The 72,089-nt window shown below is 36.1% G+C and overlaps 4 protein-coding genes and 2 long non-coding RNA genes across 7 annotated transcripts in view; 3 read left to right on the top strand and 3 right to left on the bottom strand.

Moving 5' to 3' along the window:
• Positions 1–46,918: 46,918 nt before the first annotated feature.
• On the top strand, positions 46,919–47,433 carry LOC120071395 (mitochondrial import receptor subunit TOM7-1-like). Its single transcript, XM_039023656.2, has one exon. It carries the CDS (start codon positions 46,983–46,985, stop codon positions 47,202–47,204), a length of 222 nt encoding a protein of 73 aa, XP_038879584.1. The 5' UTR covers positions 46,919–46,982; the 3' UTR covers positions 47,205–47,433.
• Positions 47,434–48,991: 1,558 nt separating this feature from the next.
• LOC120070560 (uncharacterized) lies at positions 48,992–52,627 on the bottom strand. 2 transcript variants are annotated; one of them, XM_090310728.1, is made up of 4 exons: positions 52,413–52,627; positions 52,234–52,308; positions 50,723–51,266; positions 48,992–50,397 (listed from the first exon to the last, which is right to left on the bottom strand). In XM_090310728.1, exons 1-4 carry the CDS (start codon positions 52,449–52,451, stop codon positions 49,382–49,384), a joined length of 1,674 nt encoding a protein of 557 aa, XP_090166854.1. In that variant the 5' UTR covers positions 52,452–52,627; the 3' UTR covers positions 48,992–49,381. The 2 variants fall into 2 exon arrangements, with proteins under 2 accessions (XP_090166854.1, XP_090166853.1); XM_090310727.1 differs by having other exon boundaries at positions 52,234–52,311; positions 52,413–52,623.
• An 87-nt stretch (positions 52,628–52,714) lies between these two features.
• LOC120070562 (uncharacterized) lies at positions 52,715–56,508 on the top strand. Its single transcript, XR_005479984.2, has 3 exons — positions 52,715–52,892; positions 53,218–53,333; positions 55,649–56,508. It is a non-coding gene; the product is annotated as an uncharacterized LOC120070562 (long non-coding RNA).
• On the bottom strand, positions 56,011–57,578 carry LOC150037601 (uncharacterized). The gene is made up of 3 exons (XR_016527692.1): positions 57,448–57,578; positions 57,278–57,350; positions 56,011–56,205 (listed from the first exon to the last, which is right to left on the bottom strand). It is a non-coding gene; the product is annotated as an uncharacterized LOC150037601 (long non-coding RNA).
• An 8,868-nt stretch (positions 57,579–66,446) lies between these two features.
• Positions 66,447–70,431, top strand: PRK1 (Leucine-rich repeat protein kinase family protein). Its single transcript, XM_039022834.2, has 3 exons — positions 66,447–67,429; positions 68,182–68,787; positions 69,511–70,431. Exons 1-3 carry the CDS (start codon positions 66,757–66,759, stop codon positions 70,176–70,178), a joined length of 1,947 nt encoding a protein of 648 aa, XP_038878762.1. The 5' UTR covers positions 66,447–66,756; the 3' UTR covers positions 70,179–70,431.
• Positions 70,432–71,394: 963 nt separating this feature from the next.
• LOC120070605 (Pseudouridine synthase family protein) overlaps positions 71,395–72,089 on the bottom strand; it is a 5,323-nt gene continuing 4,628 nt past the window's right edge. Inside the window, exon 9 of the mRNA XM_039022420.2 lies at positions 71,395–71,738. Within this exon, the coding sequence (XP_038878348.1) occupies positions 71,547–71,738 (192 nt within the window). The 3' untranslated portion in view covers positions 71,395–71,546. The remainder of the gene's footprint in view (positions 71,739–72,089) is intronic.

Below are 72,089 nucleotides of genomic sequence, written 5' to 3'. Positions count from 1 at the left end.
TCGCCAGACAGCACCTCTGATCAAATTGGAACCCACGCACCGAAGACACCTGCACAAAGCCGTCGAAAAATGACTGAAAATTAGAGCCACATCATGCCAAAAACCCACGCCGAATATGACCGTCAGCACCACCAATCAAAACCGGAAACACACAGCACTTCCGACGACGTCTTCTCTCTCCCTGCAGTAGACTTCTTCTCTCTCTAAATATGGTATACCCTCTTTGTGACTACCCTCTCTTCTTTCTCCATTTATACCTCACGATGAAGCCTTAAAAGTGAAAAAGTCTCACTTTATTTAAAAAATGCCATCAACCCTTAATTACAAGTTTGTCACTGGACTTTTAATGGTACCAATTTCCTAATAAAAGCCCACTTAAATATTGCTTGTTATTTTCTACATGTCTCCCTCATAACAAGAATATTTAAGTGTCAAGTTGATTCTCCAATCTCGCTATCATCCGAATTTAATATTTAGTTTGTCTAACAGGTATTTAAACCTATGAGCTAGAAAAACCTTGGTTAGCATATTTGACAAATTCTCAACGGTATGAATTTTGACTAGTTTAACATTTTTTTGAGCAATGACTTCTCTAATAAAGTGAAATTTGACATTGATATGCTTAGGCCGTTTTTGATGAGATGGATTCAAGATGAATAGCTGTAAGTGCGTAAAATGATGATGATGCGATGATGTGCGATACTACTTCTAGATGTATGCGTTATTAATGAAATGCTTGTAGTATGCTATGCGTTGTCACAAGTTTCCTTGCATTGAAACCAAATATAATTCCACCGCAAGTTTTTCGGAGAGATCCAAGGTCGAACACAGAGATTGCATAGTTAATGCGTTATGTTCTTGATATATGCGACCGAGAGTTTTTCAATTAATAAAAGTTTTGTGTGTACAAGTATTTAAAGTTGCGATAAAGTAAAATCATGCGGTAAAGTAAAGTTGCAATAATAAAATAAAAATGCGATAAAAGTAAACCTAAGCTATTATGATACAAGATACAGGATACTGATGCATGATACCGAGTTTGAGACTGATTGTGAAGATGATACAAAGGGTCGTGTTATGCGGTGGCAAGTCTTTATGTATGAAACAAAAATAGAAAGGGTAATTAATATAAACATTGCAAGTTCATTAATTGTGTTAAAGATATAATTACGGTTTCGCTTCCCCTTGGCGTACACCTCTCGATGATCAACCGTGTTCCCACATCTCTGCGGTGAAATAGGGATGAACGTAACGAACGCAAGGTTGCTTCTATCTCTGGAAGTACTTCTCACTTTAGTTAACGCTTCTTCTAACCTTCTCTCGACAGGCAGAATGACATCTTCACTTCTGCTCTCACAGGTGAAGATGTCGTCTAGCATGCTTTAGCTAAACATATTTATTTCTTTAGCACAAATTAATTTACTTGTTTACTTCATTCTAATTACCAAGAGATTAAGAAAATATCATGGAGAAAGCGATTAATGGAGGAACGGAAATAGACAGAAAGATGGAGATGAAAATGATCATGACATTCAATACTAATATTTAGCATCTGATACATGGTGCGAATGATAGAGATTAAGAAGATGAATACAATTGATGATAAGAGATAGAAACAAATACAGAAGAGTGCCAACGTTTTGACACAGATCTGGATAGTGGATTTGTTTGTCGGCGTATGGAATGAATGGAAGGAAGAGCTTCTCTCTTAGGTTTGCTCGTCCGGTAGGAGTGACCTTGGTACAGAGCTTCACAGCGGGGATTGAAAGGATTTTCCCTGAGACTCACCTCTCGGCCTTGTCTCTTAAATCTTCCCGGATCTTCTCCGATCAGCACTCAGACCAGTCTTTCTCTCAATATACTAATATCAAAATATGCCTGTATCAAGTATATTTTGCAATCGAATTTCAGAGGCTATTTATAGGTTCAGCTTTGACTCTCTGACTTGTGGACCCTACTTTATTGTTATGGCAACTTTGAAAATGGTGAAATGAATATTCCTTCTGTTACGCAATCAATCCCATCAGAAATTCACAACGGTCAGTTGTACATGTGTCTGAATCCTCCGCAATTGCATTGCTCTTTTGCATCTTTGATCGTTTGTTCGCATGCGGTGTTGTTTTTTATTACCGCATGCAGTTGAATTTGCGTTGATCGAAAAGCTCTTGATCGATTGTCGCATGCGCTGTCATTGCGTTGATCGTTTATTCATTCCTGAATGATGGGTGCAATGCGACGTAGATGCGTTAATCTTTTTATCTTGAGCCATGAACGCATATGGTGCCTTGATTCCCTACAAAATAGAATGGAAACATCCTTTTCTACCATCGTAATGGTGTCAGTGGGTGTATTCACGACAATTTATAATTCTTGCATTTCTTAGCCAATTTCCATACAATTGACGCAACTTTCATCTCTTTTAACCGCAATATCTAAATAAAGCAGTATAAATAACTTGTATTTCTACAAGTTATCAATAGCACTCTGACTATCACAATAGACGGTAGGAATAAACTCCTGTGACAACAACTCACCAACTATTCTTTTCAACCACACTTCCTCTTTAACAGCTTCACCTACTGAAATATACTCTGACTCGGTAGTAGACAAAGCAACAACTAACTGTAGAGCAACCTTCCAACTGACCACATTAACATACAAACGAAAAATGTGACCTAATAATGACCTTCTTTTGTCAAGGTCTATAGCATAATCTACATCTGTGAAGCCTTCCAACAGTGCTAATTTATCACAATCCCTGCTAAAACACAGTGATACATTTGCACTACCTTTTAAATACTAAAGCACCCATTTAACTACATTCTAGTGCTCCTTCCCAGGATTTGACATAAACCTATTCATCATACTCATAGCATAACCCAAGTCAAGCCTAGTACAAATCATCAGATACATAATGCTTCCAACAATGTTACAATAGAGAATATTAAATATCTCTAACTTTTCTAGTTCAGTAATAGGACTCTGAGAGGAAGAAAGTCTAAAATGAGATACTAAGGGTGTCGAAATTGCCTTACAATCAGACATATTATACTTTTTAAGCAATTTATGCACATAACTCTCCTGCGAAATGGTTAACAAACCTTTCTCCCTATCTCTTTTCACATTCATGCCTAAGATCTTTTTCAATTCACCTAAATCTTTCATCTCAAACTCACTATTCAATTGTCTCTTGAGTTCACAGGTTTCAGAATAATCCTTAGACACCAAGATCATATCATCTACATACAACAATAGATAAACATACTTACCATTCTAAGATAGCTTCCAATAAACACAACCATTATAAGAGTTCCTGTGAAACCCTTGCTTTAGAATAAATGTTTCAAACCTAATATACCATTGTTTCGAAGATTGCTTCAGTCCGTAGATGGATTTGTGAAGATGACAAACCATGTCATCCTTTCCCTTCACTTCATAACCCTTAGGTTGAGCCATGTAGATCACTTCCTCCAATACTCTACGAAGAAATGTTGTGGTGACGTTCATCTGTTCAATAAACATATCAAAATGAACAACAATAGGTAAAATTAATCGAATGGACGAATGTCTCACCACCGAAGAGAAAATCTCATGAAAGTCAACTCCTTTCTTCTGAATGTAGCCCTTGGCTACCAACCTAGCCTTATACTTAGGCTTACTGTCACATCCTATACCTGGCTTGATTTTATAAATCCACTTTGACTGAATGAGTTTCTGATTAGGAGGCCTTGAAACCAATGACCATGTCTAATTCTTCTGCAACGAGAACAATTCTGCTTTTATAACATCCTTCCATTGTTCCTTGGAATCAGATACAATTGCTTCCTAAAAAATAAGAGGCTCTGCTTCAATACTATCAGCTGCACAAGTAAGAGCATAAGCAACTAAATTAACATAACCATACCTCGTAGGAGCCTGTCTCACCCTTTGAGGCATATCATGTGTAAGTTGATAATTTTGTAGGTTATTGCTATTTGAACTTTCTTCACTGAAAGCTCCCTCATCAATCAAAGTCCTCTGCTGTTGAGGCTATCCATTATCAGATTTAGACTACTGTGAAGATTCTGTTTGTGACACCAGTGGTGCATGATCACTAGATTCTCCTAAACTAACTGATGGTCGTGCTTTAGAATCGATTTTAACCTTTGTCTCAACCTCATCAACTGTCTGCTATTTTTGTTGCTCTATGACACAAAACGGCATCTTGGCTTCATTAAATGTTACATCTCTGTTAATAATACATTTATTTCTGCCCTCTTCCAAGCACCAAGTTTATATCCTTTAACACCTTAAGGATAGCCAATAAACATATATTTTAGTGCCCTCTTGTTCAGCTTCCCTTCCTTAACATGAGCATAAGATGAACATCCAAACACTTTGAGATGATCTAAATTTAGAGCTTTTCCTGTCCATATCTCATGAGGAGTCTTTAAGCCTAAAGCAGAAGATGAACTTCTATTAATTAGATAACAGGCTGTTTGGGCAGCTTCCCCCAAAACTTCAAGGGTAATGAAGCATTTGTCAAAAGATATCTTGTACGCTCTATAATCATTCTGTTAAACCTCTCAGCTAAACCATTAAGTTGTGGAGTAAATATCATAGTAAAATGCCTCGTAATTCCCTCAGATTTGCAAAACTTATCAAATTTATGATTCACAAATTCTAAATCGTTATATGTCCTCAGATACTTTACCTTCCTGCCCGTTTGGTTCTCAACCTGCTTCTTCCATTCAAGTAATTTTCCACAGGTCCCATCCTTCTATTTCAGTGGATATATCCATACCTTCCTTGAAAAATCATCAATAATTGACATGAAGTATCTCGAACTTCCTATAGAAGGTACCTTTGTAGGACCCCACAAATCTAAATAAACATAGTCTAGTATACCTTTTGTTGAATGCTTCCCTTTCCCAAACTTCACTATGGTATACTTTCCCATTATGCAATTTTTACAAAATGGGAGTTCAATGTCTTTAACTCCTCCAAGAAAACCTTGTTCTGAAAGAGCTTGAAGACCTCTTTCACTCATATGAGCTAGTCTTTTGTGCCACATAGACATATCTATCTCTTTGCACAATGCAACAACATCATTACCTGAAATTGCAGTACTCTCCAACACATAAACTCTATTCCTCAAGATCCCCTTCAGCTTAACCAACGAACCCTTGATAACCTTCAGAACTCCCTTCTTAGATTTATAAGAATCACCTGCTCTATCTAATTCACCAAAAGAAATTAGATTTCGTTTGAGTTCTGAAACATACCTTACATTTGTAAGTATTCTGATCATACCATCATGTGTTGCTATTCGAACTAACCCAATTCCTTTTACTTCACAAGTGTTGGGATTGATGTCCTAAATCTATTGTATCCCGTGGTTTGTAGTTTTGTTAACACAAATTATTTATCTAATAAAATCAGAGGTATTTTATTTGACGTTTAGACTGCATTAATTCAATCCAATAAACTAAGATCCAAGATTATTTTATGAAACTTAAACATGTATGTGGCAACATATATGTGGATCATGTTTAAATAATGGTCTAAATGGCCTGTAGTAGATGGATAAGACTGGGTACCTTATCCTAGTGACACTACGAATACAATCCGCTTTGTAGATATTACAATTGTTGTAAAGTGCTACAAATAATCTGATCCTGATCGTTTATATGGAGACTTGCGAGTGGTGGTATTTTATACAAAGATTTTGTATAAGAGCGAACCAAGAAATGAATAGACTCTCTATATAACACTGTTACTAGAAGAGACTTACATTTCACTAAGAGGACCATGATAGCCGACTCAATAAACCTACCATTTTGGAGATTTATCTTATTAGGGAGTTGGGAATACAACTATACAAGATGGAATTCACTCCTTCTCATTCCTTGGGAAAGTAGATAAATTGTTCCCTCAATAGCTGGTTTCGGGTCTTGAACAATGAGACCTTTCACTGGCCCGGGAGGTGTTAGTTTATAGTTGGACTATAAACTATTTGTTCACTAGAGGAATCAGTGGTACTTAAGGAGTTAGATGTAACTGCAGGGGTAAAATGGTATTATAACCCAACTGTAGTTATGAGCATTTGTGAAGGGTCATCGCTCTGTTGATTGGTTATACTCGTGGACACATAAATAAACATACAGTGCGAAAAGTGCAACTATTGGTCTTTACTGGAGTGTCTGATAGTTAATGAATATTTATTAATTGGATTAAAGGAGTTTAATCAATTAGTCTCATATTATTGGAGCTTCTAATCTGTAGGTCCATAAGGTCCCCTCAATAGCTCACTAAAGGAAGTATAAGATGAATGATTTGAATTGTTCAAAACAATTGATGGAATAGCATATGAATGAAATTAATATGATATGGTTAATTATAGATTTGATCTATGATTAAGAAAGAAATATTTGAATAAGATTCAAATAATGAATTTTTTTATGAATCAGAATTGTAAAAAATTAGTTAATTTTGAGAGGTGAAGGCAAATAAACATATGATGTTTATTTAATTAATTAACTATATACATTAAATTAGATTTAATATATAAAGTTATTTATTTGGTTTTCTAATTAATCAAATAAATGTTGTTTGATTAATTGAGCCCTAAGGGAAAATATGGAAATACTTGGAGGAGGGGTAAATTCTTCTTCATACGAATTGTTTATTTTGCCGAAATTAGAAAGAGGATTCATTTTATGAAAACCTAGCCTCTAAATTCTCCCAAAATTCTCTCAACACTTTCTTCTCTCCACCATTCCTCCTCCAAGGGTTAGATACCGCTCTTCTACCCTTGGATTCCAAGAGAATGTCGAGGTCTCTCTTACGGTGGTGTTCATTGTTCGTTGGAGATACGTTGTGGAGAAAAAGGTTGGTATTTTCGTGAAGACAAAGGGATCTACAAAAGTAAGAAAATGTTCTTCTTCCTTTTTCTTCTGTTTAAAAGGCAGGCTAAATGTATAATCATAATTTATCCTCTATTCGGTTATATTCTATTCTGATTTTGTTTCATATAAATCAAAAAATCGAAATGCAAGGCGTTCACACACTTTCTCTTAGGATTCGATCCCTTCAATTGGTATTAGAGCCAATTGGTTTAGTTTTGGAAATAAAATTTGGCTTAGAGGTGGGTTTGATGTTATGCATTTGGAATGTTTGAAAGTCAGTTTGTAATTTAGATGTTTACGGTTTTTGGCACATAGATTTTGCATTTTATTTTGATTAAAATGTAAGGGCTTGGTGTTTTTGTGCATTTAATTTCTTGCTTTAAGTCTGTAAGTTCATGTCAATCAAAAGAGAAATAGTTTTTTAAGAGATCAGGGAGAAATGAAGGCTTTTGGAGATGTCCAGAGCTAGAAAATCGCAAAATTTGAGGTATTCTACATTGTAGCGTAATCGTAGCATTGAACACTACGAAGATGAGGCAGCGTGCAACATTCATAGCATCGCGACGCTGACCCCTCAACATTACAACGCTCCGAGGATTAGACGAGCTTGTGCGACGCGCGCAAGGAGCTGCTAAAGACTGTTGCATTGAGTCTTTTGCCCTAATTTGCTTTGTAACTTAGTTTTATTTAATTAATCAAATTATTTTAAACATTATATTAATTTAATTAATTAATTGGTTTCAAGGGTGCCAAAATTTGGTCCAATTAATTGTTGTTTAACTTAATTATGCATTAGATGTATGATTTAAGTAGTATTGAATGGTGCATAATGTATGCCATTTGGGTTAAAATCCCACTTTTAGGATAAACATGTTCTTGCATCATGTATAAATATAAGTGTTATATTTTGAATGCACAATTAAATTAGTATGCTCATGCATCTTAATATAAATGTTATATTATTTAGATGTATGGTACATTAAGCATGTTCATGCATCATGCAATATTATAATTTTTATAGTGTATGATGGCATAATGGTTGATGATGCATGAACATGCTTAATGTAAAATTCAGAAATTACAGCATGAAAAATTCAAATGAACAAAGAGAGAAACTCTACAAACATTTGAAGATGCGTCTCCACGCCCCGTTCCGCACGACCGCTCGAACAACAGCGACTTTGAATGCTCGATCTACACGGCCGCAACACAGCAACACGAACTCTTCACACTCATCCTCAATGAATGCCTTGACCACAAACTACTTAGCAACAACACGAACGGCCTCCAAAAAACCTCGACGGTGTTGAGTTGAGTATGACACCACCAACAAGGCTACCTTGGTATTCTCGGTGTGAGAATCCAGAGGGTGGGCTCTGTTCGGACTTGGAATGAGGCAGACGAAGGAGGAAACACCGATCGTGTACATGACTGGGCAAGTGAGAGATGGCGAAGACCTATCATATAGGAAGATGCCCAATCGTTTAGATAAAGCTATGCGATCGTTTAGCTCATCGTTTAGCTCGGTCTGTCGCCTACAGACACTACACGATCGTTTACTTTGGGCAAACGATCGTCTAGCAAAACTATGCAATCGTTTAGTAAATACTGCACGATCATTTAGCTCACCATTGCACGATCGTTTAGCTCGTCCAACCATCGTTTAGTAAATTCATATTTACTTGATGACTATGTGAGTTTCTTTTTGCACGAGAGAGAAAACTCAAAAACCTTCTTACGAAAACTTTTCAGTGTTTGTAAATCATCCTAAAATTAGGAAAACCATTTTCCTTGTAAACTCACGGTTACCATGAATCAAATAATCACCCACTCACTTGGTTATTAAAGAAAAAGAATTAATTATCCAATAATTAATATTATTATAAATATAAATGATAACCAACTTATTATACTATATTTATAACTTATAGTTTTAATATTTCATCTCATGAAACATATAAACCATAGTTCTTTTTTTATTCCATGGTACTTAATGTAAATCTCATTTACATCAATCCTCCACTAGATGTATCTCATACATCATACCGATTATATCATATATAATAAAAAAACCTCTTGTCAATTTGAACATTTCAAATCAACACCAAGAACTGATCCTCAACTGAATCCATTGAGCTACCAAGGGGACCTCATTGACCTGTAGCTCGAAGCTCCAACGGTACGCCAATAACTGACTAAACTCTTTAGTCATGGGATCCACCATCCATTAACTGTCAAGCACTCTACTAAAGACCGACAGTTGAACTCTCCTTACCACAGATATATTATGTGTCCATCTTAACCAATCAGTAGTGCGACAATCCTTCACAGATTGCTCGTAAGTACAGCTGGGCTAATAACCGTTATGTCCCTATAGTTACATCTGTCTTCTTAAGTACCATTGATCCCTCTAATGAACATAAGTCATAGTTCTACTATGAATGAGTCTTCTCTTCCAAAGAGAAGTTGTGGCCACTATGTTCAAGCCCCGGAATCAGCCCTTAAGGGAGCGATCTCTCTACTTATCCCTACTTCGGGAAAGGAGTGAATTCCATTTTGTGGATTGAGTTTCCAGCTCCCAGATCAGACAAGTCCCCAAAAAGGTAGGCATATTGTAATCTGGCCATTCTCACCCATACTAATCAAAGGACCGCCCTCAAAGGCAGGAGTTCCCAAAACACTCAGGATTAATGTTGTGTCACCTATGGTTGTTTAGGTGAGATGCAAGTCTCTACTATCAATGGCGTTATATACAGAGTCTAATAATCTCATGGTCCAGGTCTTATACAAACTCTTTGTATAGGACACCCTCGCTCACACGTCTCCACATGAATGGTCAGGATCAATCATCTGTAGTAGTTTACAATACTTGCAAACCTCTACAAAGCGGCCCTATCCGTAGTGTCACCAAGATCAGGTATCCCACCTTAATCCTTATACTACAGTCCTATTTAGGTTATCACTTAATGGATGATCCGCTTGTATATCACATATACATGCTTAAGTTCACATAAGATAACAAAGGATCTTTGTTTATTGGATATGAGTAAATGCCATAATTAAATAACACTTATTTTATTCAATTAAACAATGTGTATCTTTACAAAACAACGAGACTCCGGGAGAATTAGGACACCAATCCCAAGACATACTTGGTTTCGTGGTGCCCTGGGCTCACCCTCCTTTAGGAAGATATTTGCTATTGGGATTGATGTCCTAAATCTCGTGGGTCTTGTAGTTTGTAATTGTAATGTACAAACCTTTTATTTATTTAATAAAATATGATATATTTTATTCGATATTTAGTAGCAATACTCCACAAACCAATAAACTAACATTCAAGGTTATCATTTGTAGCTTAAACATGTATGTAGAGATATAAAAGTAGATCATGTTCAAGTGATAACCTAAATGGTCTATAGTAGATAGATAAGGCTGGGTACCTTATTCTGGTGACACTACGAATACGACCCGTTTTGTAGATGTTACAATTGTTGTAAAGTGCTACAAATGATCTGATTCTGATCATTCATGTACAGACATGTGAGCGGAGGTGTTTTATATAAAGGAGTTTGTATAAGACCGGACCACGAAATAACTAGTCTCATTATATAACATTGTTCATAATAGAGACTACATTTCACCAGAATGACCATAGGTGACATGACTTGAATCCTGAGTGAGTTATGAACTCCTGCCTATGAAGGCAGTCCTTTGATTTGTATGCGTGAGAGTGGCTAGATCGCTGATAACAGGTAGAAATGCACGTTATCATAGTGCTAAGTTCTTAGACACTGTTGGATTGCATTGATGAAATATGTTAAATTGCGTCCATTAAGCATAAAATCTATAATATTGTGGTCACATGCATCCAACGCATTAGAATAGTTGATTTTTATATTTTTGTGCAGAATATGCGTTAACACAATGCAAAGATTGCGATCATAGGAATTCATTGGTCAAGCGCAACTTCACCCCAAGGCTTTGTGTTGATCTTGCTCGCAAACATTCGCCCAAGGAGAATCGCCGCAACTTGGTCAGCGCAACATGGTGGGCGCATACGGGTGAAAGGATAATTAAAAGTGATGGGACAGAAAGTTAATGACAGTCGGATCCAAATTAAGTTGACAGCCGATAACGGTCAGGAATTACATTCAGCTTTATTGGTGATAATTATTCAGCACGTCAATCAGGAATTAAAATTGTCCCATCTATACAACCGGGAGAGAGAAACTGCCTTTCCCCATGGAAGCTTTATAAATACCAAGTGAATTCTTCAGAGAAGGGGTTAAGCAGTCGATTAATTCACCACTTTACAAGTTCACGCCTCTGTCCATAGTTTTCATTCATTTTAAGTCGGACGCGAGGAAGAAAGTGTGCCAGTAGATCGTTCCGGTAAGCTTGGGAAAGCACCGGAAGCTTTAAGACAGAGAGAGAGTCGACGCCTGCGAAAGCGGGAACATCTTTAGTTTAGAATAGAGACTCAATGTAAAAAGCCTCAGTCAGCAAGGAATTGGTGCCAGACTCTCTACCTTTACTTTCCGCTGTCATTTTGTATTCAACTTATTTATAAGAATGGAATTTCTTTCTCTATATCTGTTCACTCTCTTTTGTTCACGCATGAGTAGCTAAATTAGTTGAATGGGTTGAGAAGCAATTAGCTAGAATAACGAGGGAATCTTCATTCTTGCGATTGTCTTGTTTATGAATACTTCATTCATCAATTAGAGATACTTGGGAGGGTAGTCTAAGGACAGGATCTAGACTTGGGAAGGTCAGGTCAGAATCTAGGTTTGGAAGAACTAGATTAGAATGCATAAACGAGAGATAGGCGCTTAGAAATGAGCACTATTTGTTATTAACGCATCGCATGCATCTTAGCAATAAGATATGATTGTATGCGGTCACCTTGCTTTCATGCATTTTGCATCAACGCATATGACAAGAGTAGAGACTTAGGGATAAGCTCTATGGACACTTTGTATTCAACACATGCGTCCTAGACTTAGGAGCATTGCATTTACATTGGGAAATGACTTGTTGTGCATGGTTGTAACATGATCGCATAGTTTGACGCATTCCCGAGTAACGCTAGCTAAAGATCTTCTCAACCCATTCATCGCATACTCATTGCATCTATCAACGCAACTATCTTTCTCAAATTCGCCGCCTTTATTTACTTCTTTTTCATCAACGCAACAACACACCTAACACACACTTTATTTATTTACTTGGTTACCACAAAGTTTTCATAAACATTACCAACGCAACTATTTTCACAAGTCCCTGTGTTCGATCCTGGACTTACCAGGAAACTCAGGGGAATTTACACTTGAATTCCGCTAGGGAAACTTGAGTGCACAACGCAACCCATCAGCGCATATCATCGCATCAAGTTTTTTGTGCCGTTGCCGGAGACTTCGGCAAAATAGTTTGTTAACGGTAATTTTTGTGATTTCTTTTCAGAACTCTCAATCTTTGGCGAATTACGACCCGAAGATTGAAAGAAAATTTTAAAGGAGACTACGAGACCGCCAACAGCAACCACAATCCAATAAAGAAGAGATGGCGGAGCAGCCTGGAAATGGAGCACCAAATGATAATAATGTCATGGCGAATCCAATTCTGTTGGCAAATGTTCGTAATAGGTCCATTAGGGACTATGCATTGCCAAACCTCTATAATTTCAATCTGGGAATCATGAGGCCTGCCCTCGATGGAAGTAGATTTGAGATGAAAGCGGTGATGTTGCAGATGATCCAGACTGTAGGTCAATTCGGAGGAAGGCGTGGCGAGGATCCGCACGCCCACCTCCGAAGTTTTATTGAAATCTGCAATACTTTTGTGTTCCCGAACATCTCTACTGAGGAATTTTGACTAACGTTGTTCCCGTTTTCTCTCTGTGATCAAGCTAAGAAATGGGCTTATTCGCTTGAACCAGGAGAGATTACTTCTTGGGAGCAGGTAGTGGAGAAATTCATGAAAAAGCATTTTCCACCTACTGAGAACGCAAGACGAAGAAAGCTTATTACTAATTTTGAACAAGATATGGACGAATCGCTCAGCGATGCTTGGGTGAGGTTTAAAATGTTGGTCCGAAATTTTTCGCATAATGGGCTACCAGACTATCTTCAAATGGAAATTTTCTATCACGATTTGAATCCTACTTCGCAGACCGCTACCAATGCGGCAGCCGCTGGTGATCTGCTTGACAAAACTAACGATGAGGTGAAGAATATCCTGGACCGCATCTTCAAGAACCATGAAGACTGGAGGGAGAGTGACCAGAGATTGAGACTTAAAGATTCTGATGCAAACAACGGTGCTATTGTTTCATTACAAAACCAAATGACCTCAATGATGAATTTGATTCAAGGAATGGCGATCAGCAGCCCAACACCGCAAGATGGGTAAATTAACGCAATAAGTCAAAACGCCGCAAAGTGTACGACTTGCGGTGATGGGCATGCGATGGAAGATTGCCCGCAAAATTCACAGTCTGTATATTTTGTAAAGAATAATCTCTTTTTAAACACCTACAACCCCGAGTGGAGAAACCACCCCAATTTTGCCAGGAAGAATCAACAACAAAATTTTCAATCTGTGGCGCAAAAAGAAGGGCCACCAGGATTCTTCCAACGCAACAACGGTCAACAGAGCAATCAAGCAAGTAGCTCATAATAACCATCGTAGTTCTCTTCTCTGGAGAGCCTATTGAAGCAATATATAGAGAAAAACGAGATAGTGCTTCAAAGTCAGGCTACGTCCATCTGCAACCTCGAATTGCAAATGAGCCAGATTGCGAGTGAGCTGAAAAGTAGACCGCAAGGGGCGTTGCCAAGTTCTACCGAACTTCCATGCAACCCAGGGGGATCAGGTAAGGAGCAATGTCAGGTTGTGACATTACGCAGTGGAAAGATTGTGGAGGGAGAAAAGAATGAGCATAGTAGAACAACTTCCATTGCAACGGAGCCTGAGATTGTGGTAACGCAAGAAGAAGAAAGAGAAAATAAAGCAGTGGAACCTGAGGTTTCATAGACCTCAAAGTCAAATGAAACGAGAACCGTGAAAGTGCAGTTACCACCTTTCCCTCAAAGGCTAAGGAAGAAGAAAAACGAAGAGGTACAGTATCAACGCTTCTTATCTATGTTAAAGCAATTACATGTTAACATTTCTTTCAGTGAAGCGATTGAGGAAATTCCTGCCTATGCCAAGTTTCTGAAGGACATGGTAACTAAGAAGAGAGGTGCTGGAAAATTTGTCAGGTGGCATTAACGCAAAGTTCCAAATCTATTATCCCACTGAAGATGAGCGATCCTGGGAGCTTCACTATTCCTTGCTCCATAAGAGAACTCTATATTGGGGAAGCCCTGTGTGACTTGGGGGCCAACATAAATTTGATGCCACTGTCAATATTTCGACAATTAAATGTGGGGCAACTTGTGCCCACCTCCATGTCTCTCCAATTGGCTGATAGATCTCTGGTTCATTCAGAAGGTAAGGTGAAGGATGTGCTGATCACGATTGATAAATTTATTTTGCCAGTTGACTTCATCATCCTAGATTATGAGGCCGACAAAGATGTACCCATCATTTTGGGGCGACCTTTTCTATCAATGGGTCATGCTCAAATTGATGTGCACAAGGGAGAAATAACTTTAAGCATAAACGAACAAAAGCTCAAATTTAATATAATTCGTGCCATGAGATTCCCGGATGAAGAAGACCTGTAAGATTCCGATGATGACTTGAATTTGATTGAAGAAGAAAAGTCTGATGAAGAGTGTGAAGAAGAGGATGCCAATGCATCTGTAGCTATCTGCAATGTGATCGTAGCAAAAACAAACAAAGAAGAATAAATGATCGCAACGCAAGAAGAAGAGCCAAAAGAAGAAAGAAAAACAATGCAACCTTCCTTCGTGGAACCACCAACACTTGAACTGAAAACCCTACCAACCCATTTGAAGTACGCATTTTTGGGGCAAAATGAGAAGCTATCAGTGATAATTTCCTCTGTGCTCAACGCTGATCAAGAGAATGCGTTGATGAGCATTCTTAAAAAACATGTGCAAGTAATTGGCTGGACGCTCGCTGACATCAGAGGAATTAGCCCCACGTACTGCATGCACCACATTCTTCTTGAGGACGACCACAAAGCAACTATTGAAAATCAATGTAGACTTAACCTTGCGATGAAGGAGGTCATGAAGAAGGAGATTATCAAGTGGCTAGATGTGAGCATTATCTATCCCATTGTAGATAGCACGTGGGTCGACCCCGTGCAATGTATGCCGAAGAAGGGCAGAATGACGGTGGTCGCAAATGAAAACAATGAATTAATACCGCAACGAACCATCACTAGATGGCGCATATGCATGGACTACCACAAGTTGAATGCGGCCACAAAGAAAGATCACTTCCCTCTACCATTCATCGATTAAATGTTAGACTGACTAATAGGGAATGATTTTTACTGCTTCTTGGATGGGTATGCCAGATATAATCAAATCATGATAACTCCTGAAGATCAAGACAAGACCACATTCACCTGCCCATATGGGACATTCGCTTTTCGCCACATGCCGTTTGGCCTCTACAATGCGCCGAACACGTTCTAAAGGTGTATGATGGCGATCTTTTTCAGATTATCTCGAGGACTCAGTGAAAATATTTATGAATGACTTCTCCATATATGGGAACACTTATGAAGTCTGCCTAGCCAATTTGGAGAAAATTCTGAAGCGATGTGAAGAGACGAACCTGGTGCTCAACTAGGAAAAATGTCACTTCATGGTGAAAAAGGGTATAGTGTTGGGACACAAGGTCTCCCGGGAACAGTTGGAGGTGGACAAAGCAAAGATTGAAGCTATTGAAAAACTCCCACCTCTAACCAGCATGAAGGTTGTGTGAAGCTTCTTGGGGCATGCTGGATTCTATAGACGATTTGTCAAGGACTTTTCTAAGATTGCACGACCACTAAGTGCGTTGTTAGAGGCGGACAAAAAATTTGAGTTTGACAACAATTGCCTCAACGCATTCAGAGTATTAAAAAATGCGTTGATTACCGCACCCGTACTAATTGCATCGGATTGGACCATGCCATTTGAAATTATGTGCAACGCAAGCGAGTATGCAATGGGGGCCGCATTAGTGAAAAAGAAGAAAACTATTTTGCACCTAAATTATACCACCACTGAGAAAGAACTTCTGGCTGTGATTTTTGCGTTAGAAAAATTCAGGGCATATCTGCTGGGAACCAAGGTATTCATTCACACTGATCACTCGGCAATCAAATATTTAATGACAAAAAAGGACGCAAAATTGAGGTTGATCAGATGGGTTCTCCTCCTTCAAGAATTTGGTATCGAGATAATTGATCGGAAGAAGACAGATAATCAAGTTGTGGATCACTTGTCCAGACTGAAAAATCCTGAGGTTTGCTGCAATGAATCTAAAGTGAGTGTCGTGTTTCCGGACGAGCAGTTGTTCCACATAGAATAATTTCTCCGTTATGCAGACATCGTTAATTATTTGGTTTGTGAACAATTTCCTGAAGATTATACCTACCATCAACAGAAGAAGCTCAAGCATGAATGCAAACATTATTATTGGGATGAGACGAATTTGTATAGAAGAGGTGCAGACCAAATCATTCGACTATGCGTGCCAAATGCTACTCAACAATGCATATTGTCACAGTGCCACGATTCGCCATATGGAGGGCACTTTGGAGGGCAACGCACTGCAACCAAAGTTTTGCAAAGTGGATTCTTTTAGCCTTCATTATTTAAGGATGCTACTGACTACGCAATGAAATGTGATCGATGTCAACGCACCGACAACATTTCATGGAAGAACGCAATGCCAATGAACACTATCTTGGAGCTGGAATTATTCGACATATGGGGGATTGATTTCATGGGGTCATTCCCTCCTTCGCATGGTAAGCACTATATTTTATTGGCCGTCGATTATGTCTCCAAGTGGGTAGAGGCAATAGCATGGCCACAAGTGATGCGGCGGTAGTCTCCCAGTTCCTCAAAAGAAATATTTTCACGCGTTTTGGCACTCCCCATGTCATCATAAGTGATGAAGGATCACACTTTGTCAATCACAATATCAAGGAGCTGCTGCACAAGTACAATATCCTTCACAAAGTGGCTACCGCATACCATCCGCAAACGAATGGCCAGGCTGAAGTGTCCAATCGGGAAATTAAATTGATACTTGAGAAGGTAGTAAAACCTTCACGAAAAGATTGGGCAATGAAGCTTGATGATGCGTTGTGGGCATACCAGACCGCATTTATGACACCAATAGGTATGTCCGACTATGCGTTGGTATTTGGAAAGGCATGTCATTTGCCTGTTGAGTTGGAGTATAAAGCATTATAGGTGGTCAAGAAGTTGAATTTTGATTTAAAGAAAGTATGGAAAGCGCGCAAAATGCAGGATCAACGCATATGAGAATGCGAAGATTTATAAAGAGCGCACCAAGCGCTGGCATGATAAACGCATATGCGCTAAAAACCTCCAAGTCGGACAAAAGGTCTAACTTTTCAATTCAAGATTGCGGCTCTTCCCGGGAAAATTAAAATTGCGCTGGTCCGGTCCCTTCATCATTAAGGAAATATTTCCACATGGTGTGGTGGAACTGATCATGGAGGATGGTAGTCGAATATTCAAGGTTAATGGACAACGGATCAAGGCATATTGCGGAGGAGATTTCCAGCCAGAAACAGCCTCTGCAAAGTTGAAAACTCCATACTACCCTCTTACATGACCTTTGAACTCTCTTTCCTTCATCACTTTACTTTTATTAAAATTATCTGCATCTTACTCATTCTTATAATTTCCTTCTTTCTCTACAAAAAAAAAAAAAAAAAAAAAAAAAAAAAAAAAATTGTTTTGTCTTAAAATCATTTGACCCTCTCTTTGTCTGTTTACAACAATTAAGGCACAAGATTGCGGGGATATCACCAGAAGAAGCAAATGTGATATCACTCAATCACCGAAATCCACAAAAACAAAGATTGCCGCAAGGATGGATGCATCAATACACTGTGGGTGACAGCACAAAATTTAGGGGTGTACTCTTCCTTATCCTTATTTCAAATTTTGCGCTATCACATTGCATTTCACTTTTCAAAGTTTTATCACCGCCTCCTCCTTGATTACCGCAATCATTTAACAAATAGATAAATTTAGTAGTTTACCGCATTCTGTTTCTTTGCCAAGTATGATTTCAATGATGCAAAATAAGTTTCTATCTCTTTCGTATATCCTAGAGTCAACTTAATCTTAAGATAGTCACCTCATGAAATATTTCTAGAAGTTAGGGGTTTGCTAGCTTTCTTTCAAACTCCCTTTACAACGTATTTTATGACCATCGCATGACTTATTTTAATTCTTTTTGGCAATGAGGACACTGCCACATTTTAAATTTTTGGGTGAGGTATTTATTTTCGATCTTGCTATAAAAAAAATATATTTTTTAAGAATAATAACTCCACTGTCAATGCAATGGGAAACCCATGTTGATAAGAGTTAAGTTGTGAAAGGCACTTACCAGTAGTTGAATGTCAGCATGACACACGTGGGGGCAAGCCAAACGCATAAATCAATGACCGCAACTCCAATGCCAAATCGGTATGAGTTTAGTCTGAGAAAGAGTGCATTGCTTGTAGTTGGATGTCCGCATGACACCCGTGGGGGCAAGCCAAAACGAAGGCAAGGCACTCGGATCAGTGCAAGGTCAGAAAAAAAATAGCAATAAAGAAAATTTTTGTGCAAGGATAAATCATTTGACACCCCGGAGGAAAATTTTCTTTTTGAAATAAATCATGCGATGTTCCAGAATTTAGTAAAGTCCTTTTGAAAGTTAAGCTTGCAATCCTTAAGTCTTAGAAATATTTTAGGAAGAGACTTGAATAAGACTTAAGGAAAATCTGGCATATAGGATTTAAATGAAGTATTCTTGAAAAATCGAGGAAAAGAACTTTGCAGTTGATTTGCTAAAGGAATCTTTAGCTTATGCTTGAGGACAAGCATTATTTAAATTTGGAGATGTGATTAATGGGCAGAAATGCACATTATCATAGTGCTAAGTTCTTAAACAATGTTGGAATGCGAATGCGTTGATGAAATATGTTAAATTGCGTCCATTAAGCATAAAATCTATAATATTGCGATCGCATGCGTCCAACGCATTAGAACAGTTGATCTTTATATTTTTGTGCAGAATATGCGTTAATGCAATGCAAAGATTGCGATCATAGGAATTCATTGGTGGAGTGCAACTTCACCGCAAAGCTTTGCATTGATCTTGCTCGCAAACATTCGCCCAAGAAGAATCACCGCAACTTTGTCAGCGCAACATGGTGGGCGCATCCGGGTGAAAGGATAATTAAGAGCAATGGGACAGAAGCTGATGACAGTCGGATCCAAATTAAGTTGACAGCCGATAACGGTCACAAATTACATTCAGCTTTATTGGAGATTTGGCGCGTTAATCAGGAATTAAAGTTGTCCCATCTATACAACCGGGAGAGAGAAGCCGCCTTTCACCATAGAAACTTTATAAATACCAAGTGCATTCTTCAAAAAAGGGGTTAAGAAGTCGATTAATTCACCACTTTACAAGTTCACACCTCTGTCCATAGTTTTCTTTCATTTTAAGGCGGATGCGAGGAAGAAAGTGTGCCGGTAGATCGTTCCGGTAAGCTTGGTAAAGCATTGGAAGCTCCAAGACAGAGAGAGAGCTAACACCTGCGGAAGCGGGAATATCTTTAATTCAAAATAGAGATTCAGTGTAAAAAGCCTCGGTCGGCAAGGAATTACTGCCAGGCTCTCTACCTTTACTTTCCACTGTCATTTTGTATTCAACTTATTTATAAGAATGGAATTTCTTTCTCCATATTTGTTCACTCTCTGTTGTTCACGCATGAGTAGCTAAATTAGTTGAATGGGTTGAGAAGCAATTAGCTAGCATAACGAGGGAATCTTCATTCTTGCGATTGTCTTGTTTATGAATACTTCATTCGTCTATTAGAGATACTTGGGAGGGTAGTCTAAGGACAGGATCTAGACTTGGGAAGGTCAAGTCAGAATCTAGGTTTGGAAGAACTAGATTAGAATGCATAAACGAGAGATAGGCGCTTAGGAATGAGCACTATTTGTTATTAACACATCGCATGCATCTTAGCAATAAGATATGATTGTATGCGGTCACCTTGTTTTCATGCATTTTGCATCAACGCATATGACAAGAGTAGAGACTTAGGGATAAGCTTTATGGACACTTGCATTCAACACATGCGTTCTAGACTTAGGAGCATTGCATTTACATTGGGAAATGACTTGCTGTGCATGGTTGTAACATGATCGCATAGTTTTACGCATCCCCGAGTGACGCTAGCTAAAGATCTTCTCAACCCGTCCATCGCATACTCATTGCATCTATCAACGTAACTATCTTTCTCAAATCCGTTGCCTTTATTTACTTCTTTTTCATCAACACAACAACACACCCAACACTTTATTTATTTAATTGGTTACCACAAAGTTTTCATAAACATTACCAACGCAACTATTTTCACAAGTCTCTGTGTTCGACCCTAGACTTACCAGGAAACTCAGGGGAATTTATACTTGAATTCTGCTGGAGAAACTTGAGTGTACAACGCAATCTATCGATGCATATCATCCGTATTTCCATTACGTAAAACATTGCATCAATCGCCGACTTAATAAGTCTACCATTTTGGAGATTCATCTGATTGGAGAGCTAGAAACACAGTTACACAAGATGAAATTCACTCCTTCCCCAACATCTAGGGAAAGTAGATAAATTGCTCCCTCAAGGGCTGATTCCAGGGCTAGAACAATGTGTGGTCACACCCTCTCTTGGCCCAAGAGAGATTTGGTCATAGTTGAACCATGATTTATTGTTCATTAGAGGGATCAGTGGTACTTAAGAAGTTAGATGTAACTACAGGAGTAAAACGGTAATTTTAGCCCAGCTGTACTTACGAGCAATTTATGAAGGGTCATCGCCACTGTTGACTAGTTATATCCAATAAACACAGAAATATATCTGTAGTGCGAAGAGTGCAGCTGTCGGTCTTTTGTGGAGTGGCTAGTAGTTAATGGATGTTGGGTAATTTAATTAAAGAGTTTAATTAATTATCCAAGTACCATTGAAGCTTCAATCTACAGGTCCATAAGGTCCCCTCTGTAGCTTAACAGAGATTATTAAGAATTAATTTTGGATTCATTTGAATTGTTTAAATTAATTAAGAGAATTAATAATATAATAATAACAAATTATAATAATTATTTAATAATATAAAAAATAACAAATTATTTAATAAAATAATAATAATAATAATAATAATAATAATAATAGTTATTATTATTATTATTATTATTATTATTTTATTAAATAATTTGTTATTTTTTATATGATTAAATTAATTTTTTGAAAATTAATTTGGGAGGGAGTTGTAACTCCTTTCCCCTCTTTTCTCTTTGACGGCAATACGTGTACGAAGTGGTTGGTTTTTATTCAAATCATCATATTCTTCATAGAAACTCCCATGTGAAAGCTCTCTGGAATTTTTCCCCAGAAACCTCTCTTCCTCTCTCAAATCTTCTCTTCCATCTTCCAAAATCTCAGAGCCCACACACTTTTGAGAAATTCTCATCCCAAACGAGAATACGGAGGTCTCACTTGTGGTGGTGCTCCTTGGATTTACCGTTCGTTGGATTTGACTGGAGAAAAGGGTTCGTGAAAAGGATCTTTGGCTTCAAGAGTAAGCATTTTTTTTCCTCTTTTTTAATGCATATTGTAGTTTTTTATTTTGATGCATAATTGTATGTTCTGTAATTTCATTGTTTTGTTAAATTTGGGCTGATTCCCGCTTCCACTATGGAACTTCATACTTTCTTCATTTGCATGGATCAATATCAAGGTGAATGAAGAAAGTGTTTATAGTGAGTGGGAGAAAGACGTGTGTCAACACATCCTATGGTCTTCTTCATTGATTTGAAATGTCATTTCCATGCTCGACCTCGTGGTGCCCTGGGAGCATCCTTCTTAGGAAACTGTTTGCATGGGAAAGAGAAGTATCAAACTCAAGCAATGGATAAGATCACTATAATCAATTGTTCCAATCATGTTCTTCCCTAAGGCAGACTGGTTGGGGTAGGGTTATAAGGTTGAAAATGAAGGGTTACACTTACAAGAAACATTAAATTAGTTAATGGTTTCTGGACCAAATCAATGGTAGTAAAAAAATTATAGGAATAAGAGTTATTCTGGTGTAATGTTTGATTGAGAATGACTCAATTGAGTGAATGAGTAATTTTCACCCCGAGATGGCACTTATTTTGCCTCACTAAAGTATCATTGCAAAATAAATAATGTTGGGTTCATTATTAGTGTTGAAAAAGAGAGAAGGAAAGAACACAAGGTTTACATGGAAAACCCTAGATTAGGGAGAAAAAACCATGATAAAGACTGATTTTTTATTATTGATTGATACACAAAGTACAAGAGAATAGGCCAAATAAATAGACAGTGGGAAGCCCTAGGGTACATAAAATTACTAGAATACCCCTAGGGTAACAAGCTATTTTTCGACACTCCCCCTCAAGTTGGGGCGTAAATATCAATGAGGGCCAACTTGCTGACACAATAATCAAAGCTTTGTCTGAGTAACCCTTTTGTGAGCACATCTGTAATTTGCTGATTTGAAGGAACATAAGGAATGCATATACTTCCGTTGTCAAATCTTTTCTTGATGAAGTGTCGGTCAATCTCAACGTGCTTTATTCTGTCATGCTAAACTGGATTATTTGCAATACTTATTGCAGCCTTATTGTCACAAAACAGTTTCATTGGGAGCTCATTACCTTGATGAAGATTTGATAACACCTTCATCAACCAAATTTCTTTACATATCCCTAAACTCATGGCTCGATACTTAGCCTCAACGCTACTTTTGGCCACAACTCCCTGTTTCTTGCTTCTCCAAGTCACTAGATTACCCCAGACAAATGTGCAATACCCAGATGTTGACTTTTTATCAACAATAGACTCTGCCCAATCAGAATCAGTTTAGGCTTCAATGCAACGTTTATCAGATTTCTTAAACATTAAAACCTTACCAGGTGTTCCCTTCAGATATCGTAGGATGCGTTCAACTGCTGTCATAAGTTCCTCATAAGGAGTCTGCATAAACTGACAGACAATACTGAATGCATATAATATATCAGGTCTCATGTGAGATAAGTAACCGCTGATACCTTTCTTTATTGACAGGGACACTATTACCTGTATTACTAAGCTTTGAATTATATTCAACTAGGGTGTCAATAGGTTTGCACCCAGTCATTCATGTTTCCTTTAGAAGATCAATAGTGTATTTCCTTTGGGATACTAAAATCCCATCCTTTGACCAAGCTACTTCTATTCCGAGGAAATATCTTAACTTCCCAAGGTCTTTAATCTCGAATTCTTTGGCCATCTTCACTTTAAGTCTCATAATTTCATCATCATCATCACCAGAAAGCACAATATCGTCAATGTACACAATGAAAACTGCAACCTTCCTTGAAGTTGACTTTTTTGTAAACAGTGTGTGATCTGAGTGCCCTTGGATATATCATTGTCCTTTGACAAAGGTGGTAAATCTGTCAAACCAGGCCCTCGGAGACTATTTCAACCCATATAACGACTTCCTCAGTTGGCAAACTCGATGTTTGAACTGATCGTCAAATCTAAGGGGAGGACTGATGTAGTCTTCCTTCTCAAGTTCTCCATTGAGAAACACATTCTTTACGTCCAATTGATGCAGGGACCAATCTTTGTTCACTGCAACTGATAGTAATACCCTGGTAGTATTGAGCTTAGCTATGGGAGAGAATGTCTCGGAGTAATCCACACCAAAGGTTTGAGTAAATCCTTTGGAAACTAACCTGGCCTTGTATCGATCAATTGCTTTATCAAACTTATACTTTATAGAAAATGAAGGAAATCGAAACTCAAGATTTCCATGAGTAGTAGAACAAGACTATTCCAAATTACAATCATGAATGAACATATATTTATAGTCGACTTCAAAACAGACGGTTATATAATTCATACAGAGAAACTACAGCATGAAAGTCTCAAAAGCACAAAGGGAAAACTATACAAACAATGGCGTAGCGTCTCCACGCTCCGATGCGCACGAATGCTCGAACAATCAGCAATCTCGAACGCCCAATCTACACGACCGCAACACTACACGAACACAAAACGAAAACTTTGCACTCGTTCTCAACGATCTCCTCGGTCACGAAGTCCTCCGCAACAGCGAACGACCTTCACAGCACAGAATGGCCTCTAGAAAACCTCGACAGTGTTGAGTTGATTCTGACACCACCAACAAGGCTACCTTAGTATTCTCGGTGTGAGAATCCAGAGGGTGGGCTCTGTTCAGACTTGGTATGAGGTAGATGAACGAAGGAAACAACGATCGCATACACGACTAGGCAAGTGGGAGAAGGCGGAGACCTATCGCATAGGTCGATGCCCAATCGTTTAAATAAAGCTATGTGATCGTTTAGCCTATCATTTAGCTCAGTCTGTCGCGTACAGATTCTACACGATCGTTTACCTTGCGCCAGCGATCGTCTAGCAAAACTATTCGATCGTTTAGTAAAAACTGCACGATCGTTTAGCTCGAACCTGCACGATCGTTTAACTCGCCTAGCTATCATTTAGCAAATCCGTATTTACTTGACGATTAACGTGAGTTTCTTTTCGCTGAGAGAAAACACAAAACCTTTTCAATCTTTTCTAAAAACCTCCTTTCAAAATAGGAAAACTATCTTCCTTTTAAACTCACGGTTACCATGATCCAATAACCACCCACTACTTTGGTTATTTAAAAGAAAAAGTATTAATTATCCAATAATGAATATTATTATAAATATAAATGATAACCAACTTATCATACTATATAAATGATAACCAACTTATCATACTATATTTATAACCTATAGTATTAATATTTCATCTTATGAAACATATAAACCATAGTTCTTTTTCTATTCCATGTTACTTAATGTAAATCTCATTTATATCAATCCTCCACTAGATGTATCTTATACATCATACCGATTATATCATATATAATCAAAATACCTCTTGTTAATTTGAACATTTTAAATCAACACCAAGAACTGATCCTCAACTGAATCCAAGCTACCAAGGGGACCTCATGGACTTGTAGCTCCGAAGCTCCAACAGTACGTGAATAACTGACTAAATTTTTTAGTCACGGGATCCACTATTTGTTAACTACCAGGCACTCCACTAAAGACCGACAGTTGAACTCTCCTAACTACAGATATATTATGTGTCGATCTTAACCAATCAGCAGTGTGACAACCCTTCACAAATCGCTCGTAAGTACAGCTGGGCTAATAACCGTTATGCCCCTGTAGTTATATCTGTCTCCTTAAGTACCACTGATTCTTCTAATAAACATAAATCATAGTCCTACTATGAATGAGTCTTCTCTTCCAAAGACAAGCTGTGGCCACTATGTTCAAGCCCCAAAATTAGCCCTTAAGAGAGCAATCTCTTTACTTATCCCTGCTTCGGGAAAGAAGTGAATTCCATGTTGTGGATTGAGTTTCCAGTTCCTAGATCAGACAAGTCCCCAAAAAGATAGCAATGTTGAGTTGGCAATCTAGCCACTCTCACCCATACTAATCAAAGGACCTCCCTTAAAGGCAGGAGTTCCCAAAACACTCAGGATTGAGGTCATGTCACCTATGGTCATTTAGGTTAGATGTAATTCTCTAGTATCAACGGCGTTATATACAGAGTCTAGTCATCTCGTGGTTCAGGTGTTATACAAACTCTTTGTATAGGACACCTCCGCTCCATGACTCCATTTGAATGGTCAGGATCTACCATTTGTAGTAGTTTACAACACTTGCAATCTTCTACAAAGCGGGCTGTATCCATAGTATCACCAGGATTAGGTATCCCACCTTATTCCTTATACTACAGACCTATTTAGGTTATCGCTTAAGGCATGATCCACTTGTATATCACATATACATGCTTAAGTTCACACAAGATAACGAAGGAGCTTTATTTATTGGATATGAGTAAATGCCAGAATTAAATAACACTTATTTTATTCATTGAACAATGTGTATCTTTACAAAACAACGAGACTCTGAGAGAATTAGGACACCAGTCCCAACAGTCTCCCACTTGTCCTAATGACTCGGGAGACTAATGTGCAATACAATAAAAAAATGTACAATATACAATAACAATAAATCATATTTACTGTCTTGTCTCCTCTTTTGGAGAGTAGTGGGATGGAGGTCATTTTCCACGAAGTTCGTTTCACACGATTCTTTCCACTGTAAGTAATCAGTCATTTTTAAAAGCTTGAAACGAAAATACTAACGAGTTGCTGAAAAGAAAAACACATTGACCTATATTAGGTTTTAAGCAAATACCCGTTGTAAAATAAAACAACATCCAATAAGGTTTTAGCAAAACTAACATGAACCCAGTGTGACATTTAATTTCGCAATGACACTTCAAAGGTTTAGGACAAAAGCCAACGAAGAGAGGTCAGTTATCCCTCCTCTGAATTGAGAAGTTCTCAACTAGTCATTAATACCAAAACAACTCCTGTTCCTATAACGACAAGCCATCATCGATTTGGCCAAGAGATCATTAACTTACTTAACAATCTCTTGTAAATGTGACCCTCCATTTAAAGCCCTAGAGGTCCATCCCAAAAGGTCAATCCGAAGGGAAAAAATACCAAAACCTAAAGCGACCCTATCCATTTCTGGAGTTCACCTTGATATTGACCAATTGCACAAAACCTATCCGAAGAGGGATGCTTCCAAGACGACACAAGGGCGTACAGAATGATCTCACATTGTGAACCAATGACAAAGACCATAGGACGTGTTGACACACACCCTTCACCTACTTACTATAAATACTCTCTCCGTTCACCTTGATATTGACTCATGCAAACACCATCCGAAGGGGGATGCATCCTGGGCATCTCAAGGCCAAGTATGAATCTCACAGTGTGAACATACAGAGAGAAAAATGAGTGGAATCATAGACATATCTAATACGCCTCATTCTCCCACTGAGTATTTTATAACCTAGGGTTTAGCTTACTTAGAAAAAACACGACTAAGGATTTTAACTAAGTGACTTTTAGGTTTTCCCAAGAGTAACATTTACCTTGGATATTTAAACAACTTTTGATCATCATCCATTAAACTCTTTAACAGAATCTTTGACCAAATCGTTGCATGCTTGTTGAAAATCTATCTAATTCACCTTTCCAGGTAGGTTCCCAGGTAGGGGTGTTACGTTTCCGTCAACTTAAGAACCCCAGCCTAGCAAGAACCCGCCTTAGACAAAAGGTCCCTTATAGATAGGTTTACAACAAATTTAATCTTTTATTCAAACCAATTTAATTCTATTAAACCGATTTTAAAAGATTAATCTAGGTTATTAAACTCTTTAAAACCATTTGAACTTAGGTCTATCTCAATCCAATTTTAAAATCCTTTTAAAACTTTTGTTCACCCTAAGTCTGCATGCAACTCTGAATTATTGATTTTAGGTCTAATTTCCTTTATAACACTTATAAACGAAAACAACCACAATGTTAAGCTAACACATGCAAGGCATTCATAACACTTATAAACAACCTACGTGTCATGCTCAATGCATTGTCCATTCATTGCTACTTCTTTTATATAACACTTATACAAAACAGCAATGAAAGAAGAAAAACATGTCATTCACCCTTAGACTATAACAATCATAATAAAAGGAAGATGCATGATAATGCTCACTGCATGCAAAATATAACTCTTATATTTCATGATGCATGCGCATGCTTGCAAGTAATTTCTTCATGCAAGATTATAACATTTATAATACATGATGCATGAATAATTGCACAACCTAAGGTGGGTTTTTAACTCTATGACAAAAACTTTGACATATAAGTACCATACATCACATGTATAAGCAATAAAAGTTGATGAACTGGGTAAAATTGCCTTAAAACACAAAAAGGAAAGCTAACTATTACAAAGACAAGGAGTCTCCAGTTCAGACAGGCAATCGAGTCTTGAACCGTTCAGCAAAGCATCGCTTCTCCAACCATCCATTGTGTACTAAGCACCCTGCGATCGTCTACACGATAAAACAAACCCTTTGCTCTATCGCTTACCAGTGCTCCAGAGTTAAACGATCATTTAACATTTACTATACGATCGTCTAGAAAAATTCAAACGATTGCTTAGCTATTACTACACGATCGTGTACCTTTACTAAGCGATGAAGCCTGAAGTACACGATCGCTTAGTGTGCTCTGCACAACGCCCACCTTCCGCGATCGTCTAAGGGACTACGATGCCGCGAAGCACCATCGCTTAAGCGATCGCTTAGCTAGTGTCTCCGTATCGCATACGCGCGATCGCATAGGTAGTAACTAAGTGATGAAGCTTGCAAACTATGTGATCGTCTAGCGCGTACCTTCTACTAAACGATGAGCATCGCATGCTCCCACTACGATTGTCTACCTCTAGTGCCTACGCGATCGCGCAACCAATGCTACACGATTGAGTAAATGATTTACCCCATCGCTTAGCATTAGCTAAACGATCGATTAGAAAATACTACATGATCGTTTAGAAAAAAAATATCTAAATGATCACTTAGTTAAATTCCAACGATCGTTTACCTGAGGCTACACGATCCGACCAACGCTTGGTCTTCTTCTTCGTTGAGAACTACATCGCCATGCGCTAAAGCTTTATCACGAACGACTCGACAAACTCGAACTTTTCGAATTACAGACTCGATTGCAAAGTTAATTTCGCTAAAAAACATAGGGGCCCTTACAATTAACACTTTGTAATACTGAAAGCTTTAACAAAAAGGCAATCAAACCCCAAACATTCATCATATTCATCCAAAAATGCAGAAAACGGTTAACCACAAATGTAGAAACCCACCATGATTGAAAAATGCGTTCAATTAAGATCTGTAATTTGAAATATCAGAGAACCTGGCTCTGATACCAATTGAAGGAAATCAGAACTCGAGATTTCCATGAGCAGCGGAATAAGACTATTCAAAATTACAATCATAAATGAACATATATTTACGTCGACTTCAAAACAGACGGTTATACAATTCATATAGAGAAATTACAGCATGAAAGTCTCAAAAACACAAAGGAAAAACTGTACAAACAATGGCGTAGCATCTCTACGCTTCGATGTGCACAAATGCTCGAACAATCAGCAACCTCGAATGCCTGATCTACACGACCGCAACACCGCACGAACACAGCATGAACACTTTGTACTCGTCCTTAATGATCTCCTCGGTCACGAACTCCTCCGCAACCGCAAACGGCCTCTAGAAAACCTTGACGGTGTCGAGTTGAGTCTGACAACACCAACAAGGCTACCTTGGTATTCTCAGTGTGAGAATCCAGATGGTGGGCTATGTTCGGACTTGATATGAGGCAGACAAACGGAGGAAACAACGATCGCGTACACGACTGGGCAAGTGGGTGAAGGCGGAGACCTATCGTATAGGTCGATGCCCAATCGTTTAGATAAAGCTATGCGATCGTCTAGCAAAATCTATGTGATCATTTAGCCTATCGTTTAGCTCGGTTTGTCACGTACTAACTCTACACGATCGTTTATCTTGGGCCAATGATCGTCTAGCAAAACTATGCGATCGTTTAGTAAAAACTGCATAATCGTTTAGCTCACACCTGCATGATCGTTTAGCTCGCCCAGCCGTCGTTTAGTAAATTTGTATTTATTTAACGACTAACGTGAGTTTCTTTTCGCCGAGAGAAAACTCAAAACCTTTTCAATCTTTTTAAAAACCTCTTTTGAATAGGAAAACTATTTTCCTTTTAAACTCACAGTTACCATGATCCAATAACCACCCACTACTTTGGTTATTTAAAAGAAAAAGTAGTAATTATCCAATAATGAATATTATTATAAATATGAATGATAACCAACTTATCATACTATATTTATAACCTATAGTTTTAATATTTCATCTCAAGAAATATATAGACCATAGTTCTTTTTCTATTCCATGGTACTTAATGTAAATCTCATTTACATCAATCCTCCACTAGATGTATCTTGTACATCATACCGATTATATCATATATAATCAAAATACCTCTTGTCAATTTAAAGATTTCAAATCAACACCAAGAACTGATCCTCAATTGAATCCAAGCTACCAAGGGGACCTCATGAACCTGTAGCTCCGAAGCTCCAACGATACGTGAATAACTGACTAAACTCTTTAGTCACAGGATCCACCATCCGTTAACTACTAGGCACTCCACTAAAGACCGACAGTTGAACTCTCCTAACTACAGATATATTATGTGTCGATCTTAACCAATCAGCAGTGCGACAACCCTTCACAGATTACTCGTAAGTACAGCTGAGCCAATAACCATTATGCCTCTGTAGTTACATCTGTCTCCTTAAGTACGACTGATCCTTCTAATGAACATAAGTTATAGTCATACTATGAATGAGTCTTCTCTTCCAAAGAAAAGTTGTGGCCACTATGTTCAAGCCCCGAAATTAGCCCTTAAAGGAGCAATCTCTCTACTTATCTCTGCTTTGGGAAAGGAGCGAAATCCTTGTTGTGGATTGAGTTCCTAGCTCCCAGATCAGACAAGTCCCCAAAAAGGTAGGCATGTTGAGTTGAAAATCTGGCCACTCTCACCCATACTAATCAAAGGACCGCCCTTAAAGACAAGAGTTCCCAAAACACTCAGGATTGAGGTCATGTCACCTATGGTTGTTTAAGTGAGATGTAAGTCTCTAGTATCAACGACGTTATATACAGAGTCTAGTCATCTCATGGTCCAGGTCTTATACAAACTCTTTATATAGGACACCCTCGCTCCACATCTCCACATGAATGGTCAGGATCTACCATCTGTAGTAGTTTACAACACTTGCAAACTTCTACAAAGTGGGTTGTATCCGTAGTGTCACCAGGATCAGGTATCCCACCTTAATCCTTAAACTACAGACCTATTTAGGTTATCCCGTAAGGCATGATCCACTTGTATATCACATATACATGCTTAAGCTCACATAAAATAACCAAGGAGCTTTGTTTATTGGATATGAGTAAATGCTAGAATTAAATAACACTTATTTTATTCATTGAACAATATGTGTCTTTACAAAACAACGAGACTCCGGGAGAATTAGGATACCAATCCCAACAGTAAAGACCCATTTGCAACCAACTGTCTTGTGCCCTTTTGGTAGGACCACTTGATCCCACGTTCTATTTTTCTCAAGTGCCCTCATCTCTTACATGACAGCAGGCTTCCACTCAGGAATTTTCATTGCATCCTATATGCTACTTGATACCATCCCTGTATCTAGACTGGTGGTAAAGGCCCTAAACTCAGGTGACAGGTTATTGTATTGTACGTTATGTAACTATGCATATGGTACCTTGTACATGACGAAATATCTTTCCTTAGGGCTATCGGAAGATTGAGGTAAACATCATGCTCTTCCAGACTATCAGATTTCTCACTGTGATCAATAGTCTCCTCTGCCTGGGTTTCACCTTCAGAAGTCCTCTTCAAATCATCATCTCTAGTACCATTCACATTTTCTGGAACTGTTTCCAGATCACTATTCACCATTATCTCTCCATCTGCTATAGTGGTGCTCTCAGCACCTTTTCCTCCTTTTTTCTCACTACAACCGTTAGTCTCAGCACAAGTATCAATATCATTAATTTCAGGAATACACGTACCTGATGCCGGGTCTGACTCATGGATCGGAGCCGAAGATGCAACAGGTGGCATTATTTCCTTCCTGAGATTCTTCCTATAGCATGTTATCCATGGGACTTGATTGGTAGGGAGGAAAGAGCCGACATGTTCGGGAATCGGAGGTGACTCTAAGGGAACTGCATACGTGGACCAGTTAGCCTCTTCACTAGAGTTATCCCTTTTAAGATGGCTAACGGGAAAGAATGACTGATCCTTAAGGAAGGTGATATCCATGGAAAAAAATATTTGCGAGATGATGGGTGGTAACATTTATACCCACACTGATAAAACGGATACCCAACAAAGACACATTTTTTAGTACGGGGGGTGAATTTCATGCGATTTGGACTGTGAGAATGAACAAAGGCAACACCACCAAATACTCGAAGTGGAACACCTGAGACTAAACGAGTAGTTGGGTAAGACTCTTTCAAACAATCTAACGGATTTTTTGAGCACTCGGGAGAGCATTCGATTGATTAAGTGAGATGGCATTCCCCCATAGGTAAGATGGGAGTGATGTAGATAGCATAAAGGAACGGGTAACTTCCACCAAATAACGATTTTTTCTCTCAGCTACCCCATTTTGTGGGGGGTGTACGTGGAGGATCTCATACGATGAGTTCCATGAGCGCGTTCAGATCGCTCCGATCTCACAGTGACCAAAATAGAATAATATACATTCAACACATACAGCTATGTAAATAAATCTAATTATCGGCATGCTAAGAACAAACAAAATCATAAGGGATAGAGTTCCATACCAGTTGAAGACTATCTTCACACTTTGGAACCTCAATGCAACGGAACCCTCTAACAAATCTACCAACCCCCAGGGGGAACGTCGACTGCAATAGCACGATCAACGCAAACATGAACACCGCAACAGGGACAACACCACCACTAATAAGCCCTAGGTATTCTCAAAGTAAAAACCCAAAGGGTAAACATTGGTGAATTTGGTAGAGGACGGAGGAAAAATGAGGCATGTAGGCGATAAGCAAGTGGGAGAGAAAACAACGCTATCGCATACTAGAAGTGCTTATCGCATAGAGGAGCTACACGATTGTGTAGGATTTACTGAACGATCGTTTAGGAAAAGGTGTACGATCGTTTAGTTAAATCGGCACACTATAAGATCGTTTATAAAAGCTATCCGATCGTGTAGGCGAGAATCTGCGATCGTTTAGCGCAAGGAAGACGATCGTTTATGCGGAAAGGCGACTATCGTATAGGCTCTCGAGTGATCGTTTTACAAAATACCAGTGCGCTTTCACAAAATATTTTAGGCGAATTACGGATTATCAATTGCACGATCCAAAATGAAAAAAAATTTCATTTTTGACTCATCGGTTACCATAATCGATGCTGTCCACTAACCCACGTTCGAACGTGGAAAAAGGATTAATTATCATATAATTAATCAATTAATTAATTAATAAATTTAATCATATTATATTTTTAATCTATAGTTTGATATCACATATCTACTATAGTATTTTCTCCTCTACTTGATATAAATCATATTTATAACTAATTTCCTCCAAAATAATGTATCTCATACATTTGCCAATTATATCATATATAATTAACCAGTCTAATTATATCATATATAATCAAACTTCCTCTTGTCAATTTGAACATTTCAAATTAACCCAAATACTGATTCTCGACTTTATCCAAGCTACCCAGGGGACCTAATGGACCTGTGGCTCGAAGATCCAACGATACGTGAATAGCTGACTAAACTCTTTAGCCACGAGATCCACCATCCATTAACTGTCAGGCATTCCACTAAAGACCAACAACTAAACTCTTCTTACAACAGATATATTTCTGTGTCCATCGGATATAACCAATCATGAGTACGATGACCCTTCACAGATGCTCGTAAATACAGCTGGGCCAAATTACCGTTTTGCCCCTGTAGTTACATCTCACTTTTTAAGTACCATTGATTCCTCTAATGAACAATACAACATAGTCCAACTATGTGTGAACACCTCTTGGGCCAAGAGAAAGTGTGTGGCAGTACATCGTTCAAGCCTCGGAATCAGCCTTTAAGGGAGCCATCTATCTACTTACCCCTGCCTTGGGGAAGGAGTGAATTCCATCTTGTGTAGCTGAGTTTCTAGCTCCCAAATCAGACGAATCCCTAAAATGGTAGGTTTGAATTGGCGACCTGGCCACTTGCACCCATACAAATCAAAGGATCGCCCTCAATGGCAGGAGTTCCCAACTCACTTAGGATTGAGGTCATGTTACCTATGGTCATCCTAGCGAAGTGAAGTCTCTGTCATGAATAGTATTATATAACAAGACTTTAACACTTCGTGGTCAGGTCTTATACAAACTCTTTGTATAGGACGCCCCCGCTCGCATGTCTCCAACATGAATGATCAGGATCAGACCATCTGTGACAAGTCACAACACTTGTGACCATTCCACAAAGCGAGTCGCGTCCGTAGCGTTACCAAGATAAGGTTTCCCTCCTTTATCCATATACTACAGACCATTTTGGTTATCACTCAAGACATGATCCACTTGTATGTCACCACATACATGCTTGAGTTACATACAGATAACCAGGGATTTTATGTTTATTGGTTTGTGGTAAAGCAAATAAAACAAGTAAATGAGCAAAATACAAGATGTGAAGTAAATATTATATATTAACAACACAAGCGTTCGTACATACTGTTTACAAGCTACAGGAAACGAGACTTTAGAACATCAACCCCAACAGTATGCACATGAACTTTGTGGATAATCCCTTTAGAGGTAAGGAAGTCCTAGAAGGAGGCATTAAAGAATTCCCGCCCATTGTCACTTCTCAAAATACCAATTCTGGCATTAAATTGGGTTTCCACAGTGGCATAGAATTGTTGGAATACAGACAACACCTCGAACTTATCAGTGAGAAGAAAAACCCAAGTAACTCGAGTATGATCATCTATAAAGGTGACAAACCAGCATTTTCCTATGGAGGTTGTGGTTGTGAGGGACCCCAAACATCACTATGAACTAAGGTGAAGGGTTTGGATGGTTTGTAGGGCTGAGATTGAAAGAAGACACGACTTTGTTTGGCACGAATACAAACATCACAGTTTAAAGAAGATATATTAATATTGTGGAGTAAATGCAGAAACAAGTATTTCATGTATTGAAAATTTGGATGTCCTAAGCGATAATGCCATAACAAAAAATCATTCTCAGAAGTAGAAAAATTTAAAGAAACGAGACTAGTCTTATAATCATTCCTAGAGGAAGCATCATCAGTCAGGAAGTAGAGCCCCGACAGTGCCAATCGTCGTCTCCGAGCTCAGATCCTGAAATAAAACAGAGTCGGGTGAAAAAACTGTCTAACAACTCAGATCTCTTATAATTTTACTGATAGATAATAAATTATATGATATCTTAAGAACATGCAATACATCCCACAATACCAAACCCTCAAACCGAGATGAATTTCCTTTCCCTGCAATTGGTGCAAATGACCCATCTGCAATTCTAATTCGTTTGTTACCAGCACTTGGACAATATGAAAGAAATTGACCAGATGTGCCAGTAAGATGATCTGTCACCCCTGAGTCAACAATCTAGGTTTTTTTTTTTACCATTAATACTAATAAGGCCAAAAGACTAGACAATACCTGACTAGGCGATGGCACTGACTCCAACTATACTTAGGTTAGTCGTACTGTCTGTTGGGGATTGGTGCTGAGGGTTCTCATTCGTTGAGTCATTCACAAGGGCACACCCAGAGGTTGATTTGTCATGTGACTGGCGATGTTTACTGTTCGGGGGTCATTCATGTAGCTTCCAACACTAGTCTTTTATATGCCACGGCTTTTTATAATGCTCACAGACATGAGTGGGCTTCTTGTCGCCGTCAGAGCTGGAGGATTTAGTGGCAAAAGAAGCAGCATCAATAGAAGTAATTACTAGGTTATTTATTGCACTTGATCTATCTTCCTCCAGACGTATTTTTTAGCAAACTTCCATGAGGGAAGGTATAGGGTGTTGCCCCTGAATCCGAATCCAAATGGCATCAAACTTCGAATTTAGTCAGGCAAGGAAGTCATAGACATGATCAGCTTCCTCAATTTTTTCATACTGAGCTCCGTCATGCGCACACTTCTAGACTATTTCCCTACAGAGATACATCTCTTGCCACAAAAGCGACATTTTATTGAAATAGGACGTTATGTCCATAGTTCTCTGCTTGCATTCATGGGCCTGTTTCCGTAACATATAGAGCAGAGGTGCATTCTACCTCTTTGAATGAAGTTGTTGTACAACATCCCAAATATTTTTGGCAGTTGTAGCATAGAGTAACGCACTGCCAATTTGGGGTTCCATGCTATTAATCAGAATAGATCTCAACAACAAGTCTTCCCCCTTCTAGATCCATTCCTGAGTGTCTCCTGGTACAGGCTTAGGTATCTCTTCAGTCAAGTATCCAAATTTGTGACGTTCTTCCAACTTTTCTCCAGTAATAAATCCTACAGAATTTCCCATGGATCCAGACAAAATATTTGTAGTGGGTAAAATAGAGAAAGAATTTACCAGGTTTTTAGAATATATTGGTATGTTGGCAGATAATTATGGTTGAGAGTTCGTCCCAAGAATCGTTCCAAAATATGCAATCTGCTGTTGGAGATGGGAAAAATGTCGATGGAGATCATTCGTAAACCCTCGACCTAGATTTAAGGAACCGAAGCCAACTGCCAGATTGGAAGTCAAACCTGTCGGCCGCTGGGTTAACGAGGATGTTGCTGTGAAGATCTATCTGCCGGCACAATCGGGAAAGAAATAATCGGTTGCTGGATTGTAGATCCGGTCAGCGCAATCGGGAAAGAGACCGGCACAAAAAGATCGATCGAACTCATGAACTCGGAGGGCTGTGTCGTCTGCTCGTAGGATGACTTGACCACTAGAGGCGCCGCAGAATGGGTCGGCTGTCACGTTGGGTTTGTCGTTGGCTATTGCACTACTTGGATCGTCGTGACTTGCTGGATCGGTTCGACTGGAGTCGAGCGGCTGGAACTAGGTTGGCTAGGGTTGAGATCCGACACCGACTGGATGATTTTCAGTAGTGCGGCTTGGAGATACTGTTCCATCGCTTCTCGTATGGCTATGGTGATTTCGGCATTTACGGCCCCACTAGTTCCAATGGAGGTTGTTGGTGGAGACTTTGGTCTATTCTCATGATGATGGCTAAGGTTTCATTGCCATGCTCTGATACCATGTTGAAAAAGAGAGAATGAAAGAATACAAGGTTTACGTGGAAAATCCTAGATCAGGGAGAAAAAAACCACGATAGAGACTGATTTTTTACAATTGATTGATACACAAAGTACAAGAGAATAGGCCGAATAAATAGACAGTGGGAAGCCTTATGGTACATAAAATTACTAGAATACCCCTAGGGTAACAAGCTATCGACAATTAGTTTTTGCTAAACTGATTGGATTAAAATGAAAAATGAATTTTTGCACAAGTGTCTGATATAAGTATTTTTTTTTATATCATCATGTCTAGCTCAATTGTTACTTTACTTGGTGTCAAAAAATTAACTGGAGAAAATTATATAACTTGGAAAAATACAATGAATATAGTTTTGGTAGTGGATGACCTCAAATTCATTCTCATGGAGGAATGTCCTTCAGCCCCTGGGCACAACGCATCACGAGTGTTCGTGATGCCTATGAGAAGTGGACCAAGGCCAATGATAAGGCAAAAGTCTACATTTTGGCATGCTTATCTGAAGTTCTGGCTAAAAAGCATGAGACCATGATCACTGCACACCAAATCATGGAATTATTGCGTTAAATGTTTGGAAAATATTCCTTACAAGCCGTACATGGTGCTCTTAAGTTTATCTTTAGTGTGCGGATGGCTGAAGGATCGTCTATTAGGGAACATGTCCTTAACATGATGGACCATTTTGATACCGCTGAGATGAATGGAAGTCTCATAAATGAGCCCAGTCAGGTGAACTTTATAATGCAATCGCTACCAGACAGCTTTCTGCAATTCCGTAGCAATTGCGTTATGAACAAAATTGACTACAACCTCACCACCCTCCTAAACAAGCTATACATTTTTTAGTATTTAATGAAAGCCAAAATAAATAATAGGAAGGCAAATGTTGCCTTCTCCAACAAGAAAAAATTCATCAGAGGTTCGACTTCTAAAACGAAATTTGTGCCTCCCTCTTCATCTAGTGTGAAGAAGTGGAAAAAGAAGAAGGGTGGAAAGAGGAATAAAGCCACCACTGTTGCTGCACAAAAGGGCAAGAAGGTTAAATTCGCAAAAGGAATCTGTTATCATTGCACCCAAGATGGACATTAGAAAAGAAATTGCCCAAAATATTTGACTGAGAAAAAGAAGAAAAAAGAAGGTAAATATGATTTACTGGTTCTAGAAATGTGTTTGGTGGAAAATGATAACTATACTTAGATACTTGATTCAGAAGCCAGTAACCACGTTTGTACTTTTTTGCAGTAAACTAGTTCCTGGAAATAGTTAGCAGCAAGAGAGATGACTCTACGAGTTGGAACAGGAGAGGTTGTCTCCACGGTTGCAGTTAGAAGTTTGAAGTTGTTTTCTGAATTAAATTTTATGTTGTTAAACAATGTTTACCATGTTCCTAATTTTAAAAGGAACTTGATTTCAGTTTCATAGTTGTTAGAACACTCTTTTAATGTATCTTTTATTGGGGATAAAGCGTTTGTCTCAAAAAATGGTATGAGTTTTTATTCTATAACAAACGAAATAAACTTATATGTACTATGGTCATTAGTATCTAAAATGCTCCACAGTATTGAAATGTTCAACACTGCAATCACTGAAACTAAGAAAAGAAATTTTTCTCCTAAAGATAATGCTCATCTTTGGCATCTAAGACCAAGTCACATTAACCTCAATAGGATTGAGAGGTTGCTTGAGAATGGACTTCTAAACGAGTTAAAAGAAAATTTTTGTATGTGAATTTTGTCTAGAAGAAAAAATGACAAAATGACCTTTTACTTAAAAAGGTTATAGAGCCAAATAACCCTTGGAGCTTATACATTCAGATCTTTGTGGTCCGATGAGTGTAAAAGCTAGAAGAGGGGTTTGAAGATTTTATCACTTTTATGGACGATTATTCAAGGCATGGGCATGTCTACTTTATGCAACATACATCTGACACAGTTGAAAAGTTCAAGGTGTATAAGAATGAAGTTGAAAATTTGTTAGGTAAAAAAATTAAAATACTTTGATCAAATCAAGGTAGAGAGTACATGGATATTGAATTCCAGAATTATATGATAGAACATGGAATCATATCTCAACTCTCAACATTTGGTACACCTCAACGAAATGGTGTATCAGAAAGGAGAAATAGAACCCTGTTGGATATGGTTTGCTCTATGATAAGCTATGTTTCTCTACCTACCTCATTCTAAGGTTATGCAGTGGAGACTGCGGCTTACCTTTTAAACCAGGTTCTATCAAAGAGTGTTATTGGAACATCTTTTTGAATTATGGAGAGGTCGTAAATGTAGTTTACGACATCTTAGGATTTGGGGATGTCCAGCATATGTGCTTGTGGCAAATCCAAAGAAATTGGAACCATGTTCAAGATTATGCCTATTTATAGGTTATTCTAAAGAAACGAGAGGTGGTCTATTTTTCGATCCAAAAGAAAACAAAGTATTTGTATTGACAAATGCTACTTTCTTAGAAGAAAACCACATTAGAGAAAATAAGCCAAAGATCCAAATCATATTAAATGAAATTTCCAAAGAAACTGCTGAAACTTCAACAATAGTTATTGAAGAGGCGAGCACTTCAACAAGAATTGTTGATGTTGGTTCATCTAGTCAAACACATCCTTCTCAAGTGTTGAGAGAGCTCGATGTAGTGGGAGGATTGTAATCCAACCTACTCGCTATTTGGGTTTAATGAAAACTCAAACTGTCATATTAGATGATAAGGTTGAGGATATATCGTCTTACAAGAAGGCAATGGTTGATGTTGACAAAGATGAATTAATTAAAATCATGGATCAAGAAATGGAGTCTATGTACTCCAATTCTATCTGAGAACTTGTAGATCAACCTGATGGAGTTAAACCCATAGGTTGCAACTGGATCTACAAGAGAAAATTGGGCGTAGATGGAAAAGAGCAAACCTTTAAGGAAACATTACTAGCAAAGGGTTATACTCAGGTTGAGGGAGTGAACTATGAAGAAACTTTCTCACATATTGCTATGATTAAGTCTATCCAAATTCTTTTATCTATTGTCACATATTATGACTATGAGATATGGAAAATGGATGTCGAGACTGCCTTTTTGAATGGTAATCTTGATGAAACCATCTAAATGACCCAACTAGAGGGATTCACTAAACAAGGTCAAGAGTAAATTTTTTGCAGACTTAATCGGTCTATTTATGAATTGAAACAAGCATCTCGATCTTGGAATATAAGGTTTGATGTTGCAATCAAATCTTATGGCTTTGATCAAAATGTTGATGAGTCTGATGATTACAAGAAGATCATCAACAGTTCAGTAGCTTTTCTTGTGTTGTATGTAGATGATATCCTACTCATTGGGAATGATGTAGGTTACTTGACTACCATTGAAGAATGACTAGCTGCTCAATTTCAAATGTAAGATTTGGGTGAAGCACAATTTGTTCTAGGGGTCCAAATTATATGGGATCAAAAGAACGAATCACTAGCCTTGTCTCAGGCATCCTATATCGATAAAGTACTTGTCACATATTTGATGCAAAAATTCCAAGAAGGATTTGTTACTTTTTAGGCGTGAAATTATCTTGTCTAAGGAACAGTGTCCTAAGCACCTCAAGAGGTTGATGAGATGAGATAGATTCCCTATGCATCTGCAACACGTAGCCTTATGTATACCATGTTGTGTACTAGACCCGACATCTGCCATGCAATAGAAGTAGTCATTAAATATCAATCCAATCCAGGATTTTTCCACTAGACAACAGTTAAAGCTATTCTTAAATATCTTAGGAGAATGAGAAATTATATGCTTGTGTATGGTACTAAGGATTTAATCCTTACAGAATATACTGACTCTAGTTTTTAGATTGATGAGGATTCAAGAAAATTCACATCAGGATCAATGTTCACTCTAAATGGAGGAGCTATAGTATGGTGCAACATTAAGTAATGTTGTATTGCTGATTCCACCATGGAGGTTGAGCATATAAGCCTGTGAAGCTGTTAAAGAAGCCATGTGGCTCAGAAAATTTATCACAAATTTGGAAGTTGTTCCAAATATATCCTTGCCCATCACACTTTATTGTGATAATAGTAGTGTTGTGGCAAACTCCAAGGAGCCTCATAGCCACAAATGTGAAAAGCATATAGAGAGCAAGTATCATTTTATTAGAGAGACTAAGCAACTAGGAGATGTGATCGTCACAATGATTGCCTCAAAGCACAATATTGCTGATCCATTTATAAATGCTCTCACGGCTAAAGTTTTTTAAGGCCATCTGGAGGGTCTAGGTCTACGAGATATGAGTCGTCAAGCTAGGTCAAATTGGAGATTTTATTGGTTATATTGTATGCCCTAGTTTATTGTATTGTATATTGATACTTTACTTTACATTGTATATTTATACTTTAGTTTCCTACTCGTCTTTTATTGTATTTTGATACATTCCACTAGCTCTAGACAAGTGGAAGATTGTTGGCATTGATGTCCTAACTCTAATGTATCTCATAGTTTGTAGTTTTGTTAACACAAATTATTTATCAAATAAAATTAGAGGTATTTTACTTAACATTTAGACAGCATTAATTCAATCCAATAAACTAAGATCTAAGGTTATTTTATGAGACTTAAACATGTATGAGGAGAAATATAGATGGATCATGTTTAAATAATAACTTAAATGGTCTGTAGCAAATGGATAAGATTGGATACCTTATCCTAGTGACACTATGAATACGACCCGCTTTGTAGATATTATAATTATTGTAAAGTACTACAAATGATCTAATCCTGATCGTTCATGTGGAGATATACGGGCGGGGGTATTCTATACAAAGATTTTGTATAAGATCGAACAACGAAATGAATAGACTCTCTATATAACACCGTTACGAGAAAAGACTTACATTTCACTAGGATAACCATAGGAGACTTGACCTTAATCCTAAGTGAGTTATGAACTCCAATTTATGACAGTAGTCATTTTATCTGTATGGATGAGAGTGCTACGACTCAATAAGCCTACCATTTTGAGGATTTGTCTGATTAGGGAGCTAGGAGCGCAGTTACACAAGATGGAATTCACTCATTCTCAATCCTTGGGAAAGTAGATAAATTGCTCCCTTAATAGCTAACTCTAGGTCTTGAATAATAAGACCTCAACCTCTCATTAGCTCAAAAGGTGTTAGTTTATAGTTGAACTATAAACTATTTGTTCATTAAAGGAATTAATGGTACTTAAGAAGTTAGATGTAACTGAAAGGGTAAAATGGTATTTTGACCTAGTTGTAGTTATGAGCATTTGTGAAAGATCATCGCTCTATTGATTGGTTATATCTGTGGACACAGAAATATATCTACAGTGCGAATAGTGCAACAATTGATCTTTAATGGAGTGCCCAATAGTTAATGAATATTGATTAATTGGGTTAATAAGTTGAATCAATTAATTTCATATCATTGGAGCTTTTAATCTGTAGGTCCATAAGGTCCCCTCGATAGCTCACTAAAGGAAATACAAGAAGAATGATTTGAATTGTTCAAATCAATTGATGGAGTAACATATTAATGAGATTAACATGATATGGTTAATTATATATTTGATCTATAATTAAGAGAAAAATATTTGAATAGGATTGAAATAATGAATTTTTTATGAAATAAATTCATAAAGAATTAGTTAATTTTGGAGGCAAATAAACATATAATGTTTATTTAATTAATTAACTATATACATTAAATTAGATTTAATATATATAGTTATTTATTACACTTGCTAATTAATCAAATAAATGTTATTTGATTAATTGAGCTCTAAGGAAAAATATGGAAATACTTGGAGAAGGGGTAAACTCTTCTCTATATAAATTTTTTCTTTTGCCCAAATTAGAAAGATGATTCATTTTGTGAAAACCTAGCCTCCAAATCTTCAAAAAATTCTCTCAACACTTTCTCCTCTCCACCATTCCTCCTCTAAGGGTTAGAGACCATTCTTCTACCTTTGGATTTCAAGAGAATATTGGGATCTCTCTTACTGTGGTGTTTATTATTCGTTAGAGATACGTTGTGGAGAAAAAGGTTGAGATTTTCGTAAAGACAAAGAGATCTATAAAGGTAAGAAAATGTTATTTTTCCCTTTTCTTCTTATTAAAAGGAATATGGAATGTATAACTATGATTTATCCTTTGTTTTGGTTCTATTTGGTTATGGTTTTATTTCATATAAATCGAAAAATCAAAATGCAAGGGGTTCACATGCTTCCACTCGGGATTCGATCCCTTCAACAAGCACCATTATCACCAAGCAACACTGTTTCTCCATCATTTTTCTAAGTCAATAAAAAATCTGATTATGAGTCATGTGAAATGTGCACCCTGAATCCATGATTCAAACATCTTGAATGTCCCTGTTGGACATCATCAGGACCTCTTCTGAATCATACCCATCAGTAATGTTTACTGCACTAGATTTCCCAACATGCTTGCTACCTGATGTTTCCTTGCTCTTTCAAAGGGCAAATTTTCTTGAAATGTCCTTCTTTATGACATAAGAAACATTTCCTGACTTTCCCTTTGGACTTTGACATAGATCTCGTCTCTTTTCCTTTTCTGTTCTTTTTCTCACTTCTACCTCTGACCATAAGTAACTCTCCATCTTTGTGTTCCTTTTTAATTTCGAGATTTCTAGTTCAAAAGGCATCCAACACTATATCCATGGATAATGAATCGTGTCCATATTTAATAGTTGCCTAACTTCTCGATACGATTCGAGCAATGAATTCAAAAGAATAACAACTTGATATTCATCCGACATATTCTCACCGATGTTATTAGGATCAACTATAATCTTTTGGAATTCATCCAAGTTCTCTTCTAAACCTTTACTCGAGTCCATCTTATATCCAAAAAATTCTCTTTTAGATATAATTTATTTGGCAGGGACTTAGTCAAATAAAGACTTTCTAACTTCTTTAATAACTCCGTTGTAGTAGTAACCTCATCTACTAGCCTAAGCACTCCATCTGAAAAATACAGAATTATCATTGAACAGGTCATCTCACCCATATTTTTTTTCTCAGCTTTTGTAATTGTTGGTGGAAGGTCATTTTTGTCTATGATTTTAGCTACTTTTTTTATACTAAAAGAGCTCTAATCTTTTTTCTCCATAACCCGAAATCACCATTTCCATCAAATTTAACAACATCGAACCGTGTTGACAATGAAGCCATCTGTCAGATTTATCTCAATAAAAATTAACATAAACAAAGAATATAATAGCACATTGCTACATACACCCTCCTTTTGATCAAATGGACTTCTTATACCACTTGTAAAATTAAATTTGAACTAAGAATGCCCAAACAGAACACAACTCAGCCAACATAATAATTTGAAAGCAATAAAAACATAACGAACACAAGGATATATAGTGGTTTGACCAATTTAGTCTACATCCACTTTGAGAACCAGCTTGAATTAATTTTATTAAGAGCAATCAGAATTACAAATTACAGAATAATCAAGAACAACAATTTATAATTTATCCACCGACTATACGGCCAGATAAAACCTGATGAGATCGAGAGAATCAAGTATCGGTGTTGACAATCAACATGCAGAAAAATTTGGATCTTAAGCACTTTAATTCCATTAATTTTAGCAATCAAGCAAACATATTCGTTCATATTAAAGAAATAGGGTTTCAGAAATGTACCTTTGAAGATCTCTTCAAATTTCTTCAATTCCAGTTTGAATTCCTCTCCAATGGCTCCAAGACTACCACTTGATCTTCCATACTATTATCTAGGACCTTAGATTGGGTGGTGGAACCCAAAATGAGGTTGAATTAAGGAAATAATTGGAGGATTTTTCTAGTTTTGGCGTGAAATGGTAGAGAGAACTTTTCTCTCACAAAACTCAAAATTGCATGAATCCCCTTTTCTTAGCAAAATTGATTCATTTTATTCATCAACAACATGCAACCCAATTTGATGAGAAAAAGGCACCATAATCTCAATAATTTGAGTGGAATAAAAGGTGTTTAAAGTGGAAAAAATCCACTAAGTATTTATATTTTTATTTTATAAATTGAATTCAAAATTCAATTTTCAAAATTTTGAAATCAAAATTTCAAAATTAAAAATGAAATTATAATTTTATATAAAATATTAATTCAATAATTAATATTATATAAAATTCATTAATTTTTAAACAAAATTAATTCCGTAATTAATTTTATATAAATTTAATTCTTAATAATTAATTAAACCATTTAATTAATTATATTAATGTATTATCAAATATTAAATTAATTAAACACCAATTCTTCAAACCTCATTCATGTAATTAATATTTAAATCATATTTAAATACTATCCAATTCTCTCAATAATTAAACATTTAATTATATCGTATAAAATTAATAATTCCCATAATTCAAATTTGAACGTTTCAAATTTTCTCATCACTCTATTTTAAGGTTTAATCCATTTGAGAGTTAGTAGGAGAACCTAATGGACCTACCGATCATGAACTCCAACAATCTGAGATTAACCGGCTAACTCTTTAACCCAATTAACCAACATTCCTTAACTATCGGGTCACTCCACTAAAGTCCAATAGTTGCACTTCCCTAGATATATTTCTATCCACTTGATATAACCATAATCAGTAAGTCAATCATTTACAGGTTGTTCATAATAACGACTGGGTTAAAAGTTATTTTACCCCTGAGATTATATCTTACTCTTTAAATCTTGTCGATCTTCTAATGAACAATTGGTTTGTGATTCAATCACCAAACCGAGTCTCTCTCGGACCAATGAGAGGGTAGGGCCCTTTGTTCAAGACTCGGAGTTAGCACTTAAGGGAATAGCCTCTCTATTATCCCAAAAGCGGGTAGGAGTGAATTTCGTCTTGCACCATAAGTCCCCAGCTATCTACCCGATCTTACTCCTGAAATGGAAGATTGTTAGTATTAATGTCCTTGAAGTCGGAATCAATATGCCTGAAAACCTCCACACTGGAAACCCATTCGTTGGACAACACCTCTGACCGAATCGAACCCACTCGCCAAAGACACCTACACAAAGCCATAAAAAATGACTAAAACTGAGCGCCATGTCACGTCGAAAACCCACGCTGAATATCACCATCAGCGCCACCGATCGGAACCGAAAACACCCAGTACTTTCGACGACATTTTCTCTTTCTCTGTAGCGAACTTCTTCTCTCCCTAAGTGTGGTATACCCTCTCTATGGTTGTCCTTTCTTCTTTCTCCTTTTATGCCTCACGATGAAGCCCTGAAAGTGAAAAGGATTCACTTAATTTCAAAAATACCATCAATCCTTAATTACAAGTTTGTCATTGGGTCTTTCCACCAATTTTCTAATAAAAGCACACTTATATATTGCTCGTTATTTTCTACAATAACCGTGCATGGCTAAGTTAAATGATATATATTTTTAGAATGTGATTATCATATTCAAATTTGAACTATCTTTTAGAATGGTATAAATTTTATAGAAGGGTATTGATACTATAATTTACTATTTCAAGTTTTACGTTGATAGATCCCCATCTTACAATAATTTGGGGAAAAAGATGGCTCTTAATTTTTAAATTTTTTTATAGGGTAAATTGCAACCAAAGTTCTTCTTAGGAAAAAAAAAAATTATAAAGCAACTAAAATCTATTTATTTATGGTTATAATATCGTTTTACTAATACTGATTAATTGCGAATTTGCGAGTTACCCTTGAGGATTTGAGGCTCACGCCACGTTGAACCGGCTATAGCCGGTAATAACTCACAAGGTAGCCGGTCCACGTGTGTGGTGTATTTAGGGTTTAAAGAGAGTACAGTCGCGCAAATATAACAAGAACAAGAAGGTTCCAGCATTTTGCAGAGATCGAATTCTCCCAACAATGGCGTCGAAGGTTTCTCTTAGGAGCAAGGGCAAGAGCTCCAAGGGTTCATCCAAGTCATCTGAGGAGAAATCTGCAACCCAATCCTTCAAGGAGTGGACTACTTGGGCCGTAAAGAAAGCTAAGGTCATCACCCACTATGGCTTTATTCCTCTGGTTATCATAATCGGCATGAACTCTGAGCCTAAGCCTCAGCTCTCTCAACTTCTCAGCCCCGTCTGATCTGATTGCTTTCTATACGTTGGTTTCCAAGATTTAGCGCTTTTCATCATGGATTGGTGCCTTTTCTGTGGATTCACGACTTGGGTTTCTGTTTTATATGAATGTTTTTGGGGGTGGGTTAGCGTATAAATTTTAGGCAAGTTTGGGTATAATATTGGCATGCTTGAACTACAAAGACATGTAATAGTTTGAGGTGAAAATTTTGATCTATTTGTCATTTCTTCTGAAATATCTGATTATGTTATCACTTTGCTCTTCGTTTTTCCGAATATTGTCTGTTTATCAAAATAATTGAACGATATTAGGGTTTATTTGCGCTATCTGATCCGTCAAGGCTGTCTTGGATGGAGAATACAAGACTGATAATGGGCTGTACTATCAAAAACCCCATTTTGTATTGTCTGTTTTCCAGCCTTCTGTTTCAAGTTAATAGGAATTGATCAAGGATTTACAGTCACCGTTGTATAACTTGATTCTATTATCTTTTGTTATGTTCTATTATTTAAATCTTGGCCTTAAATTGTGATAATAAATTGCAATGTGAGTATCATGTTCTCAGTATCTTGTGTTATCTAATCTATGAGTATGTTGTTCCGTTTTGGTTTTTATTTTATGTACACTGTTCTCTGTGTAGGCTCCTGATATAATACTTAATAGGGTCAGTTTGTTTCTAACCCAGGATCTTACTCTTTGTTCATTGGGAATTATCCTCTCCCTTGAGTTGTGATAAACCCATATAAATGTCTTCTACTGTCTGATTAATTCTCTTGGAATCGTGTAGGATTATATGTTTCATTGTACTCCAACTCTTTCTCTTGTCTGAATTCTGAATATAGTTGCTAATTCTGTAAAGCTTGCTTTGCCCCAAAGATTGAGCATTATCTTAGCGATTCTAGACCCAACTTCCTTTCTACAATACATTTCCTCTGGACGTGGGGTGTACCTAATGTTGGTTTATTGTCTATCCCTAATTTGATTACTGGGAAATGCTATATGAGCTTATTTTGGCTTTCCTTTGAGTTGTCTCATTTCATTTTGTATTTTCTATAGCAAATAAAGCAGTATATCTTGTCTTGAGCTTGAGTCATCGATCCCAACCCAGTAATTGTAGATGCTTAATGTTCCCGGATTTTTGGTGGCAGCTTTAATGGTTTACTTTGGTTAATGGTAGGCTTCTGTCATCTGTTTGCACCAGTTATTTAGAAATGGTATCCTGTGAGTAGGTTTTCAGTTAGTGAGGAAAGATATGAAGTTTTGGCTATTGATGAATAATGGAGTAAACACTCACCCCTTCAGGAATCATTGCCCATTAAATAATTGAGATGCATGCTAGTTCATATATTGTCAAGATTCTTTTACTTTGCTGATATAGAGGGCTTTATCCCCTTGCATTTGGCTGAGCTGATATATGAATTTCTTTATTTCAAAGCTTTGTTTTTAATTTTCTTTTGCCCTTTTTTAGTTCAACAACCTATGGATGTTGTGACTTTGAACTTTCAATCCTTGAAAGGATGGTATATGTCAGTCAGTTAAGTCTCGACTCGTGGGCTTTTTTTTTTGTCTGAAGTTATTAGTTTGCTGTTCTCACAAATTATTTTGGTTTTTAAAATGGAAGTTAATTTTTAGATGGCACCAAAATGGTCTTCAAATAAGCCATTAGTTTTTACTTGAACAATTTCAATGCCAACAGTAAAACTAAAAGAACTGGCCTATTTATTTATATCAGCAAGATGTATTGCTAACAAAAGTTCATAGTTAATAATATAACCAACTATAAAATCAGTCGATGCTGGTTGAATCTGCAATGTGAACTATTCCTAAATTGACATCTGATTCAAAACAAACATTCTCTCTCAACCAGTTAATTCAAGAACAAAATTTGGTAGAGAAAAGGCAAAATTTACAGTAATTGGATAATTTACAGCATCTAAAAGGTAAGGTTTGGAGTGACTAGTTGACTATTGTAGGTGAAAAAATGGGCATTGCAAACAATAATCGTTCTTCGAACAGCCTCAAAAATCGCCACTATGATAATACGAGTCCAATTTCATTCCCAGAAGATTTATAGATTGTAGTATTCATCCAGGTACACTGCAACATGTGTCCCCTTCAGCAACAAATTACCCCCAACTATTGTAAACCAATTCAAGCAGACTTAACAATCGTATTGCGCTCTTTTACAAATTGCACACGAGTAGTGAAGATAGTTTAGGATCAGATGCACCACTAATAGATGCACCTATGCCTTTTAAATGCAACAGATAATCCACAACTTCCTCAGATATAGTCTCACCTGGGATCATTACTGGTATTCCTGGAGGGTATGGACATATCAACTCTCCTGACACTTTTCCCACACATTCTTTAATGTTCTCTCTCCTTTTCTTCGCAAAGAAGGCATCTCTAGGATTCAAGCTGATCTTGACATTAGGAAAGGGTGCAGAAACATTGAGTTTGCTTCTTTCTTCGATCCCCAGAATCGATGCGAAAGAGCACACATCCTCAATACCTGGAACCAGTCTCTCAATATCGTCTTCACTTGTTCCTAGGTTAATGACAAATGTAATGGATTGGTTCCCAACAAGTTCACAAACGATATCATGATTTTTGTACAATATTTCATCTGCTTCATAGCCAGACAAACCAAGTTGTTGGAAACCAATAGTGAGTCTTAATGGATCAATAGCAGGAAAGTTGGTGACCGGGGGAAATTTCAGGATCGAGATACCTGAAATCTTGTTTATCTTGCTTTTTGCTTGATATGCTAGATTAATTGCTCTGTTGAAAATCTTGTCTGGATTATCACTTAGTTGAGCTCTGGCAGCATCTAATGATGCTAAAAGCAGATAACTAGGGCTGGTGCTTTGAAGAGTTTGTAAGCATCTACAAACTCTTTCTCTGTCCACAATATTCCCTGACATGTGTAACATTGATGACTGAGTAAGAGAGCAGAGAACTTTGTGAGTCGATTGGGCAGCCAAATCAGCCCCTTGCTGGAGTGCAGACAAAGGCAGCTCAGGTTGAAACCCAAAGTGTGCCCCATGAGCCTCATCTACAATGAAGGGAATTCCTTTAACATGACATATCTGAGAAATCTCACTCAGGTTACTGCAGATGCCATGATAAGTAGGTGAAGTAACAAAAACTGCAGATGCTTTTTGACCTTGCATTTCTAAATCCTTGATTGCTTTATCTACCTGTGAAACAATAAAATTATTCGCTCTTTAGAATAAAAGTGTATTATGTTAATCAACTTATAGAGATTGAAGGTTTAAATTTAAGGGAAATTTTTCCTTATTAAGTCTTAAATGTTTGGTTACCAAAATATAAAGAGCTTAACTTGTGCAACATTTAATATTACATCAAACCAACTGTTATCTCTTCTGTAGTAGTGAGGCTTCTAAATTGTGAGTGGTATTACTAAGATAAGATAACTAGTAGTCACTACTAAGCATTGAGAAATTTTATACCCTACGTGACATGTTAGTACCCATGAGTTGAAAACCACTGTTACTTACTTGCCTGTGATGGAGTAACCTCACCAGCTATGTCCCAATTGGAGTCATACACAGGCATAATGTATTTGGGTATTGCACCAGATAACACCAAAGCCGATATGACGGATACGTGGGAATTCCTTGGAAGAATTATATGATCTCCTGGGGAGCAAGTTGCCATAATTGCAGCCTGAATTCCACAAGTGGTTCCTCCAACGAGGAACCATGTTTCTGATGCTCCAAAAAGTTTTGCTGCTTGCTGCTGTGCTTCCAAAATTGGGCCTTCTGGACAAAAGAGGTTGTCCAGCTCTGGAAGCTCGGGTAAATCATGCACAAATGGTTTCAGACCAATGAGCTGAGTAAATGATGGTGGCCCTGCTCTCCCTCTATTATGCCCAGGAAAATGAAAACGAGCAGCATTTTGCTCAGCTGAAACTTTCAATGCATTAACCAGAGGAGGGGGACTACCTTCTTGGGATATTGGAGGTACTCTAATTGCTTTCTCGGTGGTTTGCTTTTTTCTTGACCTGTCCTGGTTGTGCTTTGGCTCAACAATGTTTGCTTCCTGCAAGAAAAATGGAAGAATAAACATATATATAGCATGATGCTTTCACTCTTGAAAAACATTATTTGACATCTTCTTGGCAATCAAATTAGAATAGATCCTTCACATTTAGAACAATGACTGGAGTTTACCAAGGGAAATAAGTCTATCAAATTGAGCTTAAGCTGAAAATAGACACTCTCAATAAATAAATGTCCATTTGAGCAATGGAGATAGCTGTTGGAATGCTCTGAATATGTTACCTGGCACTTTGAAAGACCAATAATGCAAAACCTATTTTGTATTCTTATTTATGTTATTTTAGTTATGTATGAATTTGACCTTAGAGTTTAGAGGAGTGCGCTATATAAACTTTCTGATTTTAATGATGTCGCTCTGAAAGACCAATAATGCAAAACCTATTTTGTATTCTTATTTATGTTATTTTAATTATGTATGAATTTGACCTTAGAGTTTAGAGGAGTGTGCTATATAAACTTTCTGATTTTAATGATGTCGCACAATCTATTCTGATGTTTTTTTTCTCTAATAATAAATTGCTCTCTCCTGTGGACGTAACTAACCAACTGTTAGTGAACCGAATAAGTCTTTGCATCGATTCTCTACCATTTACATTTTTTTTTTTTTTTGTTTATCTTTGATTATCCATATCATAACAGGGGCCAAAAACACAGCTCATGGAATAGAGAAATCAAGTATCTTCTTGGAGGGCCTAGTTTAAGTTTCGAGCACCCACCATAATTTTCGATCGGAGCAAACGGAATGAAAATAAAAGGGGAAAAACTAATGATTACACAATCTCAAAGAATACAATACACGAACATGAGCGTAGCGAAGTGATCAAAGAGGTATACACAATATTTTCAACTCAAAGCACACCATCCCCCCAAATTTCTACCCTACATTTTTTGTACTCAACACGGATCACCGAGGAGTAATCAGATGAGAAAAGGAGGAAGACGCAGACCTGACGGATGCTACAATAAGACTTTCTTCTCTGCCGCCTCCTACTCCAACTGTGACCAAACCGAAAATGATGATTCTGCTGAACGAAAAATCTAAGTTTCATTAGTAGACGAGACCTAGAGCTTCACAAATTTGTGCTAAATGCATAGCTTATGGAATGAAGAAAGAGCAAGAGCTTACCGGGTTTATGGAGGAAGATAGAGCTGAGGAAACCATCATTGCAAAATCTATCTCCACGAAAAACAAAGCGCTATCGCCATAAGTTCTAGGAATCAGTGACGATTTTATTTTGAAGCTCAAATGGCTATGCCGATTCTGCTTGAACTAACAGAGCAAGTGCTCAGTTGGGAAGTTCTCTCCAGCGGAAACGATAAGAAACAAAAACGGAGGAAAAAGAAAAATTATTTTTAAACCAATAAATATCCACAATTCCAATTTTGTCCTACAGTCGTTTTAAGGGTAAAATAGTAAATTAACCTCACAGTCTCATTGGCGCAGTCTCGCCGGTTCTCTTCACTCCGATTACAATCTTCATTTCTTCTGTTTCTCTCGCCACAATTTCCTCCCCAAATCTTCGCTGATAGTAGAAATGAAGAGTCGATTATCTTCCAAACGAGACTGGACTAGCTCATGGATCCACACTCCTTTCCAGTAAGAATTGTAAGTAGAAATCTTAGAATTCATTTTGATCTCTCAGTCGAATAGTGGAACTGCCTTTGTTGATTTTGGTGTTTCTTTTGGCTTTTTCGACGGTTTTTTTCCCACTTTCCCTTCGCAAGGTAATTTGTGAGCTAGAATATTGATTTTCTTTGAGATATTTAGAGTTCTATAACCTGTGGAGTTAGTTTACGAGCTGAATGAATTAAGTATCACCTAGGATGTGACATCGGTACGTTTACATGTATAAAATTATATGCAGCGCGTGATGCTTTATTGGTTATGATGGAAAATTCATGGAATTGTTGTTTGTTATGTACTGCATCAGGAACCGGGATTAAAAATGCTAATCAGTTACTCAAGTTGGTAAACTCAATCCCAAGCCAAAGGCCAAAGAGCTTAGCTCAATGGTATTGGCATGTATTCCCTCTCTTGAGGATGGAGGTTTGATTCCTATCTCCTAATTGTTGTAGTAAAAAGAAACTCAATGCAAATGGATACACTTTGTTTAGCTCATTTTTAAACTTTTGTGTGTTGGCATGTGGCTGTCCCTCGACTTTTGATGTGGGCAACTTACTGAGTTTTTGGCATTTGTTTGGTCTTAGTTTGACCTCTCACCATTTTGAGATGTTTTCAAGTTTTTGAGAATCTGATTTGTGGGTATTCTGGTTGGGTTATCTTGGTTTGTTTCATTTGATTTTGTGAATGAAATGTTTGATCAAACTGTGGTTTTTGTTGGATTTAAACGAATTTTGTTCAGATTTCAGAGAATCTGTGCTTGTGCGGAGGGGTTTGGCAATTTTGTTGGTTTCTGTGGAGTTCTCAATTTTATTCTGACCAATGTAGGAGGAAGGTAAGATAAAAGAATTGATTTTTGGTCAATTTGTGTGAAGGGAGATGATTGCAAAGGAGATGGGTTTAAATTGTGGTTGGAGATTGCTTGTTTCCATCAAAGAACTCTCTCAAGGATTTCATCTCACAACTGAGAGTAAAGCAGTATGCAAGATGCAAGAATTTTTGGTCTTGGATTTCATCTTGCAATCAAGACAGATTCATCTTGGTCGTGAGATGAAATCGAAAGGGATCTGTGGTTTTCAGTAATCCATGGTTGAGGATGAAAAAATATGGTGGCAATAAAAGAGAAATCATAGGATGATTGCATTAATGTCAATATAAAGTTTATAGACCTGGATTCAGTTGACTGACCTTCGAGGTGAAAAGATGAACACTCATGCTATTTCATGCAACTCAAACGTTATGGATAGTTCTAACTCATTACAGAAGATTCATTCCCTCCAAGAATTTTCCTCCATCACAACCCACTCAAGGATATCGATACTTGTCAGCCTCATTCATTGCCTCCTTGTCAATATAAATACTAATAAACACTCCAAACACTAGTCTATATTGTTCTTCTAGAAACTACAACGATCAGGATCCAAATAATTATTTATTCATGAGTCTTATGCTCTTTCTCCTGCACATTGCATACAATAAGTGAAGAGAGTTGGGGATCAGAAGCACCTGTTATATAGGCACCTTTGCTTTTTAGATGGAGCAGAATATCTCGAACTTTCTCAGTTATGATCTCACCTGGGATTGTTACTGGTATCCCTGGTGGGTAAGGACATATTAGCTCCCCACACACCTCTCCCACACTTTCACTAATGCTTTGTCTCCGTTTTTTGGCAAAAAAGGCTTCTCTAGGGTTCAAGCTGATTTTGATGTCAGTAAAGGGTGCAGAAATGTTAAGTTTGCTTCTTCCTTCAGTTCCTGGATTCCGTGCAAAAGAGCTTACATCCTTGAGGCCTGACACCAGCCTCTTAGTATCATATTCACATATTCCAAGGTTAATGACAATTGTAATGGAATGTGTACCGATAAGTTCACAAATGACTCCATGATTCTTGTATAATATTTCATTTGCTTCATAGCCGGACAAACCAAGTTGATGGAAACCAATAGTCAGTCTCAATGGATCAAAGGCTGGGAAGCTGGAGAAAATGGGAAATTCTAAGACAGAAATACCTGAAATTTTATTTATGTTGTTCTTTGCTTGGTTAGCTAAATCTATTGCTTTATTGAAAATCTTGTTTGGATTATTACTTAGTTGAGCTCTGGCAGCATCTAAAAGCAGATAACTGGGGCTAGTGCTCTGAAGTGATTGTAAACATCTACAAACTCTTTCTCTATCTACAATATTCCCTGACATGTGTAACATCGATGACTGAGTAAGAGAGCAGAGAACTTTGTGAGTGGACTGGACGACCAAATCAGCCCCTTGTTGTAATGCCGAATGAGTAGTTGAGGTTGAAATCCAAAGCGTGCCTCGTGAGCCTCATCAACAATCAAGGGGATTCCTTTGGCATGACATATCTCGGAAATCGCACTCAAGTTACTGCAGATGCCATGATAAGTAGGTGAAGTAACAAAAACTGCAGATACTTTTTGACCTTCCATCTCTGAATCTTTGATTGCTCTAACAACCTGTGGCATAATAAGAATTTAAACTAACAGGGTATTCATCAACTTTAAAAAGATGCGAGGGTTTAAATTTTGTGGGGAGGTCTTCATCAGGAAATTCAATTTTGTCTGGACAATAAAATGTTGAAGGTTTAAGATGCTGCTTCCATTTACTGTTTTCTTGCATCAAATCAAAAAGCATGGAACTTATTTCAGTAGTGAGCATCTTAGATTGTGAATTGGTACTGCTTAGATCACACTACTAGTAAACATTGGTCTATTTTGAATTTTGACAGCCTACATCATGTATCTAACTATGAGTTGAGAAGCATTGATTCTTGCTCACCTGTGATGGAGTGACTCCGGCGGCGATGTCCCAGTTGGAATCATACTCAGGCATGATGTAAACAGGTTCTGCGCCAGAAAATACCAAAGCAGATATAGCTGATGCATGGGAGTTTCTAGGAAGAATTATATGTTCGCCTGGAGAACAAGTTGCCATAATTGCAGCTTGAATTCCACTTGTGGTTCCTTCAACGAGGAACCAAGTCTCTAATGCTCCAAAAAGTTTAGCTGCTTGTTGCAGCGCTTCTAGTATTGGGCCCTGGGGACGTAAAAGGTTGTCAAGCTCTGGAAGTGGAGGCAAGTCATGGATAAAGGGTTTTAGACCAATGAGCTGAGTTAATGATGATGGTGCTGCCCTCCCTTTATTGTGTCCAGGAAAGTGAAAATCAGCTGTATTTTGTTCGGCAGAAGCTCGCTAAGCTCTAATCAGAGGAGGGTCACTACCTTCCTGGGTTCTTAGAGAGTCTGACCCATTGGGATCTTTACTTGACTCAACGATGCCCGTTTCCTGCAAGAAAATTGAAATACATAATTCTGCATCTTGTGATGTCATTCAGTATCGTAATTTTGTATCTCTTTGTTGCTCGTCATGTTAAAATTAGGTCCTTGTCCTTAACATTTTAGATATATGAAGTCACCTGTCAAGTAAAATCCATGTATGAAGCAGACTACACCCTACACTTTTATCTTGGTTTATAAGTTGATAGACTGAAGTTGCACAGGGAAATCTAAAGAATTCCCCACCACAGACAGCAGGGGCACAATAACTGTGTGACCTGGAACAAGTTATTAAATTATTTTCATTGGGAAAGACTATTGATGTCTTGTCTATTAGGAAGTTAAGATTTAGCATTTCCCTCCCCAACAAGGATTTTGAAGAGAAGTAGACTGCCAAATCATGAATTCAAGCTTCAGCCCCAATAGATGAGTTCCTAATAACCGACTGCAATTTGCATAAGTTTTGAAAGTTCACCATTAGCTTACTTCAATGGTTAAGACATCTATTCTTCCTCTAAGATATGAGCTTCAAATCAAATCATGTTTCATCAGTATTAAAACAAGCCATTTAACGGCTGTTGTTCTGCTGTAACTGTAATAAACTGATTATTGTTAACTCAATAAGCTTTCAATTATTGAGTTTATGATATTTAGGGGTATTTGAAGAGCTGAGTTGAACTATGAAGTTTAGAGTTAATATGTTAGAGTTAGGAAGTTTTGTTGTGAGTGTAGAGAGTTGTAACATAGAGTTTCTCAATAAATGTGTAAAATAGAAAAAGAGTAGAAGATGAAATTTCTCGATAAATGTGTAAACTTTAATAGTAAACATTGTTGAAGTTGAATTATTTAACACCAATTTATAAAATTGGTGGGTCAAATACTTATTATTTTGTTGAGCAGCCGCGTTCATATGTAGGCCGACTCTTTGATCACATTTCAATAAGAAAGATTCAATTCTTGTGGTTCCTTCTCTCTGCTTTGTATAAGAATCAAACAGAATGAAATAAAAAGAAAAAGAAAAATGCATATATATCTCAAGTCCGAAGCCTTCTTGGGGAAGCCAAACACAGAACTACACTGACCTGACGAACTTTGAAATATGATTTTCTTCTGTGGCCTTAAACTCCAATTACGGCCAAATCCAAAATGGTTTGTCTGCAAAAATCCAAAACTCAAGTTTAACTAGTGGACCCTTATAGCTGTACACATAAAATAAACATAACATTTCATGGAGGGTGAAGCAAGAGCTTACAAGGTTTACAGGGAAAGATAGAGCTGGAGAAGCCATGTTTATGCAATCTCTATTTGTAGTAGTAGATTGTATGAGATGCGTTCTAAGTTTCAGTTCCACCATTATTTGGGGAAGTTCATCTTCATGTTTATGGCCATTGGATAGGATCATGGGAATCAGGCAGGATAGAGCTCAGAGAAGGAGAATATTTCCATTTTAGGAGTTTGTTTGTATCGGACCTTACTTAAAAAGGATACGTTCCAGAAGGGTGGGGTAGCATTGGAGACAAAGGCACTTTTCAGTATTCTAAAAGATAAAATTACTTAGTTTCATCACATCACAATTTACGTCCATCTTTGTATATCCTATTAAATTATCCTATCATAGTTTTGATAAATTTTTTTTATATCTTTCTTTAAATATTTATTTTATTTTCTTTTTGTGTGTGATGAGAGTGGGATATGTAGAGATAAGTACATCTTCTTATATCTTTAAGGAAAGTAATAATTTTGTCCCTAAACTTTAGTTGGTAACGATTTAGCCCATTGTACTTTCAATTTTATAACAATTTAGTCCCTAAACTTTAAATGTAACAATTTAGTCCCTAATGTAAAAAAAAAGTTGTCGAATTTTGATGTTAATGGTTATTATTTTATGATGTAGACTTTGTATTTTTTAAAAATATCGAGTCTTTAATTAGTTTATCAATTTATTATGCATAAATCTCATTAAATCTTAACAACAATTTTTATAATAGTGACTAAGTTGTTACAAATTTGAAAGTATAAATATGAAATTGTTACATAGTAAAATTTAGGAATTAAATTGTTATAAAATTAAAAGTTTAGATGCTAAATCATTAGAGACCAAAGTCTAGAAACTAAATTGTTACTTTATGAAAGTTTAGGGATTAAAAGTGATTTTTTTTAAAAAAATATAAGTTGGATATTATAACTATTTATATTATGATATATAATATACTAAAGATTTTCTAGCAAACGATAGGTTATAGAAAGCCATAATCTATTATTCGGTTATTAAGTGGTCAGTTAAGAAAAAAATTTAGTAGTCCTAGAAAACAAAAGAGAGTTTGGGATAAATACTGTTTTTCTGAAATTTCTAATTATTGCTGAAGGGGACTGATGCAACTCATGACTTTTAAACATTTTTTTTTATTATAATATATTCATAAGTTACTTGATGAAGTTGGTTTAACAATAATTGGTATGTATTTGCGGACCTGTGATTGAAAATTTGATTCCATTTCTTTAATTTTTATACTAAAAAAATTTAGAAAAAAATATCAATTTATACCTATTTTAAGATTTGTATTGATTTAAATCATAAATTTTTGTAAGTGTATCAATTTATACATTTTGTTACATTCTATTTGAAAAAAGTAACTCGTGTGAAACTTATAATTGTATTGATTAAACTCCTAAATATTTATAAATCAAATAATTTTGACTCTAAGATACAATTTTCTTTGGAATCGTCAATGCATGCCTCAATTACCCATTAAATATCTAACCTTAGTTAATTTCCTTGAACTTTAAAGTTTGTAATAAACATATCACTGAAGTTTTAAAAGTTTTAGTAGTTCATTGCACTTTAATAATGTCTAATAAATTTCTAAACTCTTAATTTTGTATTTAATAGATTTTGAACTTTTGATTTTTGTATGTAACGTGTTCTTGACATATTTGATATTATTTTAAAAACTAGTTAACCCATTAGACAGAATATTAAAGTTCATCGTTCTATTAGAAATTTCATCGTTTTATTAGAAATTTAGAATTAAAATTTAATTTTAGGTAAAAAGTCACATTCAATTCCAAATATTCATGAAACTAACATTTTAGTATATGAACTTTGATTTGTGATAATTTATTTACTCCATGTAATTTCAACTTTATAACAATTGAGTCTCTAAATTTTAGTATGTAATAATATAGTACTCGTAATTTTAAAATTCGTAACAATTTAATCTCTTAAGTAAAAATTAGTATTAATATTTAATGAGAATTTTGGTAGGTTGATGAATAAACTAATTAAGAATCTAATATTTCTATGAGCTAGAAAGTCTAAATCGTCAAATAATAAAAGCTCAATATTTAATTTGGATAAAAAAAATTTATAGTAAGAGTTATTTGTTATAATTTTGAAAATACAAAAACTAAATTATTACAAATCAAAATTAAAACGATTAAATTATTGCATTTATGAAAGCTTAAGTCCTCATTCATTAATTTTTTAGAAGGTTGAAAATGTTAGAAATCTATTAAACACAAAATTGAGCGTTTCGAAAGTTATTAAACACGAAATTTAAAATCAAAGTTCTTATTAAATATTTAAATTTGAGAGAGTAGTTAGAAACTAAATTTATTACCCGAACTAAATCTTTCATTTAACCTATACTTATGATGGAGATAATAAATAAATAAATAAAACAAATCAAACAAATCAAAAGAGGTATTGGTGTGAAGAAAACAAAACGGCTGTTTTATTGGGTCAAGAAGCTATCAATAGTTGTATATTACTTTACGATGACACGCAATATACAACTATTTAGAAACTAAATTTAGGTGAGGGACATGCAATATCCCTCAAATCTTTATGTATCCAATGAGAATGAGATGTATTAAGATATGTTCATTTTGGACTGCGTCCAAATATTACTCGTTTATTAATAAATAGATTGGATTTGTAATAGAGAGAAAGGGCACAACCACTGTGCCACCTAAAACAAGTAATTCAAATCTTTTCATTAGGAAAGATAATTGATGTCTAGTCTATTAGGAACTTGTCCAAGATTTAGTATTTCCCTCCCTAACAATGATTTTGAAGAAAAGTGACAATCAAATCATGAATTCAAGCTTCAATCTGAATAGTTAAGTTCTAACAACCAACTACAATTTGGTTAATTTTAGGTTTTGAAAGTCGATCATTAGGCTCTCTCTTAAAATCACTTCTTGTGATTGCATCTCTTTGCGTTGTTTCTACTTTGAACAACAATCAAACAAAATGAAATAAAAAGGGGAAAAGGGGCATATATATCTTAATCCCTTCTTGTGGAAGCCAAACAAAGAACTACACTGACCTGACGAACTTTGAAAGATGATTTTCTTCTCTGTGGCCTCTAACTCAAATTATAGCCAAATCCAAAATGGTTTGTCTGCAGAACCCGAAACTCAAGTCTAAGTAATGGATCTTAGTGCTGTATAGACACAATAAACATTAAAATTTCATGGCGGGTGAAACAAGAGCTTACAAGGTTTACCGGGTAAGATAGAGTTGGGGAGGCCATGTTTATGGAGGATCTATTTGTAGTAGCTTGTATGAAGCACCTAGCAAGAGCTGCGTTCTGAGTTTCAGTTCTATCATTATATGGGGAAATTCATGTCGGCCAGATGGATGACCCAAAAATTAGACAAAAATGTGAAATGACCTGGTTTTTTTAAAAAAAATCTCGAATGACCCTTTGATGACGTCAAATTTGAGTGAAATTACCAAAATATAGTCGCGCGCATGCGGAAAAGTAGTTTCACTCTCGCTCATCTTGCTTTCTCTTCTTTTCTTACTTACAAATCACTATATCTTTCGCTCTTTCTTCTTTTATCACTCACAAATAACTATCTCTCTCCCCCTAGTTCGTTTCGTTGCTCTTCTCTCTCTTCTCTTGCTCATCAAAGTTTCGCATTGGAGCTACTTGCATGGACTCGTTGTGCCGGAGAAGAAGAAGAAGACGTACAGAGGAGAAGAAGCTGGAGAAGAAGAAGACAACATGCAAAGGAAGATTTATCGCATTGGAGAAGAAGAGGAAAAAGAAAAAAAAAAGGCAATAATGTAACTTCACGTGGTCATGACATCAACAAAGAGGTATTTGACATTTTTTAAAAAATTGGGTTCATTTGACATTTTGAACTTTAAAATTGGATCTTGAGAGAAAACGTTTCTATCTCAAGACTTTGTTTGTGTGGAACCTCACTTAAAAAGAGGATTTAAAAAGGACCTCTTCCAATGACGTGGGACAGCTTCTCAAAGATACTTAGTTGTATTTGAGACTATAGTCGTCTTTGTACATCTCACCAAATTGTTTAATTATAGTTTGTCACGTGACAAATTTTTTTTTACATCTTTCTTTAAATATTTGAATTCTTTTCTTTTTTTGTGTGTGATGAGAATGAGATGTATGAAGATAAAAAGGATTGACTGATATTTAAGAATAAGGGTCGAGAACAAAAAAAAATGGTAGAAGAGATAAAACATAAATATAAGATGATTATCGATGAGAATGCCAACAATAGATTTGCAATGACGATTGACCTTCAAGGTGAAAAGATGAAAACTACTGCATTCATAAGCCATTTTAAAGTTTCTTCTACATATTCCACTCAAGTAGTGAAGATAGTTGGTGATAGGGTGCACCACTTATAGAGCCACCTTCAGATATGTGAGAATATTATTGGCAACAATCATTCTAAAATATAAATTTAATCATTTAAAATCAATTTAATGTTTAATTTTATATTAAATAATTAAAAAAATTTGAATAATTTTAAAAATAATGAAAATGATTTTAAGTACTTTAGAACACATATCATTAATAGTACTCCATACTCTTTTAGATTTTTTTTTTATTATTATTGTAATTTTTAAAAGGTTTTATAAAAATATATACCTTAGGAATTGAGTTGATATATTTTATCAACTCGCCTTAACTCTCCTTTCTTCTAATGTTTTCAATTACTCCATTCATCAGCCACTATTAGTGACTGTCATACTCTGAGAACCAACTTCGGGCCTCGATAACCATCTCTAATGACAACACGACGATCACCTTTGCACGATCAATTCTAGGCTCCGACAACCACCTCCAACAACAAACTCGATGATCAAACCCTACAACTACCTTCGTGTGATCAACTATGGACTCTAACAACCACTTCCGACTACAAACTCTAGCAAGAATCACATTCAATTATCAACTTTGGCGACCACCTTTGAGTGACCAACTTTGATGATAAACTTCGGGCTCCAATAACCACCTTCGACGACAAACTTCGGTGACTACCTTCAAGCAACCAACTTAGAGCTTCGGCAACCATTTCAACTACAAAATCTGACAAAATCATCTTTGATAATCAACTTTGATCACCACCTTCACTATTATAAGATCGATTGCTTCTTAACAATTCTACCGCAATCTAGGAAGAGGTATTATTTATGTCTATTTGGTAGGATTGACCGACTTAACTATTTTAGTAAATAATATTTTTTGTATGGATGAAATTGACTCATTGTTATATATACACACACACATACCTATTACTTGTGAACGTGAAAAGGAAACTTAAAGACAATACTACTTTTTTGTGCATGTTCAACTTATACGTTCTATGACTGTTAAAGTATGTTGTAGAGTTGTTGATTATATAAATAATAGTATTTTGTCTACGTTAAGTGCAATATTTATACGCATAAAATTATAAAATATTTCTTTATTTAATTGAATTCACATATCAAATAAGTGTTAAGAATATTTGGAAAAGAATGTAACAAATAACAAAAAAATCATAAAATGAAAAAAAAAAATTCCTATAACATTTTCTGGCAAGAATTAGTCAAAACGAGATATTTGTTCTCCGATGATTCTTGAAAAAAGACTTTACAAAATAAAGAAAAAATTGCAACTCATATTTTATTCAAACAATTAGTGAATAAACAAGTTTCAAAAGAAAAATAATAATCATAAAAACATATTATTTAGAATTAAAAAAAAATCTGCATTAGATATTCTAGACATATGAACTCAACTTTGCAACCAAACATAAACATATGAAATCAGACAAAATAACTCTTACTCTAAACGTTTACATATGAACTCCACAAACATATGAATAAATGTTATAACTCAATTCAAATCCCAAAACAACCGCTTATTTACTCAATTAGGTTATATTATTTGACTATAAATTTCAAGGTGGGTCTAACATCTCATTACGATTACGAAAAGCAAGTAAACAACAACAAACGTAATCAATTGAGGCTCATTTTTTAAATTAGCATTGATGAATTACCTTTCAAGTAATTTTTTCCCCCCTACAACTTAAGCATCATTACTATTGTACTATGATATATAATATACTAAGATTTTCTAGCAAATGAAAGGTTATAAAAAGGCATAACATAACTATTATTTGATTATCAATCCCACGTTTGATGACCATTTCGTTTTTTGTCTTTTGTTTTTGAAAATTAAGTCTATTTTCTCTCTATTTTTTTAATAATAATTTGTATTTTTCTTAAATACAATTGTTGAATTCTTAGCCAAATTCAAAAAACAAAAACAAAATTTTAAAAGTTAATTTTTTTAATTTTTAAAATTTGGCTTGGTTTTTAAATATCGATAAGATAATAAATGAAGAATTTTGGAAGTGAAAAGACTTAATTTTCAAAAAAAAAAATTTTAAAAAATCGTTATCAAACCGGAGTTGAGCGATTTGTTAAGAAACAACTTTTAAATATTCCTGAAAAACAATAGATAGTTTGGGATAAATAGTGTTCTTCTGAAATTACTAATTATAGCTAAAAGGGGTCGATGAAACTCATGACTTTAAAACAATTTTTTTATATATAATACTAGATTCATAATTACTTGTTAAAGTAATCTTTAATGGATATCACTTTCTTTCTTGTGATCGGAGAGTTGATCCCTATCCTTTAATTTTTATACTAAAAAAGTTTTAAGAAAATTGTCACTTTATATCTCTAAATTTTAAGGTTATATCAATTTAAACTATAAACTAATAATTATATCAATTTAAGTCCTAATCTTTTGTAAGTATATCAATTTACAACCTTCATTACATTTCATTTACAAAAATTTCGTGTGAAGCTCCTAAACTTTTTTTATGATTTAATTTCTTGCGTGAAAATTAGTATAATATTTAATGAAATCTTTTTTTTTTCTTGTAGATCAATAAACTAATCAAGAATCTAATTTTCATGAGCTAAAAAGTCTAAATCATCAACTAATAATTAAAAAAAAAAGAATCAACATTTTTTTAGAAAGAAAGAAATCAACATTTAATTTGAAGAAAAAAATTACGATAGGTATTAAATTGTTACAAATTTAAAAGTACAACAATTAAGGTCCCGTTTGGTAATTATTTCGGTCTCGTTTGGTAACAATTTGGTTTTTTGTTTTTGTTTTCGAAAATTAAGCCATTTCATTCACATTTTTTTTTACAATGATTTGAATTTTTCTTAAATACAATGGTTGAATTCTTAACCAAATTAAAAAAATAAAGTTTTTAAAAGCTACTTTTTTTAGTTCTCAGATTTTGGCTTGGTTTTTTAAACCATTGGTGAAAAGTAGACAACAAAGAAAGAAATTTGGAAGTGAAAGTAATGTCCAAAGACTTAATTTTAAAAAACAAAATAGTTTCCAACACGGCCTTCATTTTTTATTTTTAGTTTTTGAAAAGTAAGCTTATTTTCTCCCAATTTCTTATAATGATTTGCATATTTCTTAAGTATAATGCTCGAATTTTTAGCCAAGTTTTGAAAAATTCTTAAAAACTACTTTTTCTATTTTTCAAAATTTGACTTAATTTTTAAAATTATTGGTAAAATGTAGATAACAAATGAAGGAACTTGGAGGTAAAAGTAATATTTATAGGTTTGATTTTAAAAAACAAAAACAAAAAACCAAATGGTTACTAAATAATGCCTAAATTGTTACAAACCTAATTTAAAAGACTAAATTGTTACTTTTGGGAAAGTTTTAGGTAAAAAATATGTTATTTACCTTAATCTTATGTATGATAGATTCATTAATTTTTTTAGAATATTAAAAAGGTTAGAAACCTATTAAATACAATTGAAAATTGTCAAACTTATTAGACACACTTTAAAATTAAGGTCCTATTAGATAATTTTAAAATTGTGAGTTTTACTTAAAAACTAAATTTATTACATGGACTAAATCTGTCATTTAATCTATACATGTGTTGGAAATAATAAATAAATAAATAGGGAGAAAAAAAAACAAAAGATTTTGCTGTGAAGAAAACAAAAGGCTATTTTTTAGTTGAGAGCGATGCAATGTAATAAGATACGAGGTCCTATTAGGTAGTTTTAAAATTGTGAGACTTATTGGAAAATATATTTAATTTGTTATTTAACTTATGCATACCTCAGAAATAATAAATAAAGAAATAATATATTTTTTGTCCCTAAGTTTTAACTCTAGTTTTTATTTAGTTCTTAAGTTTTAAAATATTACACATTTAACCGTAAATTATGAGTTTTGTTTCAATTTGGTTCCTAAATTTCAAAATATTACAATTTTACCTTTAAGACTTGAGTTTTATTTCTATTTGGTCTCTGAGTTTTATATTTTTAACCTCAATTTTTCTTTAAATACTCACTTTCAATCATTGACTTGACGCCAGTTTATATTAATTAATAAAGAAAGTTAACTTTAAATTCAATTTTTGAAGTGATAAAACTAGTGAAACTTAATTAATTAATTATTTTAACGATTTTTATTAAAACTCTAAAGACGAAAAATGAGTATTTAGAAAAAAAAATCAAAATTAAAAATATAATTCTAGAAATATAGGACCAGATAGAAGAAAACTCAAATGTTAAGAGTAAAATGTAACATTTTGAAATTTAGTAACTAAATAGAAACTAAATTCAATGACTAAATGTGTAACATTTTAAAATCTAGAAACTAAATAGAAATCAGAAACTTAAGGACTAAAAAAATATATTTTTTATATATAAAAAATTTTTTAAAAAAAATTGCTGTGAAGGAAACAAAACGACTGTTTTTTTTTTTAAAAGTTGTAAATTGCATGTCATGATTCAATATAACCAAAGGAGAAGAAAACACCAAAGAGGAACACAAAAAGAAAAAGAAAAAAAAGCTCATCTGTCCCATTCAAAGGTTTGGCGTATAGTTCTCAAAGAAATGTTAAAAGGCAAAAAACAGGAAATTAAAAAGACTTGGTCAACAACTGAAGAAGAAGAAGAAGCCATAATTTTGTAAAATATTTTCCCTATTCTTAGGCCTTTTGTTCCTCCCTCCGTACATTCGTTTCTCAATTCTTTTCCTCTCCTCTCTCTCTCTCTTCCTCTTTTCTTCAATGCCATCAATAATATTCCATTCCCTCCTTCACCCCTTCTTCTTCAGCCCCATTTCACCAACACATAATTGCAAAACCACCGTCTAAATAGCCCCCCGGGCGAGCACGCCGCCGCCTGCCGCCCCCACCCCGCCGCTGCGTGCGTTACCTTTAACTTTCCGAATTTAGACTCATGGCATGCCTATCTACGCCACCCAGCACCGCCACCGCTCTCATTCTCATTGTCATCTCATTGGAGCTCGTTGTTTCTTGGAGCGCTTCTACAGATGCAGAAGCGCTTCTCAAGTTCAAGAGCTCTCTTGACACTAACAATAATTCGTTGGGGAATTGGGTTACGGGGTCTTCCCCTTGCTCGGGCAATAAGGCGAATTGGGTCGGTATTCTTTGCGAGAAGGGAAATGTTTGGGGATTGAAGCTTGAGAATATGGGGCTCAAGGGGCATATTGATATCGAGTCCCTTGAAGGGGTGCCTCAATTAAGGACAATTAGTCTTATGAACAATGAATTTGAAGGGTCTTTGCCTGATGTAAAGAGACTTGGGTCATTGAAATCTTTGTATTTGTCAAGCAATCATTTCTCAGGGAACGTTCCCGGTGATTCATTTTCAAGTATGTTGTCTTTGAAGAAAGTGCATTTGGCTCAGAATGAGTTGGAAGGTCAAATTCCTTGGTCTTTGGTTGAGTTGCCTCGTTTGTTGGAGTTGAGGCTTGAAGGAAATAAGTTTTCTGGCCAAATTCCTAATTTCCAACAAAAGACATTCAAGTCCTTTAATGTCTCTAATAATGATCAACTTCATGGCCCAATCCCACATTCCTTCTCCCACATGGATCCATCCTCCTTTTCAGGTCACTTTCTTCTTCATTTTTCATCTTCCTTCGCCATCATGCATCATTTATCCAACTTTTTTTTTTTTATTAGAATTCATTTAAATCACTTTTCAATCGCATATGATATGATCAAACTCTTCATCTCATCACACCTCCATGTAGTATATATCTATATACTTTTATATCCGTAAATGTCTAGGTTAACTTACGTGCACCTCAACTAATCTCACGGGATAACCTATCTGACTCTACAACATTTAGGTGTCAAAAAACTCATAGGATATTAGATACTCGATGGTGCCTACCATAGGTTGAACCCATGACCTTTTAGGTCTTTTAATAAAGTCACACTCTTTATTTACCACTAGGTCAACCTATGATAGATACTCACTCCTGTAATTTTAGAATCAAGTAAGGTTCAAATCCAAGATTTTCCTTTTGATAGGACTAGTCAAGAAAATTGGAAGGTGTTAGATTAATTAATATTAAATCTATATTCACCCATGAGTTTAAGCTTTTGGGTCAATCGGTGATTTAACATGATATCAGAATAGGTGGTCTAAGAGGTCATGCTCAAACCCCTACAATATTATTTTCTCCCTGTTTAATATTGATTTTTACTTGTTATGTCTTCTACATATATTTCAAGCCCACAAATAAGAAGAGTACTTTTATCTATGAGCTTAAACTTTTGGATTAATCGGTGATTTAGTTTAATTGTGGAACTTCTGTCCATTTTAGTTCTAACAAGCTGTTTCTCCTATATGCAGGCATTGAAGGTTTATGTGGAGCGCCACTTAATAAACCATGCAACACCTCAAAGATGCCATCAATTGGGAGCATTATCATGGTTTCAATAGCTGTGACAGCGGCTCTGCTTGCCATCGGTGCAGGAATAGTCATCCTTAGCCGTCGGAACCAATCATCATCTAACCAAGAGGATCCAGCCCACGGAAAATCTCCATGTGGTAGTGAACTAGATCCGGGAGTCGGGTCGAGGTCACCGGACCGTGGCTCTAGCCATGGAAGCGGGTCAGGGAAACGGTCAGCTGATAGTGCTAAATTGTCATTTGTAAGAGAGGACTCAGAGAAGTTTGATTTATCAGATTTGCTTAAAGCCTCAGCAGAAATCCTAGGAAGTGGGTGCTTTGGTTCTTCTTACAAAGCAGCCTTGACCAATGGACCTGTCATGGTGGTTAAGAGGTTTAAGCAAATGAACAATGTGGATAGAGAGGAATTCCAAGAACATATGAGGAGAATTGGAAGACTGAAACACCCAAATTTGCTACCTCTTGTGGCCTACTATTATAAAAAGGAAGAAAAGCTTCTCATAACAGACTATGTTGAGAAAGGCAGCTTGGCAGTTCAACTTCATGGTACATTCAACTTTCTTTATAACTTCAATTCAACACATTTATCGGCTAAAAAGATTAAATATATCACAATCTATCAACTTACACTTTTGAGTTTAATATAATTTCTCATAACTAAGTTCTAGTCGAACCTAAGTGAAGAATATGTTAAGAATGTGCACAAAAGATTGACATACGATAAGTTACCAACTTAAACTTGTAGGGCGTTTTATCGAGAGCTCTTCTAGACTTATCGACTTAAACTTGTAGATTGAGCGTGAATTTAGCATGATGTTAGAATAGTAGGTTCTATGTTTGAACTTCAAGGAAGTTCATGCATGAGGTAGAGTGTTAAATATAGAGTAATCTATTGATTTACTGAGATTTCGTTCGGTAATTGTTTGGTTTTTAGTTTTTTAAAATTAATTCTATAAACACTATTTTCACCTTTAAATTTCTTGTTTTGTTATTTACTTTTTAGCCATGTTTTTAAAAACCAAAGCAACAATTTGAAAACTAAAAAAAATAATTTTAAAAGGTAGTTTTTATTTTTGAAATTTTGATTAAGAATTCAACTATTAGATGCAAACTATTATAAGAAAATGAGAGAAAATAGGCTAATTTTTTTTTTTTTTTTTAAAAAAAATTACCAAACGGACCTAAACATTTGAGTTTAGTGATAGTCTGTTCTTAGAATGCTTCAAAATTTGGTTGGCTAAATTGGATTCTGTTGTCCATTCCTTTTAGGACATCAAGCCGTGGGTCAACCAGCCCTGGATTGGCCTGCAAGATTGAAGATCATCAAGGGCATTGGTAAGGGTCTTCGGTATCTGTACAGTGAGCTTCCAAGTCTGATAACTCCACATGGCCATCTCAAGTCCTCAAACGTGCTTCTGAAGGCGAATCACGAGCCCCTTCTTTCGGACTATGGCCTGATCCCGGTCGTGAACCAAGAGCACGCTCATGAGCTAATGGTGGCGTACAAATCCCCAGAGTACACGCAACAAGGTCGGATCACAAAGAAGACAGACGTGTGGAGCTTTGGGCTGTTGATCCTAGAGATTCTAACAGGGAAATTCCCAGCCAACTTTCTGCATCAGAACAAGAGTGGGGATGAAGAAGATTTGGCAAGTTGGGTCAAAACCATTCCTGAAAAAGAATGGAATACACAAGTATTTGATAAGGAAATGGGGCAAACCAAGAGCAGTGAAGGTGAAATGATGAAGCTTCTCAGGATTGCAATGGCATGTTGCGAAAGCGACTTCGAGAAGCGGTTGGATTTACGAGAAGTCGTGGAGAAGATTGATGAAGTAAAAGAAAAGGATGGGGATGAAGATTTCTATTCTTCATATGCCAGTGAAGCTGATATTAGATCTTCAAGAGGATTATCTGATGAACTCAATTTCGCCATGTGAGCTAAGGCTTGAGTTAACAAACAAACAAAAGCTTTATAAAAAGTAACAGCAGAGACAGACAGACAACCTCCATGAGATGATTACATAAAAGTGCTTGCTAATTTCTAGCTGAAGGGTGAGAGGTTGAAGATGAAGATAAGGGCTTTTCGATGAATAGTGTATAGGTTTTGAATGTAGAACGGGAAAAATTAATGTGTTTGCTTTGACTCAACAACGCTTAGGAAGTTCGATACATGATTGGTAAATTCTCTCCTGGGTGGAAATGTCTAAAATTCTTGAGTACTATTTTTTAAAGAAGTAACAATTTAATTCTAGATAAGCAGTGAAATAAGCAAACATGCAGTAGATAAAAGTTGCAGTGAAGGCATAGAGTTGTACCATTCAAACAACTTTCCTAAACAAATTCAATCGTGCTTTCCAATTGGGAATGGATGCGAGGTAAATAAGACGGAAAGTGTACTTTCTTCAATCAAATAGATGGAAATAAATTTTAGATTAAAAACCTAAGGGAAAATCATATAATACAATGAAACGAAAAATATCATTTAAGATGAAGAATAATTGGAAATACCATGTGGAATGCATGTGTTGATTAAGTTCCTCCAAAAGTTACTATTACTCTAAGAAACTATTTGAGTAAAAATATGTAAGAATGTTGGACTATTACAAATTTTATTCTAAAGATACTTTTGAAACATTTATGAAAGGTTGCGAGTAATATTGCAACTTTTGAAAGATTATAAATATTTTTTAAACAAACTACAAATCTTAGTGGTATTTATATACACACCTCAAGACCAAAGGAAAACAAAATTTAAAATTCAAAGGTAAAAATATAACATTTTAAAACTTAGGAACCAAATGAAAACTAGACTTAAAACCTAGAGAACAAAAAGATATTTCTCCAAAAATATATTTAAAATGCTCAAAATCATATATATATATATATAACAGTTTGATCCAAACCCATGTCGCTTAATTAGATGGTGAATTAATTCTTTCAAAGCTACCCGACAAAAAGTGATAAATGAGGCCATTTAAAAAAATAAAAGGCTGTAATTAAACTTTGTTCATTCCCTCTGGAGTTGTCCTACCGATCTACATATGAGGTTTGACTCTTCGGTTCAACCATTTTGAAGAGTTGATGCAAACAAAACTCAATCTCCAACACAAATACAAACACCCTAAAGTGATGTGTGATAAAATGCATACCAACTTTCAAACCCTAAGCAGACATTTCTCTTAACACAATTCAATCACTAAGTGAATATGGTAATAATTAATAACACCACCAATGAAAGAGTGGGTAATACGTAATAGACCAAGCGGCTATAATCTCGGCAACTTTGATCGAAAAGAAGGGCAAAATTAGTCATTTAAAATGAAGCAATTTTGTGAATCAAATTCTGTATACCCTACATCAACAAGACTGAGGCCATCAGGAGGCGCAGGTGGTGCAGTGGCACGTCGACATGTGGCATCCATCAGCTCTAGTAACGCATCCTCTCCAGCACCCGCCGCTGCCTCTCTAATTGCTGTCGCAACAAGCACCCGTACCATCTGCAAGGGTCATCATTAGATTTCATTATTAATTTATTATTGTTATTTTGTTAATATTTGTGAGTGTTTGGGCCAGTCTACGTGCACCTCGACTAATCTTACGACTTTGACTATATAACATTTAGGTGTCAAACATTAGATTCCATTATAATTGGTTGAACTGCTAAAGAAACAAGGATTCAACAGAAGACATAATAATTAGTTTCATTTTTTCATTTGAACATGTCCCTAATGGTTGTTTCACATTGCTAAAACGAAGGGGAACTTCTCTTGCTGACGATTAAGATGTTAACTCTCGAGTTTAAGCAGTTGAAGAAAGGATTATCTAAATCTAAATAGAAAAATTTTACG

The sequence above is a fragment of the Benincasa hispida genome, chromosome 2, assembly GCF_027475165.1.
Source record: "Benincasa hispida cultivar pf3 chromosome 2, pf3_genome.v1.1, whole genome shotgun sequence".
Taxonomy (NCBI): Eukaryota; Viridiplantae; Streptophyta; class Magnoliopsida; order Cucurbitales; family Cucurbitaceae; genus Benincasa; species Benincasa hispida.
This window is presented reverse-complemented; position numbering and strand designations above follow the sequence as displayed.

Coding starts and splice junctions, on each gene's coding strand:
- LOC120071395 (XM_039023656.2), top strand. CDS start 46,983: ATGGCGTCGAAGGTTTCTCTTAGGAGCAAGGGCAAGAGCTCCAAGGGT.
- LOC120070560 (XM_090310727.1), bottom strand. CDS start 52,451: ATGATGGTTTCCTCAGCTCTATCTTCCTCCATAAACCCG. Junction 52,312..52,412: donor TATCTTCCTCCATAAACCCG/GTAAGCTCTTGC, acceptor TTTTTCGTTCAG/CAGAATCATCATTTTCGGTT. Junction 51,267..52,233: donor CTTATTGTAGCATCCGTCAG/GTCTGCGTCTTC, acceptor TTTTTCTTGCAG/GAAGCAAACATTGTTGAGCC.
- PRK1 (XM_039022834.2), top strand. CDS start 66,757: ATGGCATGCCTATCTACGCCACCCAGCACCGCCACCGCTCTCATTCTC. Junction 67,430..68,181: donor GGATCCATCCTCCTTTTCAG/GTCACTTTCTTC, acceptor TCCTATATGCAG/GCATTGAAGGTTTATGTGGA. Junction 68,788..69,510: donor CTTGGCAGTTCAACTTCATG/GTACATTCAACT, acceptor CATTCCTTTTAG/GACATCAAGCCGTGGGTCAA.